General features: G+C 45.4%; 1 pseudogene; it reads left to right on the forward strand.

Annotated features, from left to right (window-relative positions):
- The first annotated feature begins 2436 nt into the window (after window positions 1-2436).
- Window positions 2437-58570, forward strand: LOC132226612 (small ribosomal subunit protein uS5-like; annotated as a pseudogene).
- Window positions 58571-72089: the final 13519 nt, after the last annotated feature.

Consider the following 72089-nt stretch of genomic DNA (forward strand, 5'->3'; position numbering starts at 1 on the left):
GAATAACCAACGCTTTCCAGTGGATGAGCTCCCCCAGACAGGTAGGATGAGCTGCGCAGGCCTGCGTGCCTGCTCTCCGCAGCTGGCAATAAGGAGCTCCAATCCCCAGGCTGTTCCTTGAGGTGGAATAAACCCTGCAGTTCAGCCTGCAGACTGGAATTTTCCCACTCAGAGCGCTGCTGGAGGAGGCGGGGTGCGCGCAGGGACCCCGCACCTGCTTCGGGAAGCAGCCCCGGCGGAGGGCGCCGCCTCCAGGACGCTGCGCGGTGCCCGTCGGTGGGCAGCGCCTAGTCACCGGACGAGGGAACTTGAGTTCACACTCCCTCGCGCCTTCCAAACGCCAGAAGCCAGGGCATTTCTGGAGGCGAGGGCTGAGGTCCCCTCCCCGAAACACACACACACACGCACACACCCTCTGCCCCTCACCCCCTGGCGTGGGAGTGGGCCCCACCTCCCTGGAGTGTGCGCCCAGGGAGCCCCACCGACGCCTGGCGGCACAGTTCCCGAGCCTCCCGGGGATGGAGCGAGGGGCTGAGCAGCAGAACGCCGCAGCGAAATGAGCTGAGCGCGCGTGCGGGGCGCCCGGGAAGGGGCTCCCCTAAAAGCGCGAGGCTGGGGGCGCTGGGAATAAGCCCCCAGGATGCGCGGGGAGGGAGCCCCGACGTGGCCGCGCCACATCAGGGAGCGCGGGGCCGAGGGCGCTCAGGCGGGGAGAGGCCCCGAGCACCCCCTGAATCCTCGTGTCGCCGAGGGGCGCCCCTCCTGCGCCTAGGCTACAGCCGCGGCCTGCGAGACCCCTCGCCCCAGCCCCGAGCCCTTCCCGCCCAGCTCCCCCGCCCGCGGCGGCCCGGAGCCGGAGGGCGCGCTCTCCCGCTCGTCCGCACAGTCGCCGCCGGCTCCCTCGCGCCTTCGGGGCCACCACGCACTCACCCTCCGCATGGTGCCGGGGCCGTCCGGGCTGGGCTCGGGCGAGAGGTGGACCGGGCGGGCTGTGGCGGAGGGCCGCTGGGGAGCCGCGCTGCCCCCGCCCGCACACGCGTGCGCCGCGGCCGGCGAGCGGGCTGCGGCCTCCGCGGGGGCGGGGCACGGGCAGCGGGGACCTCCCCGCTCCGGGACCTTCTCGAATGGGGGCGTCCCCACCTCCCCAGGCCGCTTCACCCTTCCTCTCCCGCCCCCGAGAGGAGCTGGATCCAGGTGCCCCCGGGCGCCCCCCGCTCTGAGCCGGAGAAATAGGAGTTGAGCGTTGTGGCCGACCTTTGGGGTAACTAAGTTTCAGGAGCCAGAGCGGATTGTTGGGGAACTGAGGTGGGAGATCTCACCACCTTGCAGGTACCTCCGTTCTCCCCGATGGGAGGAGGGCCCGCTGGTGTCCCATCCCCACTTGTTGGAGTCTGTGATTGTCTTAGGCCAATCCTGAGCTTTCATCAGAGGGGAGGGGAGGGGCGGGGTGGGATGGGGAGAGAGCTAAGAGGGCAAGCATATCAGCTCAGGGCTGGGGGAAAGACAGCCTCCTGGAGCAGAGATGGTCTAGTTTTTTCCAGATGCAGCGGCTCAGCGGGGGGAGGGGTCTGCACCCCCCGAACTGCGGAACCCACAGGTCCTCCTGGCAAACCCCTGCGTGCAGGGCTTCCTCTTCACAAACAGCCTCCCCACCCCCAAACCAGCTTCTCCAAACAGGGAAAGCCCATCCCCAAAAGCCAATGCTTCTGGGAAGATGAGGGAGGGGGGGTGTATTCCTCGCGACCATGAAAACACTGCACATCCTTGAGCCAGGGGAATGCAGGATCCAAACCCTCAAGAACAAGAGTAGGATGGCATGAGGTCAGAAATCTGACCTTTTCCCTATTTGGTTCCCAGGGCAGAACAAAGCAAATGAAAGAGCACCGAATTCAAGGCACCGAATTTGATGTAGAAAAAAATATTCCTTGTTTACCAAAGGATCCTTTGAAAAGCATACAAGGACGCTTGCATTTTCAAACCGGGCTGTGACAGGTAAGCAGGCAGACAGCAGTGGAATGCAAAGGCAAACACTTCTGACGACTGTTTTGGCTTTTACATTGCCTGGATGCCAGTAATTCTGGCAGATCACCACTGTCAAAGAAATACTGTTATAATTTTCTAACATTGATAGAGTGTCAGCAGCACTATGGAGACCAAATATCAAACAGACTAAGTACGTTTATGATCTCATGAATAAAAACATTGTGTCTGAATTTCTCTTTGGTGCCTACCAGCACGGATAAAAGGAGAAGTGACATATATTAAGAGAAAAGGTAAAGGAAGGAAATTAATGAAGCCTGCTGACTCCTTTTCACTTTAACTTAAGATATGCATACAGTGGGTTTATTTCCTTCCCTGATAGAAAGTTCTTCAGATTGGTCTTAAATGTTTTGCCTTTGGGGAAATAATTTTATTAAATGTACTTACTTATGCACCATGGGCTTTACCTGTTATCACTTTAAATCCACAAAACGCTATGAAGTGAGTAGTATAATTCTATGGTTTTTCAGAAGGAGATACTAAGGCTCAGAGATGGAAGGTAATTTGCCCAAGGCCACACACCTTGTTAGTGGCACAGCCAGGATTTGAACTCAGGCAGTTTGACTCCAGGGTCCACTGGCTTCATTCCTATGCTTTACTGCCCTCCTGTGCTCTGATTCATATAAAAGGTACAGCTGTGAAAAGGTGTTACTGAAAGTAAAAATATGAGCTCTTGTCGTAGGTCAAATTAGTAGCTTCCCACCCCTAGGCCTCAGTTTAGCATCGTCATCTGTAAAATGAAAACTTGGACTAAAAAGATGTGTTAAAGACCTGTACAGAAGTAAAATTCTTGTTTTAGCATATTACCATGTGAATATTTTGTGTTCAGCATTGTAGGAAATCTTAGTACTTCATTGGTTTCTGTAATATTTTTACCACAGCCTCTTGTTTTATGTTACTTATGCTGTTTCTACAACACTACCTCCTAATTAACATTTTTTGCTTTGTGAATATAATATCTAATCCAACTACTGTTTTTTGTTATTTTGATTTCTGTTTGTTTGATTTTGCTAAACTTGAATAAGATCCCTGGAGAGTTTCAGTTAAGTAATTGTTAGGGTGATCTTCAAGTATTAGTTAGCCAGAATAATTTTTAAACTCCCCTCAGAAACCAAGACAATTATTGAACTGTACCAAATAAATGACAACACATCAGATGTAATGGAAGACAGTCATATGCTCATCTATGGAAATCCCCATGTTTTCAATGCTACCATTAACTAACTTGAAGAACCAATTTAAAAGTGAAACTAGATTGAATAAGGTTTCCTCTTTTTAGGGGGGAGGGCAATGAGGAGGAGGGTCCTTATCTCTTTCTTATGTTTAAAGGATCTTCAAATTGTTTAATGATGAGTGATATCTCTTTTTCATATTATCATACCTCCATTAGCCATCTAAACTCAGATATGTTATTTCTGTTTCCTTGAAACCCTAATAATAGTTGAGAACATAATATGCTTTTTTCCTTTTTTCTTAATTGTGTAACAACATCTCCACCAGTTACAAACAACAGCTATATTCAACCCTCTTGATCTTCAGGCCAGATTCATAGGTTTCCATCTTAACTACACTGTTATCAGAAGGCCAACCTAACTTCTTTTATTAATTACTAACATAGATAGACATTTGATAAAACTGAGCAAAACCAAACCAATTTATAATTTCACATAAATAGTAAAAGAGAAATGAATAATTCAGTCTGCCTTTTATAGATAAGAAATGCTACCAATTAGCATAATTTCTTACCAGTCTGTCATCTTCCATTTGGAAATGCATTAGTAATAAAATACTGGTTTTCTTTATCATGTTCATAAATCATAGCCCTTCACAAGGCATCTGTTAAATACCTACTATGGGGGCATATGTTATTGGTTGAATCAATTTATATTTCCCTGAAACAGATCAAGAATAATATCAAGGAAACAAAATGGTCTCAACTACATGTATTGAGCACTTTGTATGCCTTGGGCACTGTGACAAGCTTTACATGTCTCACCCTTACAAAACTGTTACATCATTTCCTGATAGTTATTCTCTCCATGTAATAGATTAGGAAAGTAAGATTTATCTAGGTTATACACTTTCCAGAGATTGCATGGCTAATAAGCGAAGCAGGTCTAACCCAAACTTGTCTGACTCCAGAGTCTATGAGATTAACTAATGACAGGTGGGTGCTAATGTATCATAGTCTCTACTCTCTCTTTCTGGAACTTCTTCAGAGGAGTGGCAATGTGAGCCAAGAATTTTATATCCAGCAAAACTGATTTTCAAATATTTATACTAGAGTAGAATGGGGTTAACTAAGAAATGGTTCTCAAAGAAGATGACTAATTAGCTTAAAAAGAATACAAGATTTGAATTAAAAGAGTGAAGAATCTTTTTAAAAATATATTTGTATTGATTTCAGAGAGGAAGGGAGAGGGAGAGAGATTGAAACATCAATGATGAGGGAGAAGCATTGATTGGCTGCCTCCTGCATGCCTCTCACTGGGGAATGAGCCTGCAATCTGGGCATGTGCCCTGACTGGGAATCAGTCGACACTCAACCACTGGGCCACACCAGCTGGCTGGGCTAAAGAATATTCCCGATAGGGGGCATCAGAATGGCCAATAATATAGAGGTGGTGACAGTAAAAATGTAACTGCAGAACTAGCTCAAATGGTTCTAAGACAACAGACCAAAATCACAAGCCATGCATTCAAAGCATGCAGAGAGGAGAAAGCTTTCACCTGCAGCTTAATCCAGAACCAAAGTCTGCTCCTCGCACTCCCACCCAAACCAGAGGATGGGGATATATCTGGAACTTGAACATCAGAACCCTTTTAGAAGCGAAGGGTCTATTGTCCAGGAAGATCTGGTGCTGAAGCCCTTTACCATGAATGGCCCAGCTCCAAGTTTCTCCAGTAAAACTTGCCCCACCAGTGCTTCCAAATAGCTGTTTCCTGGCCTAACCCCTTAAAACCCACCACAAACCCCAGATTTGAGAGGTGCCTTCTGTATCCTGCAAACAGACTCAGGATTAAATAAATTGCTCTTTCTTTTCTCAAAAGTATTGAGAATGTCATAGTATTGGCTTCTTTGCTTGTGGTTAATAAACCCTTGTGCAGTAACAAAAAGACCAGATCTCCTAGGGCAGTGGTCGGCAAACTGCGGCTCGCGAGCCATGTGCGGCTCTTTGGCCCCTTGAGTGTGGCTCTTCCTAAGCCTTAGGAGTACCCTAGTTACGTTAATAACAATGTACCTACCTATATAGTTTAAGTTTAAAAAATTTGGCTCTCAAAAAAAATTTCAGTCGTTGTACTGTTGATATTTGGCTCTGTTGACTAATGAGTTTGCCGACCACTGTATCCTGGAGCACATGACTGGTGGACAGTTAATGAGGGGCTGGGATACTCCTCAGGGTACCATTATACACATTGCCTCCAATGTTTTTATTGCATTATCACAGTCACTTGAAAATATTCGTTTATTTTGCTGTAGAAAGTCTCTGTGATTGTTACGCCATTTTTTTCCCTCTTGCTCTCGGCAAGGCCCATTTGCCTTCTCTGAGCCACACCTGGGATTGGGCACCGCCTGACCCTTTTTTTCTTTTTTCTGTAGGTGGCCTGAAGATGCAGGGGTGGAGTAGAGAAGGGTTTACTTGTTGCCTTTGTCAGAGGAATTTGATTCTGCTCTCTACTCTGAGGGTCTGTGTGGGGTTCGCTTCCTAACAGGTATTTAAAAAACAAAATTTACCCACACTTTTACCTCTAATGTTATTTCCATATTTCTTCCTACTCTTTGTCCAAATGCACTTCTGTTTGCAAGTCTGTTTACATGTCTGTCTATCCTGTTAGACTCAGACGTTCTTTAAAGAAGGGACTGTCTTAAAAATTACGTCTCTAAGGCCTATCACAAAATAGGTACTCAATACATGTTTAGTAATTGCACGAATGTTGTTACAACCATGTTGTAGCTTCTTCTCTGAGGAAGCACCAAATGGCAGCTGACGCTGGTGCGGCGGGAGAGCCCACAGGCCCGTAGGGGCCCTGGAATGGGAGCCACGGCGACACCTGTGGAGGATTTAGCAGCGGCATTCAGGGCCAAGGTTTCAGCTTAGGTCGGGGTGAGGGCTGAGGCCGCAGAGCTGGCGGAGGCAAGGCCAAGGCCAAGGAGTGGATCCCTGTCACCAAGCTGGGCCTCCTGGTCAAGGACTTGAAGATCATGTCCCTGGGGGAGATCTCTCTCTTCTGCCTGCCCATCAAGGAATCTGAGATGGTTGATTTCTTTTCCTGGGGGCATCCCTCAAGGATGAGGCTTTGAAGATTATGTCCATGTAAAAGCAGACTCGTGCTGGCCAGCAGACCAGGTTCAAGGCATTTGTCACCATTGGAAATGACAACGGACATGTTGGTCGGGGTGCTACATGCCACAGGGAAATAGCTACTGCCATCGTGGGGCCATCATGCTGACCAAGTTCTCCGTAGTCCTTGTGTGGCCAGGCGACTGAGGGAACAAGATCGGCAGGCCCCACACTGTCCCTTGTAGAGTGGCTGGCCGATGTTGCTCTGTGCTGGCGGCCTCGTCCCCACCGCCAGGGGCCTTGGTGTTGTCATAGCCCCTAGTCCAGCCGTGGGCAAACTACGGCCCGCGGGCCAAATCTGGCCCGTTTGAAATGAATAAAACTAAAAAAAAAAAAAAAAGACCGTACCCTTTTATGTAATGATGTTTACTTTGAATTTATATTAGTTCACACAAACACTCCATCCATGCTTTTGTTCCGGCCCTCCGGTCCAGTTTAAGAACCCATTGTGGCCCTCGAGTCAAAAAGTTTGCCCACCCCTGCACTAGTCCCATGAAGCTGCTGCTGAAAAACGGCATTGGGGACGGCTGCACCTCGGACAGGGGTGCACTGCCACTCTAGGCAACTTTGCCACAGCCTCCTTTGATGCCATCTTCAAGACTTTCTGCTGCCTCACCCCAACCTCTGGAAAGAGGCCATGCCCACCAAGTCCCCCTGTCAGGAATTCACTGACCAACCTGTAAAGACCCACGCCAGAATCTCCATGCAGAGGACCCACATCCAGCTGTGGCCACACATAGTTTTATAGAAGAAAAACTAAAGAGAATTAGCCTGGTTTTAAAAATCCATCTTATAGTCTGCTATTTTCCCCTCAACAGATTCTTTTCTATGTTTTATATGGCCTTAATAATTATTTTTATTGTCTTCTTAATGTACATGTCTCATAGGTATATTATCATTTGAGTTGCTTCTATTATTTTTAAATGTCTTGTGAGTTAGTAAGTAGGGACATGACTTGATATAAAGATAGATTTGGAGAAGGATCATATGAATAAATGTGAATTTTGGTCAATCAAATGGTCCAAAGGTAGGGAGACCGGTTAGGAGGCTGACCTCAGTCACACAAAATGAAGCTGATGAAGTTACCAAGCCCAGGACTAGGATGGTGCTTGTGGGAATGCAAAGGGAGAAACAGTTACTCCACCCACTACTAAAGCCAGAAGATATAACCATGGGTTTGTCCTGTGTGGAGCTAAATGTATGACAGACAGTAGCAGCATTGTCCTGTGATGAACATTATTTTAGCACCTCGGACAGCTCCTGGATTGTCAAGTAGAGGCTCTGGGTCTTAAAGAACATTACTGCTGTCAATGATGGATGGCTCCCTTTAATAAAAAATAATAAGAAAATAAATAACATTTATTGAGCATGTGAGTAATGAAAGCTTCACATGGATTAACCTATTTAGTTCTCATAAGGAAACAGGCACAGAAAGGTTACATAATGTGCCTCAAAAGTCATGCAAATAGCAAATAGCAGAGTTAATTTCTGAACCCAGATAGTCTGGCTCCAAAACCCATTATACTATACTGTACAAAATAATTACAATTGCCTGGCCGGCGTGACTCTGGTTGATTCTTCGTCAGGGCACATGCCTGGGTTGCCGGCTCAATCCCCTGTGTGGGGTGTGCAGGAGGCAGCTGATCAATGATTCCCTTTCATCATTGATGTTTCTATCTCTATCTCCCTCTCCCTTCATCTCTGAAACTGATAAAAAAAAATACATAAAAAGCACAATTACAATTTAGTATGATAAATTCTACAGCAGAAAAGTACAAAAGAGGGGCAGAATACACAAAGGAGGACAAGGAAAGGAGGAGGATTCTGGGAAAACTTCCCAGAGAAAAACACACTGGAACTAAGCTTTCAAGGATTAATGGGATTTAATTAGAGCAGATGGCCAATAGGCTACCTGCGTTGAGAAGGGTTCTGAGGCAGATCCAGGCTCAGCAAAAAGCCTTCCAAGATCAATTAACAAATGAGGTGGAGAATAATGGGAGACCTGACATTGGGGAGGTAGATGGGCCTAATAATAGAGGCTCTTGGATACAATTTAAGAAGTTTAGACATTCTCCCTAAAAGCTATAATAAGCCACCAGAGAATTTTAAGCAAGGTGTGGAAGGATAAAACTTGCATTTTAGAAAAAGCTTTCTAATATTTCAGGGTAAAGGTAGCAGAGTAAAAGATCATAGGTTCTTCTTTTTCTAATACCTAATGTTAAAAAACAAAACAAACAAACAAAACAAGCTCAGAGACGGGGCAACAAACTCACTCTGGATAAGGTGGGAAGTGGGGCAAAGAGACTTCATCCATACTATACTATAATAGTTACAAAAAGATCTTATTGGAGCTGCCCCTACTAAACAAGAATGAGATGAAAACAAATTACATGGTGACAGTCAAAAAAAGGGAGGGGAGGAGATGAAGGAAAATAATGGGTGATTATGAAGAGCTAGTTTGGAAGAAAACATAGCTCCAAGATACAGGAGATCCCCAGGGAGTGCCTTGAACTAAAAAGACCTTAGTAAGAATATGAACCTGAGAGAAGACCTCAAAATTGAGATGATAAAATAACAGAGGGAGAATAAAAAGGATATTTCAGAGCTAAGGAAATGAATAAAGTACTGAAACACCATCATATATCTAACACATAAATCAGAAATGCCAAATAACAGGAAAGACATGATTGAAAATTGAATTAATGGCATGGATAAAAAACTTGAGATAATTATGACAAATACAAAGGGAAAATACAGAGGGAATAAAGCAATTATGGAGAAGATAATAAGAGAACCAGGAGATAATCAAACCTAGGGATAATTGGTGTCCCTAATTAGGGTAGAAAATCCAATAAATGCAACAAAATAGGCTTTCAGAAACACAATACAGGAATGTTTTTCCTAAAATAAAGGAAGAATTGAATCTGCAGAGGAAAATTTTTACAGTATGACAGAAAAAACCCCCCCTACTTTGAACAAACATGAACCATTTTCAAAGGAAAGTGGTTATTTAGACATCTGGGCAGAAAAGGCAAATCTTCCATGGAGATGTGTAGGATGCATACAGATATTTCCAAACCATCTCAATACCAGAAGAAAAGGAAGCCATGTCAACAGAGTTTAGAGAGAAAAAAGTATGACCTAGGAATATTTCACTTCGCCACAGGTAGATGTCTCAAGCATGAAAGAACTCAGAGAGTAAAACACTCGAGTCTTTCATAATAAAAAATTCAACTACTTCAGGACAAGGAGATGAATTTACTTAAAGAGATTCAGGAACAGAAAACACCAAAGGAATGGTTAAGAGTACTGGTGATAGGCTGGTGAGCTATTTAAATACAGAACTAAGAGCAAACAACTGAATTCTATAAAATGTAAATGTTACAAATCCTTATAATGTAAAAATAATAGAAAGATTTTTTAAATCATGAGGTGGGAGAATGAGACAGGGAGAAAGTAAAATTGCCTCATCTTTCACCTTCAGGGAACCAATTGCAATGATCTAAAATTAAATCACAAATCAAAAGAAATGTCATAACTTCAACCTTTTAATTATTTCCTAATTTTTCTTTACTTCAGGAATGTCTTGAAAAACACTTCTCCCTTGGTGGGAAAAGAAAGTTATCTGAAACTGAATTTAGTTTACTTTTAGTTTCTTTTCTTCTGTAAAAGTAAAACTTAAATTTAATACTTTAATTAAAATGACATGGATAAATGATCATAAAATGCTCTCTCTCATCTCTTACCTTTATATGTAAATAGAGACACTTCTTGAATTAGGTTTACACATTATTTTGGGGTGGTGAGATCCCCCCCAGTTTTATTGAGATATAGCTAACATATAATATTGTATTCATTTAAGGTGCACAACATATTGATTTGATACCTGTATATATTGCAAAATGTTTATCATAGAAACCCCACTTGTGCCTCACCCCCACTCCTCCCCACAAAAGTAAATATCCTGAATTTTTAAGTACTAATTTTCTTACATTTTTTTGTAGTTTATCACTCAAGTGTGCATGCATTTCTGGATGTCTTACTCATTTTTAAAAATTTGATACGTTGTTTAAGTCTCTTTCATCTATAGGGACCCCCTTCATGCCTCTCTTTTCCCGAATCTGTTGAAGAACCCTGGGCATTTGTCTTGTTGTTCCAGCAGTCTGAATTTTGCTGTTTGCACAGTTAGGGTCCACTTCAGTTTGTTCCTCTGTACATGTCTTTCCTACAGAATGGCAGCTGGATCCAGACTCTTCTTGGCAAGACCACAGGTGGTATTGCATCTTTATCAAGAGGCATGTCATGTCTGGTTGTCTCTCTTTCGGTGATGTTAGTAGCTGTTGATCAGTTCCTCAATCGACTTTTTAAGGATTACAAAGTAAATATTTCTATATATCTTGGTAAAAACAATAAACATTTTAAAAGATTTCTAATTCTACATTTTTTTCATTTATTAATGGAAATGCTTTCATAAAGAGAATTCACCCTTACTGGTTACCTGGTGTTAACAGTTGATGAAGAAAAGGCAAGGTAAATGTTTGATTGCATTTCTTTACTTACCAGTTTTCAAGATAATGAATTGCTTCCCTATCATCCTCTTAAAGTAATCAATTTTTAAAAATATTTGTATGAATTCGTGAATTTAAACATATTTGATAGATTTCAATTAATTGCAATGATTATCCTTTCTGAAAGCACATTGGCTGGTCTTTGGCAGCGAGGGCTTCTTCAGCCCAGCTTCTGGGGTTTTCCTGCCAGGTCCCTGGGAGTGTTTGGTACTTTCCTTGCTATCAGTATGACAAAGTGTTCTGGACTCGTGTTGTATGTTTTCAGTCCAAGATAGGAATAAGCTATTTCTCTGAGAATCACCCCATCTCTTCAAGAAGCCTTAAGTTTATTTATTGGTAAATGGGATCTCAAGATCACCATTTTGGTACTAAGAATGCTCTATGTTGCTGCCTTGATCACAAAATGTTTAGGCATCTCAGTGGACAGAGCTAAGACTATAAGACTGCACACACACATTCTATAGACTACAGAATATATGTATATATTTATTACATATATGTATATATATTTATTAGGGAGAGCGTTTTGTATAATATAGGTATATAGGTATACTAATCCTTACAATATAAATGTGTTTACTTTTACTTAACCTCATTTGTATTATATCTATATTTTCTTTCTACCAAGTGAGAATCCTGGTTCTTCAGAACACAGGGATGATAGAATTAGAATATCCTATATTTGCTCATTTAATTTATTCTCAAACTGACTAAGAATAGCAATACTAATACTACTAAATATTATTGCTGAAGACATTTGATAACATTTTTGCATTACTCTATCCTGTCCCCTCATTTTTTAATAGTTGTGCTATAGCTGCATTATATGATCATATAACCATTATATAACACTAGGGGCCCGGTGCACGAAATTCGTGCACTGGGTGTGTGTGTGTGGGGGGGGGGAGTGTCCCTCAGCCCAGCCTGCCCCCTCTCACATACTGGGAGCCCTCAGGCATTGACCCCATCACCCTCCAATCGCAGGATCGGCCCCTTGCCCAGGCCTGACGCCTCTAACAGAGGTGTCAGGCTTGGACAGGGGACCCCCATCTCCCCCTGATCACTGGCTCTGGCCCCCGCCCAGGCCTGAGGCCTTGGCCAGAGGCGTAGACCCTCATCACCCTCCGATTGCCTGATCGGCCCCTTGCCCAGGCCTGACGCCTCCGCCAGAGGTGTCAGGCTTGGACAGGGGACCCCCATCTTCCCCTGATCACTGGCTCTGGCCCCCGCCCAGGCCTGAGGCCTCTGGCCCAGGAATCATGCCTGGGCAGGGGACCCCCATCTCCCTCTGATCGCTTGCTCCACCCCCCACCCAAGCCTGACGCCTCTGACCCAGGCTTCAGGCCTGGGCAAGGGGACCATCATATCCTCCCAATCCCCGGCTCCGCCCCCCACCCAGGCCTGATGCCTCAGCCAGAGGAGTTGACCCTCATCACCCTCCGATCACCAATCACTGGATCGGCCCCTTGACCAGGCCTGAGGCCTCTGGCAGAGGTGTCAGGCCTGGGCAGGGGACCCCCAGCTCCCCGCGGTTGCAGGCTCCGCCCCTGCGCAGGCCTAACGCCTCTGGCTGAGGTGTCCGGCTCGGGCAGCGGGGACCCGCAGCTGCAGCGGCCCCGTGATCGTGGGCTTCGCTTTAGGCCCAGGCAAGGGACCCCTAGCTCTCGGGACTGCCAGCTTCCACCGTGCCCAGCTCCCATCGTTGGCTCCACCCCTACTTCCTGCTATCACTGGCCAGGGTGGCAAAGGCACCTGATTCTCCGATCATGGCTGGGGGGCAGGGCAAAGGCGGCCCCAGGGTCGCCTTTGCCCTGCCCCCCAGCTCTTAGCTCCCCGCTGGGTTTCCGATCACTGTCAGTGGCAGGGGGCTTCTTCCTGCTTTCCCTTTCGCCTCCCTGCATTGTGCCTACATATGCAAATTAACCGCCATCTTGTTGGCAGTTACCTGCCAATCTTAGTTGGCAGTTAATTTGCATATAGCCCTGTTTAGCCAATGAAAAGGGTATCGTCGTATGCCAATTACCATTTTTCTCTTTTATTAGGATACTCTCTTCCTTTGAACAACCATTTCATTTTAACTTAAAAAAACTTATTTTTAATTCTCACCATGTCTCTCCTGTCTGAAGCCTGTTCTCAAATAAAATCCTGTGAACAATATTCCCTTAGTTCTCAAATGTGATAACAGTTTAGCTGGTGACTACCCAGGCTGGTCCGTTCTGAGAGTTCACAAGGGCTGGACTACTCCAGCTCCTTCTGTTTTTACAGCAAACCCATTCCACTCTCCTGCTGTTGGAGTTGGCAAAGCTCCTCTCAGTTGCAGCTGCTGTTCTCTAATTGGCCGGCCACGCTTTCCAGGGGATGCCTGTTGACTGGGGACTTTCCTGCTCTCGGATCCGTCAGATGCCCCACTGCTCCCTCTGCTTTCTTCTGCACAGATGTTAATACCATGCAGGTCTTTGTGCATTTGTGGATATGGGGCCTATCTTGTCATTTGTTTTTTTCTCCCATGTGTACATGGCTTTTTAGTTTAGCCATCTAGTCGCTCTCTCTGTCTTCATTTGGAGATTCAGAGAAATTTAAAAAACAATGCTACCCCTATCATCTTCCCAGCTAATTTTATTTTATTATATATTTACAACAACTATGTTTATGTGGGAAGAAAAGCAATGATGTTTCTATTTTGGCAAAAAAATAAGGTAAGTCTGGCTGCATTGTAGTGGATGGCTTTGAGGGAATTAAACAGATACAATCAACTGGTATACACTAATACAGCTGAACTATTGTTAAAATATTTATTTATTTTATTTATTTTTTACAGAGAGGGAGAGGGATAGAGAGTTAGAAACATCAATGAGAGAGAAACATCGATCAGCCGTCTCCTGCACACCCCTTACTGGGGATGTGCCTGCAGCTAAGGCACATGCCCTTGACCGGAATCGAACCCTGGACCCTTCAGTCTACAGGCCAATGCTCTATCCACTGAGCCAAACCGATTAGGGCTATTTTTTTATTTTTAAAATACATTTTTATTGATTTTAGAGAAGAAGGGAGAGGGAGAGAGAGAGAGGTATAGAAACATCAATGATGAGATTGAATAATTGATCGGCTGCCACCTGCACACCCTCTACTGGGGACCGAGCCCACAACCAGGCCATGTGCCTTTGACCAGAATCAAACCCGGGACCTTTCAGTCTGCAGGCCAACGCTCTATCCACTGAGCCAACTGGCTAGGCGTTAAAATATTTAAATACTTCCCTTTCATCTAGTAAGTAGCCAATCGTGGTGCCCTTCCCTTAAATGTCCCTTCCCTACATCCCCAAGTGAAACAGGAAATATGAGTTAGTGTCTATGGCAGGAGGGGTCCTTGGGGATCCTGTTCTAAACCCATGGGTCATTAGTCAGTGCCCATGCTGCTTGTTGGTTAAATGTTTTGAACATTATAGAATCTATAAGATTTGGAGGCTGGTGATACAATAATTGGGGGGGGGGGCGGTGCGGGTAAAAGAGAAGATGACCAGAGTGTCTGACTTCTGAATGGACCTCAGTTGAGTAGTTCCACCAAGATTTCTTAGGCGCTTCCTGTGTACTAGGCACTGTGCAAAGCTGAGAGGCACAAAGACAATAAGGCAAAGTTCTTGCCACTGAGGAGCCTGCAATGTACTCCTCTGTCTCTGGGGCCACTTATCCAGGGAGAGGATGCCAGTTTTGCCATATTGGGTTATAAAGCTCAGTCCCTGAGCAGACATAAGAGGAAGAAGGAAAGTGGAGACCTAATAAGAAAGCTCTTGCTTAAGCAATCACCTTAACATAAGGCTCACATCTCTGTACCTTTGGAACAGTGACTGCCCTGAGAGGCTGGACAGTTAATTAAAGCACTAATCCAGGCAAGGAACGCTCCGTCCTTGTACACAATGAGTCAAGCGGGTCTCCTTAGACACGAAAGCCTGGATTCTTATCTACAGAGTGAATCAGTTATTTAACTATTCATGTTCTATGTCCTGATTGGACTGGCAATGCTTTCTTTGAATATGGAGGAGAAAGAGATCTGCAAGAAAAGCAGGCTGGAAACATGGTGCTTGTCTAAATAACAATCACAACAGTTTTTCTTGAGAAATATTTTTTATACTCAGCAAAGCAAAGTAATTGAGGAGCTGCTCTAATTTTTGTTTGCTCAGTGACTGGAAACACAAATCTCAGAGAGGAAAACAAAATCATACTAGCTGCTCATCTTCAGAGCTCAAAAAGCACCAGAAGGGAAAATAAATTTTCTTATCACCATCATTCCCCTAAAGTCAATAAATTTCAATTGATTCAAGTATTAAACAGATATGTATTAAGCACCTACTATGCATCAAGCTATTATCAAATTGCATCTTCAAGGAAACTAATATGCAGAAATCACTACTGTCAAGTAGAAGAGGTATAGAAATCCAGTGGTTTCCACAGTAGAAGGAATACTTTAATAGGAGCCAGACACATTGTAAGTAGGACATTATTGTTAATACGTTCAGATGGGACTTCTGAGAGAATGAACACAATCGTAGCAGCGTGATTAGTCTGTAGAGCTTATGATGCATTGGGGAACCTCCTACCTCTGAGTCTGCTTCTGAAGCAGAAGAATCAGACCCTACAAATTATCACCTGACAAAATAAGAATGTTACGGTGGCAGCTGTTACCATTAACTTCTAGTAATACAATGGTGTGCAACACGGGAAGAGGCTGTATCAAAAATCTTGTTGCGGAGGCAGAGGGAGTAAAAGGAGCATTTTTCAAATGACACGTTCCCTCTTAGTAAGAGATTTTTATATGGAAATGCTTAAGAACACAGGCTCTGCAATCAGCTGGCCTAAATTCAACTCCTAGCTCTAATAGTTACTAGTTACATGAGTCGGGATAAATTATGCAGTCACTATATGACTCAGTTTTGCATCTGTGAAATAGGAACAATGATATTCAAGGTATCTGTTCATTCAGCTGTTTTGAAGGTTAAATGAGTTAATATATATAAATCGGTGAGAAACATGCCTCCCTCCTAGGTCCTCCTCCACTGCTGCCTCTTGCTGACCTAAGTCAACCATCCTAGGGAGTGTCCCAAGGCCCAGACTATGATAGAATCAAGAGGGAGAGGGGATCTTGGAGGACATCTGCTCTTATTTATTCTGGAATCCACTCTCTGAAATCTAGGCCAAGTACCTGGCTCCTACTTGAACACACCCTAATTACAAGGTTTTCTCCCCAATAAAAAACCTGTTCCATCACATTGGACAGACATTGGAAAGGTCTTCCTTGAATTGAACCAGAATCTCTTTTCTCTGTCTGTTGGAATTGGAGATAACAAGGTTATTCATATCCTTTTAAGCCACGGAGGACAGCTAGCTAACAGTATACAATTAAGCACATGGGCTCTAGAGGCAGACTGCATGGATTGAATATCAGCTTCCTCATTTATGGGTTGTGTGATCTTGGGCAATTTAAACTTTTTATGCCTCCGATTTGTCATTTTTAAATCGGTCAGACTTACACTACCACTCTAAGAGGGTTGTTGTGAATGAGATGATATGTTGAAAGAGCCTCGTATATAAGACTCAATGAATGTTGTCAATGATGCTGATGTTGTTGAAATCTCCCCTGGGCATTTGCTTCTTCAGGGCTAAACAACCCTATTTCCTTCTCAGATGCAACATTTGCTAATACACCTCAGCCCTTTCCTCTGAGGGCATGCCAGTCACAGGTATTCCTCCCGAGGACTCCAGGTCCCGAATTCCTCCTTCATGTATCCCCAGGCTAGAACCCGGTCTCCTGTGGATGCTGGTCTCCTCTCTCTTGTGTGGGCATTTGTTCATTAGTTGACTCATTCACAAATGATTTTAAGCATCTGTATTTTTATAAGTAGGTCCCAGGAGAGAACTGGCCTTTCAGTGTACATATCCCACTTTTGACTCACAGTGAACTCCCAGTGGACTGGACCAGGGATCCGCTCATTTTCCAGTGAAGACCCAGATGATAAATACAGGGTGGGGCAGTAGCAGGTTTACTGTTGTGAGTATGCAAAACACAGAGTTTATTCTGCATTATTATTTATTAATCACTCTATTATTTTCCATGTGAACAACTGTAAACCTACTTTTACCCCATTCTGTATTTTCCACTTTGCAGTCCATTCGCCCCCAACAGCCCTCCCCTGCTGGCCTGATCTCCCACAACTGCCCTCCCCTGCTGCAACCTGCCTCCGCTGCCGGACCACCTCCTCCATGCTGCGCAGAGCCATGGGGTCCCCAGGCCTCACCACTGGGAGCGGCCGCTGGGCCCCGCCTCCGCTGTGCTCACAGCCATCTTGTGACGGCCATCTTGTAACCTGAGGGCGTGATGCCACCTAGGCTATTGTTAGTATAGATATCCTACAATTTTATGAGCCTAAGAAGGATTAACCAGCCTCCACCATGCCCTTGAAAATGCGTGCTATTCGGAAGCAGTTACACCTCGTCCTCTTCATTCCTAAAATGTTAAGGAAATAATGACAGAGGCTTTAACACAGCAGCAAACTATAACTGGCTCTGAAATCTAAAACCAGAAAAGAAAATGAGCAGATAGGCCCCAGGACAAAACTCCCTAGATTTTAGGAGGAAATCCTTAAAAAAAAAAACCAAACAAACAAACAAACAAAAACAACAACACAGGAGAACTAGAGTTTTTCTGAGACCATCTGTAAATGAACTGATCTTGTATGCATAGGTATATACACTGTATTTTATTTCTTAAAAAACACTTTTATTATACCAGATCCCAAGTGTAAATTTTCTTTCTCTGGGGACAATGCAGATGGAGCACCAGAGCTTACCGTTAGCAGTGATGTCTTCGGAACCAGAACCAGAACCAGACCAAACAGCAAGAAACTGGCTGCCTCTTAAAATTCCAGGTTAGTCAACCCTCAGTGGCATCAGGGCCCCTCCTTGCCTTGCTGTGTTCCTACCAGGGACCCAATGTGGGTGAGACAAGATGGCCCCACAAACTCCTGGCCTTGTCATGTCTTTAGGAAGAATCATCTCTCCTTCATTCATGTGTTACCAGGACTGACCGCTGTACCCCACACTGAAAACTCTGAAATACTGAGGTATAGTCCCTGCCTGGAGCGTAGAATCTAGAGGCAAGTTCTTTCCTTTGAATCCCACTTACCCCGAATTTCAAATATTTCTGACAATCATTTCCAAGCATGGAGTGCTTTTTAGAACATTGAGATTTTTGTGGGACAGAGATAAACTGTATCTTCTAGAAATATCCAGCTCAAGGGTGCTCTAGACTGAATTATGTCCCCTCAAAATTCATATGTTGAAACCCTGACCCCCATGTGACTGTACTGGCACTAGGGCCTGTAAGGAGGAATGAGGCGGAATGGGTCCTGATCCAATAGAACCAGTGCCCTTATCAAAGGAGGAAGAGGCACCAAAGCCCTCTCTCTGTGTTTACACACTGTCAGCCCCTAGCAAGCAGGCAGCCACCTGCAAGGCAGAACCCAGCCCTGCTGGCACTCTGAGCTCAGGCTTCCAGCCTCCAGAGCTGTGAGAAAATAAAGTTCTGGTTAAGCCACCCAGTCTATGGAACTTGGTTATGGCAGCCCTGGTAAACTAAGCCATGTGGTGTATGTCTTATTGTCATGTTCAGAGTAACTAGGGGCACAAAAGAATCAACATTCAAATGTCAGTTCGGGGGCCTAATGGGCATCTATTATTTTGTCTGCTCGGCTCCCCTGACTTCCTCTGGGGAGCTCCTTCACCCAAGTCCATGTCACTCACATGGAACTGTCAAGCACAGTTTACTGCCCTACCTGGCCATGCTTGTCCTCATACCCTATTACCCCCATCATGGGATTATAATTGGTACAGCGACGGGCACACCAGACAAACAGGACTTATCTGAGCCCCACTCTCCATTTATATTCAGTATCATTGTGTAGGTTTAATATTCATTGAGAGGACTTGCTGTTTCTGCTCATCTTGCTGAGCTAGGGGCTTAAGGGCCTGGCTGAGTGCAGGATGCCTGCCTGTGACGGGAGAGGAGGAGGCTGACACAGAGGAGAGAAAGGAGACAGAGAGCGAATGTTATTTATATGTCTGGTCCCAGCCACGCCTCACAGTTAGGTGAGCCAGTAGATTTCTTCTCTTTTAGCTTAAAGCGAGCTTGAGTTTTGTTTTCTGTCACTTGTACCCAAGAATCTTGACTTACACAAGAGGTCCATAAGTCACTTTGTGTCCTTTGCTGACTGTCTGTGGCCGGAACCCAGGCCCCGAGTTCCTTTCATGGTCCTCGGGCATGGACCTTGCTGATCCTTTTCTCTTCAGACAAGGGGAAGGGCAGTTACTACCCAGTTCCCATGATTCTCCTGATTTCTCCTCTGAGGTTTCTCAGCTAAAACCTGTTTTGTTATCGTTAAAACAAGAAAAGTTGATGTGAAATAATTTTGTAGAGTATCTAACACACTGCTGGGGAGTGGTAAGCTCTTGGGGATGTTGGCTCCTATCATGAAAAATTCTCTATACGGGGCCCAAGGACCACCCCATGCAGCTATCTTTTCCTTTCCCTCAAGAAAAGCAAGAGCAATGAGCAGATTGAGATCAATATCTATTGTTTTTACAATAAGAGAAAGGTTGCCTCTCTGCATAAGGGGGGAGAACAGATGTACATAAATCTTGTGCTTAAAATCATGCTTTGTTTATAAATTATTCTTGCCTACTTTCTTGTTTCAATTTAAGAACAAGAAGAAACCATCCCTTCAGTGTCCAGGAGAGAGAGATGGAATGTAATGCCATCATGGGTGCTCAATTTCTGCTCTGAAGAAACTAATAAAGAGGGTTAGCAAAGCTCCCTTCCCCGGCTTGGTCACCAGATGGGCTTACAAAGACCTGGTTGGGTCCTGGGCATCTCCTCCGCCGCCCACTGTCACCATCAGATGGGAGATGCCATCCCTGGGGTGAGGATGGTCTGGAGCAGTGGTCAGCAAACTGCGGCTCGCGAGCCACATGAGGCTCTTTGGCCCCTTGAGTGTGGCTCTTCCTAAGCCTTAGGAGTACCCTAATTAAGTTAATAACAATGTACCTACCTATATAGTTTAAGTTAAAAATTTGGCTCTCAAAAGAAATTCCAATCGTTGTACTGTTGATATTTGGCTCTATTGACTAATGAGTTTGCCGACCACTGGGAACTGAAGATGCCCATGTTCAGGCTGGAGACAGGAGCCGTGGGGCAGCGGGGATAAAGTGCACAACTCTTCTGACTGATCTTGGCCTCCTGGGACCCTGCAATTTCCATTATTTGGGATCAAAAAGAATCATAGCATAAACGGCCCCACGGAGAAGAATCCGTCTGTTTTGGCAGGCCTCAGGAGGACTTCTGTTAGCAGTCAGGCTTTGCTAACCCACCAACCAGAGGAGGGCAATGCTCACACTGGCGTGGCAGACCATTGAACCATCACACTCAGGAGCCTGATCTCAGCCCAGGCCTTAGCCACAGAAAGAGGTCTGAGTCATATTGTCCCTCAGGCAAAGCCTTCTGTCACCCTGAGCAGCATCCCCCATCTCAGCCTGGTGCTGAGACTCTCACTTCCTCTCCCCCTGGCCCTGATGACTACGGAAACCAGCTCTACATACACCAGACTGTGCATGCACTGACCTTGCTTGGGCTCCACACTCTGAAGTGAGCACCTCTTCCCATTACATCGAGGAAGAAACTGAGCCTTGGAGTTACTACATAACCAGTTGGAAGGGGAGGAACTTGAACCTCTGTGTGACTACAATAACCACATTCTTTCCCACTGAACAAAAATTTCCACATGTTTAAGACTCCTGTCCCTAAGCCTGCAATGAGGGCCCGATCTGCTCAGATACCAGAGAGTAACCTGTCAAACCCCAAGCTGCTTGCTATTTCCTACGAATGACATCCAATTGCACATTTCATCAAGGCATTTCTTGAGAAGCCCCTGGTTGTCAAGGTTTTGAAAAGTTTTCAAATGACCATCATTGCACTTCCTTTCAGCAGTTGGAGGGTCAGTGGGGAGGACAGACAGGCGGTGATGCCTGTTGTCTGGTGACGGCTGCACCTATTGCAGCAATCTCAGACACTGGCAGCATGACGGGCGTGCATGGCCGGGTGTCTGCTCTTAATGGCTTAAGGCCCTTGTTCACCCCATTCCCATTCTTATTAATCAGTAATTGGAGACAGCTGTCTACGAGGGACTTTTTATGGCATTTTAATGTCATTTTATTTTCCTAAATGTCAGTTGAACAGCCAAGGAAATTGCCCTTCAGAGTCCCTGGAGGTTGTTTTGAGCTGAAATAAACTGCCACCATGGTCAGCCGAGTACTAAATGAAAAATAGTGTTATATGCCAAAGTCATATTTTAGGGAAGAAAATGTGCAGACCTGCACTGAGGTGTCTGCGGCATGACCTCAAGCTGTAGTCACAAAGCCACAGAGACGACCCAAAGGCCAGAGCCACGCATGGCCATCAGGTAGGGGCTGGAATTCAAGAGAGGGGGAAAGAGCAATGGGGAATCATAGGTCTCTATTCATCAGCCACAGCAGCCTCGTCGGCCAGAGAAGGCAGGGGTGATGACATTTTTAAATGATTCATTTTGTGAGAGGACTTCTGCGTGAAAAAGCAGTGGATCGGGGCTGATTAGAAAGTACCGCTAAAGCCTTGAAAAAAAAACCCCACCAGATATTGTGAAGAATGATGATGAGGGATGAGGCAACTTGGAAAAAACAGGTTATAAAACTGAATGTACAGCTTTTGAGAACGATATGAGAGAGAGAAAGAGAGCACACGAATGAGTGGCTGTCAGGGTTCTTAAGCCTGATTTTGCAATAGAATATTCTGGGATGCGTGTCGTTGTCTTTTAAACACAGATCCATTGCCCCTACCCCTTTAGGTTCTAATCTATGAGATGTGGGCTGGGGTCCAGGTGTCTGTAGTTCTAAAAGCTCCCCAGGTGGTTCTGATGCACCATCAGCCCTGAGAACCATGAGTACACCCAGAGAGGAAAACACAGACACACACACAGAGAGCTTTATGGGTATTTCGGAATTAATTTTTCCCTGTGGTTTTTCTATATTTTTGCATATTATTCTAGGACTATGCATTGTATCTACCCTCAGAATAGGTTATTACTAAAAATTATAACTGAACTTAGGAAAACTTGGCCCAGCAACGACAACAATAATAATAATGACTGGCATTTGTAAAGTGTCTTCTGAGAGCCAGACACGGCTTTCTGAATGTTGCCCTTTAGTCCTCACAGGAACCCTGTGATGTGGCACTAACATTTGTGCCATTTGCAGATGAGGACAGCAGAGCCCCGAGAGCTTGCAGCTCACACAACAAGAGAGTGAAGATTCAGGGGCTGTCACCCACTCTCCCCGAGGCTTACTCACACATGCTACTTCGTTCCAGGGAAAGGATGAACGGAGGAAGGCCTGTGTGGTCCAGACTCCCATCCCAGCACCAAAGGCCGCCCTCCAATCACATCATCACAGGCCCTCTCCGTACCTGCTCCGGACCTCACCTGTGCCTGTGTGGAGCTCCCAGGGCTCGTGGGAAGTTTCCTCTCTGCATTCCCATCAGTGCTATTCCTTCCTCAGGCTTCCCAGAGTTTGCTATTCACCTGAAGGGAAGAATTCTGCTTCTATGCAAACTAGAAAGAGGGAAAAGAAATTGAACACTACAGGATACTGGCTGGCTTTTAAGCCACGGCATAATAATACTTTTTACAAGTCTGTAATTAAAGGACTTTAATTAAAATCCTGTTGGAAAGTCTTCACTGTTTATTATTATTATTTTTATTTTTATTGAAGTGGAGAATGAAGTCTGGGAAGTGCTCTGGCCATTGTTCCTGAGGATGAGGATGTGAAAATCTGCAGGGTTTCCCGGGGAGAGGGCAGAGTGCTCAGCAGATTGTTTCCATCCACGCCTGGTGGTGCGGTCACTAAGGGATTTTCTGAAAGAGAAAAGGAGTGACTCCCCAACCAGAACCAAAGGTCTTTGCTAGTTTGTCGATTTTAAAGATTTTTATAATTCAACAAGTGTTTATAGTCATTCTCTTTTATGGTAAGGTTGCCAGGTAAAATATAGCAGTTTAGTTCAATCTGAATTTCTGATAACAAATAATTTTTTATAAAGGATGTCCCAAATATTACATGGAACATATTTATACCAAAAATTATTAATTGTTTATCCGAAATTCAAATTTAACTAGGAGTCCTGTACTTTTATTTGCTAACCAGGGCAGTCCTATTTAATGGAAAAATGGAAAATTGAATTTATTTTCTCTCTGGTGACCGTTTTTCCTTTTGTGTCACCAGTTCAATGATTTGAAGGACCATAAACCAGATCATTAATCCCAGCCCACCCTTTTGTGCCAGATACCCACAGGGCCAACTCCTTTGTTAGTCAGTAAGTGTTACACATTCCAAATGCACACCTGCATGCACACCCTATACACAAGCATCCACATGTACTTCCTCACCTTCCAACACATTCACACACACACTTTAACACACAGGGGTGCGATGCATGCGTGCAGGTACAAATGGACTTCCGGTTCTGCTGACATTCTAACATGCAAATCCCTCACTGTCTGTGCCCTCTGCCGTGGCTTTCTAAAATCACAATTTTCCTTTTTGATCAGTTCTTGTCCATTGGAGAAGAAAGCCTTATCTCCAGCTTGCTTTGTGTGGGCAGCTCCTCTGACCCGGCTTCCACAGAGAAGGTTGGCGATGATAAGACCTTATCTCTTGTGTTTCAGAACATTGGGATTTTTCTTTTCTTGCCTTGCATCAAACTGACTCTTTTAGTATGAAGATGATGACAGTTGTCTAGAATCAGATAATGAATGCAATTTAGTAGCAAGGAAAAACACAAAACTGCGGGTTGAAAACTTGAGCCATATGTTTATTTTTCATAAAACAAGGCTAGAAAAATTCTGAAGTATTCTCAAGAAGCAGTATAGCATAATGGCTAAAGGAATCATTCCTAGAGCCAGGCCACTTGGCCAGCTGGCCAAGTTACTTAACCTTGTCTGTAAAGTGGAAATAATAACAGTATCTTCCTCATGGGGTTGTTGAGATAATTAAATACATAAAAAAATGTATAAAATAGTGCCTAGCACATAGTATTTACTATTATAATTGCTTCTTATTTTCCAGACACAAGGGTAATGTCTTTACACATATAATCCCATTTACTTGTCAAAATAAGCCTGTGAGGTATGTGGACATGAGGAAACTGAGGCTCCAAGGTGCTGAGACTTGCCCAATGTCACCCTGCTAGCATGCAGTGAAAGCAAGACTTAAATGCCATCTGTCTCAGTATAAAGTCACTGTTCTCTTGGTTACCCATGTTAAGATGATAACAGGTGGAAAGTACACAGGTGGCAAGATGGTAGCTGGCAGAGAGGGGACAGAATTGCTACCCTGGGCATTGCCTCTGTGGAGTGGGGGTGGGAGGGTGTCAGGAGAGGTTTGGACTGGAACACTTGGTAGAGAGGACAGTACCCTTTGTTTAGGGCAGTGATGGCGAACCTATGGCACGAGTGTCAGAGGTGACACGTGAACTCATATTTTTGGTTGATTTTTCTTTGTTAAATGGCATTTAAATATATAAAATAAATATCAAAAATATAAGTCTTTGTTTTACTATGGTTGCAAATATCAAAAAATTTCTATATGTGACACGGCACCAGAGTTAAGTTAGGGTTTTTCAAAATGCTGACATGCCGAGCTCTAAAGGTTCGCCATCACTGGTTTAGGTGCAGGCCTCACCCAAACATTTACCAACCAGATTAGGACCTTATTTTCTTTCAGTCTCTCCCAGCAAACCCCAGGAGAGGGAAAGCCCTGATCCTGGACTCTGCCTGACTCCATCATTAAGACAGTGCAAGGCTGGCTGAGCTACCAGCTTGGAGTGTGTTCTAGCAGCCCAGGACTCCTCCACTCTTTTCTGTATCCACACCTGCCTGGGTCATTTCATTCAGTCCCTTTAATACCATCTGTGGGCTGAGGACTCCCGAGCCCAGACCCCTCCCTGAACTCAGACTCACAGCTGCCTACTCAGTATTCCATATAGAGAGCTAAGAACGATCTCAGACTTAACAAGTTAGAAACAGGATTTTACCTGAGAGACTGGCTTCACCTGCAGTGCTCCTGGCTCAGCAGACAACTCCATTTTCCCAGCTGTGCAGACCTGAAAGCTTACGGTCCCCCTTCCCACCTCTCTTTCTTGTGCCTCCACTATGTGCAGTTCATCAGCTCATCCCTTATCCCATCTACCTTCAAAATACATCTAGAATCAGACCACCCCCCACCACTCCACCCTGACCATCCTGGTCCATGCCATCTCCTCTTCACCTGGATTCTGCCCTTGCCCCCTGCCATGGTGTGCTCTTCACACAGCAGTCAGAGCGCTCTTACTAAATGTGACCAGGGCACATCCCTCTTCTGCTCAAACTCCTCCAAACCCTCTCATCTCAGAGGAAAGTCCAAGTCCTTACAATGGTCCGAAAAGCCCACCGGGATCTTTATCTCACCCCCAGCCCTTTCAGATCTCACCTCCCACCACCACCCAGCTCCAACTGCTCCAGCCACGAGGCCTCCACACCAGTCCTTGGATATGCCAAGCGGGCTCCTGCATCAGGGCATTTGTACTGGTACTTGCTCTTCTCTCTACTGGGTGACTCCACCACAATGTTCTCATTACCCACTCCCTGCTCAATCTCGCCCTCTCAGAGAGGAGTGCCCTGTCTACCCACATACAACAGCAACATGCCACCCTCACCTGGACACTCCCTCTCCTTAACTTGCCTTATTTTTTTCTCACAGCATTTATCACTTATCACCTCCTGATGTAATCTATTCATCGATTTGCTTATTGTCTCCATGTTTTACAAGAGAACATACACGTGGCTAGAGACTGTCTGTTCCATTGACTATTTCCGTATTCTCAGTGCCCAGAAGAATATGTACACACAGTAGGTGCGCAATAAATATTTGGTGACTGAGTGAATGGAAGCTTTGTGGACATTCTTGTGCCATCTGAGCAGAACACACTGCTGACTGATCAGCTTCCCTACCCTAAAGTTGGGCTTTAATAAGACTCTCTCTTCTGCACTCCTTTCTATCTTAGACATCAAAACCCCAGGGTGATCCTAACAAATCTTTTATGACTGACTTGACTTCGTGTCTTGTGTTTCTGTTTCCTTTGGTTTGGCAGAAGAGGCTGGTGGGCAAAGCCAGTGCCTCTGCGTGTCTCTGGATCCCCATGTGCTTTGGAAGGGGACATAATTCTATACAACAGACAAATGACAGCAACCTCATCACTCAAGCAGAGAAGAAAACAAAGCCACGCACCCTGAGCATACCTCCAAGGACGCGCCAAATGCGCTCAGAAGCCAGTGCTGGCAATCCATTAGTCTCCGATTGCTCTGTCTTGTCGTCCTAGGGATTGTGTTTGCAGCTCACGCCGAGAGCAGGAGGCCTCGTGAATTGAATGCACCAAGGAGGAAGCTTTCTAAAGCCCAAATTAATTATCTCCAGCAGCATCTAAGCAATTATTATTTTATGAGGTGTTTGCCAGTCAGACCCTTTGGCACATCCATTAGGGACCCTCAAACCATGCCTTTGAGCTTCAGAAATCTTTTTGCCCCTGAAATAAGCAAGACCATTAGAAGAAGACATTGCTGATTCAGGTGGGAGGCTCACCCAATCCTCCGCCTTCTGCGGTTTCCAAATGGCTGCAATGTTGCCTGCAGGAGCCTGGGCTGAACAGGAACATCCCAAGGACTGAGCACTCAAACATGTGACATCTGCATGTCCCTGGTGTCTTCTCCTGAAAGGACCCAGGCACCTAATCATAGTTGTGCTGATTAATTGTTTTTCTAGTTAGATGAACAAAAGTATCAATGAGGCCAGACTCTATTAATGGGTCCTTCGAATGCACATTCTGGTCACGTAAAGAGGACTGTGCCCCTGTGGACATGCTTGAGCTTCGCGTTTTTCCTGAAATTCCAATCAGTCATGACGCTTTTAGTATTCTGAGCATTCAACCAGCACAGATTTCTAGTTCATTTTATATATAATATAAACCCTGCATGGCTAGGGTTCAGGACCTGGAGAAGGGCTGCACACAAATGAAGAGACTAGACAAGAAATATGAATTTGGAAATCATGGGGGTCCAGGTGGAGAGCCATTCTCTAGTGGAAAGCCTTCACTGGTGCCCAGGCCCTGTTAGCTTTTTATTCAATTTTAGATACACATCTTGCCCTTAGTCAGGCAGGCAATCTGGTAGCAGACAGACTATCTTAAAGCTCAGTACATATTAGTAAAGAAATACTTTGAGACTATTAGGTCAGGAAATTGCTTGAGACACCATTATCTCAACAGAACAATTGGTGCATACCTTTAGCCCTTGCCAAAGCTGAAGGACCATCAGCCTTCTTTCTGGGTTCCCTGTTTGCACTTTCATGATAGTGTGGACAATGGATGGCTCCCAGCATGTATATATAATATATATAATATACGTAATATATATATGCGTATGTACACCATACTTCAATTTGCACCATTATTTTGTGTTAAGCTAAGAAAGAGAATGATGCTGTCAATTAAATTAGAGCAAACAATTCATTATAAACTGTGTCCTGATCAGATAACTTAAGTTGCAAAAAATTATGCATCTTAGATTTATGTGCCTGCACATGTGTGTGTGTGTGTGTGCGCGCGCGTGTGTGTGTGTGTAAAAAGAGAATGATGTAATTTTAAAAACTCATGTAAGTGGTTTGGAGCAGCTTTAATATTTAACATTTTCACCATTTCCAAGATCAAGGAAAATACTATGATATTGTTTTTTTAAATCTACCTAGGAAATTTTAATAGAATTAAAACAATTATCAACTGTCTAAAGTCATTTCCATTTAGACTCTAGTGAGCAGGCACACGCTCTCTAACATGTAAATGAATTGTGAAAGCTCTTCTGCACACGCTTTGCAAAGGGCCAAGCCAGGCTCGGCGTTGGGTGCTGCTTCCTCAGCAGAGTGCACATGAGTAAGTAGTGTGGCAAAATGCCTGTCATCTAGGATCGAATTCACTTATGCACTCACTCACTCACGCTCATGGGCTCCTTCGATCCTCTTGTCAGTGGTCATTTTCTAGATTTGTCACTAATTGCTCATTTTCAGAAGGAAAGGGTAGAACTAGATTGATTTCCAAGCACCCTTTCTGCTTTAACATTCAGCTTTATACTGAGTCCGCTTTGATTTTTAAAATGTAGGAATCAGTTGACAAAAATTTAAAGGGCATATTACAAGAGAGTTAACTTTTTTGAGCACTATGTGTAAGACACTATGGTAACTGCTTCCCACACAGTATTTCATTAAATCTTTGAAGCAGCTCTGGGAGGCAGATGTTACTGTGCCCATTTTACAGATGCAGAAGCTGCAAATAAATGCCAAGCACAGTGTGCTATTTCTGTTATATATTTATTGAGATATAATCCACAGCTCATCCTTTAATATCTGTAAAGTATAAAATTCAATGGATTTTAGTATATTTTCAGAGTTGTGCAATCAGCACCATAATCAATTTTATAACCTTTTTTATCACCCCCAAAAGAAGACCCAAACACTGAACTGTCATTCCTCATTCCCTGCTCTCCCAGCCCCTGGCAACCACTAGTCTACTTTGTGTCTCTCTAGAGTTGCCTATTCAAGGTATTTCCTGTAATGGGAATGATACAAGGCGTGGTCTTTCCAAGCAGGGCCTTGAATCCAGGGCTTCCGGACTGCAGTATTCTATAGTATTCTGCCTTTGTGTCAGGTGTTTTGGAGGTCATAGATAAAGTAGGACGCATACATTGGAAACAACGGCAGGCAATATGCAATTCACACTCAGAATCAAAGAGGAGACAAGAATGTGGAAAGATGCATCTCCCTTGCTTCCCAGTTTTCCTGCTCGTCTCTGCCTGCCAGTGGAGGTTTAGATGTGCCCAGCGGTGTTTGTGTTCTGAGCAGTTAGCCACCCACTGATTCTTATACACTGTTTGCAGCTCACTCAGCAGCTAAACAACAGAGAGAAAGCAGGTAATGGTCCTACTCTCTGCACAGAGAGGGGGCAGGTTGTGGTTTCGTTTCTGCACTGAGTTCTGAGCTGACAGAGTATTCTTCATCATCTCCATGCCATAACCGGAGGCTCTCCCCTCCTGTGCCCTTGCTGAAAGTTTCAGACTCCCCTGGAACTCAAACTGCTGCAAATCGCACTGTAAGGGCCACCACCTTGCCCTGGTATGTGGAGACATGGGGTCTGGTGGTATCTGCAGAGGTGACTGTGGATATTCCCCATTTGTCTCACACCGTCCTCTGCCCTCCTCTACCGGCTCTGGGCCCTCAGAGGGTGGTCTCTGGAGCTGCATCACCCAGGCTCCCTTGCCCTCAGGTGGGACAGGGGGTGGCATGCAGAAGATAGAAGGGCAGGTGGATACAGAGGTTGGGGTCTTTAATCTTGGCCCCCCTCTCTCCCTTTGGGTCTAGGGGTGGGAGCAGCTTCCTTCTGTTGCTAGCGTCTGGCTGCCTCAGAACCCCTTTACAGTTCCCTTAATTTGTTCCAAACCTTTGAAAATAATTTTTCCATTAATTTCTTTTCAGTTTAATTCTTCTGTGTGTGCCATCTGATTCTGCTAGGACCTGACAGCTCCATTATCCTTCAAATATTCATGCCAAAAGGGGATCGGGAGCGCTTGCTATCTGCCTACCCCAATATCTATTTCCTTCCCTCCAAATAAAGGCTGGGTGTATTTTTAGCTGAACACTTCATTTTTAGCCGTGCTATCCTTAATAAAGATAGATTTGTTTGTTTGTTTGTTTATTTATTTATTATTTTTGCCTCAGCCTTCTTTGAAATTAGCTATGGCCATGTGACTTGATTCTGCCCAGTAAGATGTACCATGAGTTTTTAAAAATCACATCATTCTCTTCTTCAGAAGTAAAATGTAGCAGCTTCTGGGAGACCTGAAAAGACAGCTGATCCTATCATTGGCCGTCTCTCTGCACTCCTCCCTCTACCCTGCTGCTTGGAACATGACATGATGGCTGGAGCTCCAGCAGCTGCCTCCGACCAGAGAAGGCTACGCCTTAGGGACGGCGGGAGGGAAAGCCTGGAGGAGCTCGGGTCCTTGCCTTTCTGGAGCCATCCTACCAGCCTGACCCTCTGTGACAAGGCTTTCTTGCTTAGGCCTCTTATTTTCAGCTGTCTGTAATATGCAGGTGAATTCAATCCTAGATTGGAAGAGAAGTGTGGTTTGGTAGGAAGAACTCTAGACCTAGGGGTGTGGATAACATTAAAAAAAAATGACCACAGGCATAAGGATTCCAATTCTCACTTCAAAGCACGGTCAGTGGATGAGGAAGTTTCTGTGACCTCCCTAAAAAACTATTTTATCTCACGCAGGCAGAGGGCTAATGAAGCTGAGACTCAGAGGCAGAGATGGATCCTGAAGATAGAAGAATTACAAAATAAATTGAATTCACAGCCCCATCTGGTCTTTTAGGGTATTTATTGGGGAAATTGGTTCTTCCCATGATACTGAAGTGGAGATATTTTGGAAGAGTCAGATAACCCCCGAAAATTAAAACCCCAGAACTCACGGAGCACCCTGGGCTAACAATCGCAGCCCTCCTCCCATTCTGATGAGGCTGGCCCTGTCTTGTTCAAAGACACCAGCTTTCTCAGGGGTCACCTTGTAAGGGGTCTTCACAGTCTACCCCTACCTCTGCTCATTGACTCCAGACCTACATTTAGAGTCAGATTCCAACATGCCCTGAAATCAAAATAAAACCTGGAAAGAGAAGGCCTGTACACCCAAAGCATCACAAGATTAAGGGAAAAATTTCTGAGTGTTAGAAAGAGAAACATATAATTTTAGATCAGATCAAATTTATCTTATAGGTGCCCTCACCAAAAAATTCTGCATTCAGCACGACTGGAAGGGGATTCAACTCGCTTGGTTGTTTGAAACTGAGTGTTCATAATGGCCTGTGCATGTGGACTTTGGATGCCACCCATTCCTTGATAGTAGAGAAGGGAACCCAAAAACTAAAGGAGACTGGAATATTAGAGTGGATTTACAGTAGCTGATCTACTCACCTAGGAAAAAAGCCACACTGAGGAGAACAGTATTAGCATTCTTGAAAAGCACTCGTCCTCTGTAGGCCAGGAATGACTGGGGAGATGCTTCTATGGAGAACAGCATCCTGAAGGGGCAAGTGGGTCCTCATTTCTGAAATAAGCAGAGGGCTTAGGTGTGATTATCAGAAGGATTTGACATGGAGCACATTGAAGGGTGCCTAATAGATCCTACGATCTTTAGGGCTAAGATATATAGACACTAACGTGTTGATTTGTTTAATACCAACCACAAGTTCTAAGCCTGGGGAACAGAGGACTGACTTCAGTCACAATGATGGAGAGTCAGCCTTTCACCAATTCCCAGACCTGAATCACTTTCCAGACCCAGAGGCCCCTGAGTAAAGGGGAGACCAGATGAGCAGCCCAGCAGGGCCACCACAAGTGTGCATGGATGTCTCCTCCTTTGATCAAGGCACTTGGAACCATTTCCAGGGCAATTGGAACCTGGAAAAATGGGTTTCTACCGGGCTTTCAGGATTACTAGTATTATCTGCTAACTAATTTGTGGAGGCTCCAAATGCCACCTATAATTCTCTGGTTGGTGTATGGAAGTCCATGGGAAAGAGTAGGATCATTCATAGTGAACCCATTCTATAGTAATTTCCTCAGTTCTTAAATGCTTTGTTGTAGTTGAAGTACTGGCAGAATAGTTACATGGCTCCCTGGTTTGGGATGTGAATGTTATTATGGGCGGAAGAGCTAAGTGGAACCTCTGGAACTGTCCCTCCACACTGAAAATATAAACCAAAATGCTCTGTATCTATTAATTCACTTAATCTTCACAACAATCCCACGTATATATGAGAAAATGAGGCACAGAGAGTTAATTATTTTTTCCACATCGACATAACTAGCAAGAGTGAATTCAAACCCAAGCAGACTCTAGAGTCCATGTATATCAAGTAAAGATTCCTAGGCAGCTGAGATGCTTGCTTTGGGGGAAAAGGAAATGCGTGGTGAGGAAAGAATGTTATAAATAGCAATGGCACCTTTGTGAATGTTGTAGAAACAAGGATTGTGGTGGCTAATTCATAGTGAAGAATATAGTGAAGTGGTTAAGTGCTGCAGGGGAGGAAAGATAATTTTCCTTCTGCCCTTCCAGGTTCTCAGCTGAGACTCCCTCTGTAATAAAAGGACAGATTAACAGGAGGGAAAATATCAATTTAATTAAACATGGGCATCCCACAAAGATGAGATTCCGAAGGCAACCAGCCAATTGAGGCTTATGTACCATTCTGAGTTTCAAAGTGGGGAAGGCAATTCACAGGAGGGTGAGAAGAGGAAATGCAGAGTAAGCAAAGTTTGCGCTGCCAAGCAGACAGATCTCTTAGATAAAACAGTGATCTCTGGTAATAGCTCTCTTCCATGTGTGTGTGGTGGGGGAGGGCTTTCTAATGTAAAATGACCTTACAAAAGAATAACTTCTCTGCTTTCAGAGCTTCACCTGTGTCTGTCATTTTTTCAAGATAATCCTCATGCCAAAGAGGCATGTTATAGATGGCATATTCTGTGATCATTTAGGGCCTACACTATGGGGGTTAAAATCTCAAGATTTACTGCTGAAAACTTCAGGTAAGTTTCTTACTTCTCTTTGGCCTAATTTTCCCATTTGTAAAATGATAGTTCTTAGTAGGATTATTATAAAAATTAAATGAGTTAATACATATGGAAAGTACCTAGAAGGTAGTACCTATTATCATTATCTTCTTTGCTTTAGCAAGTATATTTTATGCAATTAGCCTGCTAGTTAGAACCATGCAAATGATAGCAGGTCCTATGATAGAGCAGAGCCATCACATGGAAAGAGCTTGAGTCCCAGAATGACTCTGTGGAGCAGAGCTGCCAACCGTCCAGGAACACCTGCACTGCAGTTTTATAAGGAAGAAATAAACTTCCTTATTTGTGCCACTAAGTTACTGTGTCTTGTTACAACAATTTAATTCACCAGAATGCAGCAATGTTGAGCTAAGCCTGCTGATAAATGGCAGGAAAGCCTTTCCTATAGAACAGTGGTTCTCAACCTTCCTAATGCCGCAACCCTTTAATACAGTTCCTCATGTTGTGGTGACCCCCAAATTCATTGTTACAAATTGAACATAATTAAAGCATAGTGATTAATCACAAAAACAATATGTAGGAGAAACTAAGATGGAGGCATAGGTAAACACCGAAATGCTGCCTCCCACAACAACTTCAAAAATACAACAAAAAGACAAAATGGACATCATCCAGAACTACAGGAAGGCTGGCTGAGTGGAAATTCTACAACTATAAGGAAAGAGAAAAACACACTGAGAGCCAGAGGAGCTGCGGAAGTAAAGTGCAAGAGGTATGGAGGCTCGTGCGTGCAGAAAGGGGCTGGCACCTGAGGACGCGGCTGTCTTTTTGAATCAGGAGGGAGTCACAAGCTCCCGACTGCTCTGAACTCCGGTTCTGGGAAGTCACTGGGGACCCAGGACTCATACGGGAAGAAACTGGACTGTCTGAGGACCAGCCATAGCTGCTTGCTCCGCCCTTTGATTCCCTGAGACCCCGCCCCACCCAGACTGCGGCAGAGGCTTTTGCATATGAATGGCTTGGCCCTTTGCAACCTGAAAATTACCTAACAAACGGCAGCTGGGCCAGACAGACCCAGAACTTCCAAGAGAAGGCCCAAGGCCCCACAGCAGCTTGCATTGCTTCACAGCTGGGCCTCATCAGGGCCCCTCCAAACTCCAAAAAAGGAAGGGGAATCTGCAGTTCTCTTCGTAGCTTCTGCTGTGTAACCTCAGGCAGAGGCTAAATTAGCATCTCCTTAGATCCAAGAGCCAGTGTACACAGTGGTCAGAGGGGGACCATCCAGATTACAACTCCTCAGATCCATAAGAGACACACTCAGGGGGCAAACTCAGTGAGCACCAAAGCCCCACTGAAGCAAGTCTTGCCCCAGAAGGGTGTCTCCAGCACAGAAGTTCTCCCACTGTAGACATAGCTGATTCTCACAGCCAACTGGCCTGGAGGTCAATTCCTCCCAGTGATACCTACAACAATCAAGGCTTAACGACGACAAGCCTGTGCACAAAGGGGTGCACCAAGAGTGTCCACTTCAGGTAACTGGGGAGGCTGAGCCACTGGGCCCTATAGGACACCTAGCACAGAAAGCCACTCTATCAACACAGGGAAGCATAAAAAATGAAGAGACAAAGAAACAGGTCACAAATGACAGAAATGGAGGAAAGCAAACTACTGGATATAGAGTTCAAAACCACACTTATAAGGTTTTTCAAGAATTTTCTAGAAACCGCCAATAAATTTAGTGAGACCCTGGAGGATATGAAAAAGGACCAACTAGAAATTAAGCATACACTGACTGAAATAAAGAATATTATACAGAGATCCAAGAGCATACTAGAGGATTGCAAGACTCAAGTCAAAGATCTGAAATATGAAGAAGGAAAAAACACCCAACTGGAAAAACAAAAAGAAAAAAAGAATCCAAAAATATGAAGATAGTGTAAGGAGCCTCTGGGACAGCTTCAAGTGTACCAACATCCGAATTATGGGGGTACCAGAGAAGAGAGAGGGCAAGATATTGAAAACCTATTTGAAGAAATAATGACAGAAAACTTCCTCTACCTGGTCAAAGAAATAGACTTACAAGTCCAGGAAGCGCAGAGAACCCCAAACAAAAGGAACCCAAAGAGGACCACACCAAGACACATCATAATTAAAATGCCAAGAGCAAAAGACAAAGAGAGAATCTTAAAAGCAGCAAGAGAAAAAAAGTCAGTTACCTACAAGGGAGTACCCATATGACTGTCAGCTGATTTCTCAACAGAAACCATGCAAGCCAGAAGAGAGTGGCAAGAAATATTCAAAGCGATGAATGCTAAGAACCTACAACCAAGATTACTTTATCCAGCAAAGTTATCATTCAGAATAGAAGGTCAGATAAAGAGCTTCACAGATAAGAAAAAGCTAAAGGAGTTCATCACCACCAAACCAGCATTATATGAAATGCTGAAAGGTATTCTTTAAGAAGAGGAAGAAGAAAAAGGAACTCTTACGATTTGCCACAGCATGGATGGAACTGGAGAGCAGATAAATACCACATGATCTCACTCATTTGTGGAATATAATGAACAACATAAACTGATGAACAAGGACTGTTCCAGAGACGGAGAGGCATTGATTGGACTGTCGGGCCTTGGAGGGAAGGTAGGGGAGGGTGGGGGTAAGGGGGAAAGATCAACCAAAGGACTTATATGCAAGCATATAGGCCTAACCAATGGACACGGACAACAGGGGGGGGGGGTGAGGGCATGAGCGGGGGTGTGGGCGGGTATGGGGTAACGTGGGAATAAGGACACATATGTAATATCTTAATCAATAAAGATATATTTTAAAAAACCAATATGTAATTATATATGTATTTTCCGATGGTCTTAGGTGACCCCTGTGAAAGGGTCGTTTGACCCCCAAAGGGGTCACGACCCACAGGTTGAGAACCGCTGCTATAGAACATCCAATACACTCCAGAACAGTGCCCCTCCCCACAAACAGCAGGAGACAGCACATATGCTGAAGGCTGCACAGGCAATATGAAGACTGTTTCCAAAAGGGCTATGGCTCAGAATATGTCCCCTCTTTGGCTACATTAAGCTTGGCAAACTTTTCTGAAAAAGTATAGAAAGTAGATATTGTAGATGGCTTTGTGGGCTATACAGTCTCTGTGAAAACTTTTCACTCTGCCACTTTGCAGCACAAAGGTCAACATAGACAGTAATTAAATGAATGCGCATGGCTGTGTGCCAATAAGTCCTTACTTACAAAAACAGGATGTAGGCCATATTTAGTGGTCATAGTTTGCTGACCACTGGTCTACAAGGACCCCTGGAATTCCCAATGTTTTAGAATCATTTGTTCGGCCTGTACCTAGCAAAGTCTTATTAAAATATAAACGTAGGCAGTAACCCAAATTGTAAAAGTTTGCATTTTTGTGTGTCTTAATGGCAGCCTTATGTTGCATCTGATTTTCTTGAGGAAGCTACGTTATAATGGGTTGACATTTCTAATCAAGAGCCTATTTAATCATATTTAATCAATTATTAACTCTTTAACTTCCTAGGTTTAAAGTTCCAAAATAAGTGTCAATTTAACAGGACAACATTGTAAACACTCATATCAATTTTATTTAAGATATTTTTAAAGAAAGTTTTGATGATTCACTGATTGATTGAGTGGCCACCACAGTCAAGATGCTGAACAAGGTGCTTTAGATACATTATCTCCAATCATCACAAAAACTCCCTAGTGCAGTGGTCGGCAAACTGTGGCTCTTTGGACCCTTGAGTGTGGCTCTTCCACAAAATACCATGTGTGGGCGTGCATGTACAGTGCGATTGAAACTTCGTGGCCCATGTGCAGAAGTCGGTTTTCGGCCTGGGCGAGTCTATTTTGAAGAAGTGGCGTTAGAAGAAGTGGGGGTACGTTCGCTGAGATCGACCCCTCAGATTGAGGACGTTTTTAGCAAAGGCCAGCTTAGGAATACCCTAATTAAGTTAATAACAATGTACCTACCTATATAGTTTAAGTTTAAAAAATTTGGCTCTCAGAAGAAATTTCAGTCATTGTACTGTTGATATTTGGCTCTGTTGACTAATGAGTTTGCTGACCACTGCCCTAGTGCCTTACACGGAGGGGGAAATTGAGGCTGAGAAAGGTAAGTAATTTAGCTAAGATCATCCAAATGACAAGCCATAAGCTCAAAGCATAGCCTCCTGGTGAGGAGAAGGAGGGGCATGAGCAGAGATTTTGATGGAAAACTAGAGGCTGGCCAGGAAAGGGGGCCATTGGGCTCCGGACCTCAAAAGGTCGTTTTTATGATCAAGAGCATCAGGAGCAGATGCTTGGACACTGTGTGTTGTCAACGAGTCATACCATGACTAACTGGATGAAGATTCCAAGCATGGATTTCTGTAAGTATAATGTGTGGCCTCCAAAGAGTAGATATGAAATTATTGCATCTACATAGTTCTTACTGGTGTCAGGCAGAGTTCCAAACACTTTGCATGGATTTACATGGATTTTATCATCTAATCTTCACAATAATCCTTTAAGGTCAGTGCTGTTATCTCCATATTCTAGTTCAGGAACTGAGGCACAGAGAGATTTAAATGACTTGTTCAAGGTCAAATGATTTAGAAATGGCAGAGTTAACATTAATCTTGTCAGGCCTGAAAGCTTGCAACTTAATCCCTTACTAGTACACTATATTGCTTCGTGAAACAGCAAGTAATAAAATTCCACACTGCTACAATAATTCTCACTACTGCCCTGTTCATTTCTTCAGAAAATATATCATAATTTGCAATGCTGCATGTTTTGCTTTCTTTCTTGTCTCTTTAAGTGAAACACTATGAGGACAGAACCCGTGTCTAGTTTATCCACTAAGGCCTAGTGTTTAGTAAAATGTCTAGCAACCTGTATGTAATTGATATGTATTTGTTGAGTAAATTAATGGGTAAATAATATGGCAACAGGGGAACTCAAGATGGCATGATTCCTGTGCCATGAAAGTGGTTCTCTTCCTCTTAAAAGTCAAAACAGATGTATGTCTCACAGATGCACACAAGCAGCATGGTGTAATGGTAAGAGGAAAGACAGGACTCGGAGACAGTTGTGGAGATCAATGCTGCCTCTTTAAATTATTAACTTAGGAATCACTTACCTTTCCCGAGAGTAAATCCTCATCTATAGAATTGGTTCATAGCAACTCATTTAGGTAGCACTACATGCTATGCAATACCTATTAAGTAAGCAGGCAACACCTAGTGGGTAATACCTCTTAAGGTAATACCTAATACCCTGTCCATAGATGCTTGTTTCCGTTGAGTCCTGCACTCTGCTTACCCCCAAGAAAGCAGAAATTGCTGAGTTTCAGAGGTCAGCACCCTTCCTTCCTTCTGCTAGCACTGTTATAAATTGTATCTTCTATTCTTCTGCTGCTGCTCCTCCTCCTCTGAGGATTTCTAAGGACTGTGCAGGCTCCAGGGGGGAAACATAAACCACTTTTATTTTACCAAGATGGAAGCTGGGGTGCAATGCAAAATCAATGATTTTCTCAGCAAACATTAAGAAAAATTCCATTTTCTTTTCCTTTCCCGCAGCCCATCCCACTGTTTGAATTGCTGCCCTGGAAACCAGATGAAAATAGTTGGCAATCAGGGACCGCTCGGTGGTGCACAAGGAATGCTTAGCAGGGGCTGGGTGGGGGCAGATTTTCAGTCATCATATCTTCTGAAACCCTCTAAAACTGCTTCTCCTGAAAGATGGCAGTTTCAGCTCAAGAGTCATTTTATCCTGAAACAGTTGCCAAGCACCCGATGCACCCAGCCTGTGGCTTTAGATAGGAGTAGGTGACGTGCTTCCTATGATTTATGTCCATCTTTGAGAAAATGCTCCTTGCTAGGTGATGTTAGCCTCTTGTATTATCCTCTATTTTTAGCCTCCGAGTGACTAATGAATCTGGTTATAATCTGACAGGGTGCTTAAAGACATATTAGAATTAAATTAAGTTATGGTGCCTTAGACATCACATACATTTCTAAAGAACAGAACCAGAATGCATCATCCCTGACCAGTTTAATCACATCCATTACGACCTGAATTTTTAATAAAAGGACCCATTAAGTATCATAAAGTTGAATACATCTCTAAGATTAGCTAAGGTTTCTACCAATTTTAATCAAGCCTCCTTTACCCAGGCAGCTCATTCTAAAAGCTGGAGATAGAAAGGATTTCTCTGGAATATTATCATTATGCTGTGAGCTCAGGCACTGCTGGCAGAAACACAATCATTCAAATATATATGGAGCACCTACTTCTGACAGGCACTGCCTTGGATACCGGGAAGACAGTGGTGAACAAAAACAAGACATAATTCTTACCCCTGTGGAACTAGTTCCGTGAGCAGATATGTTAACCAAACAATCATATAAACAAATCGGTAGGTTTGAATGTTGAAATTATGTTATTAGGTCTCTGGTTCTGTCTTTTTCTCCATCCAACTCTTAGCTCTATTGTCTTCTATTTGGCTTTCTCTTCCAGCATCCTCTCTCTATGTTCCTAAGATGGCCACTTGCAGCTGCTGAGTACTATGGTGCTAATGAATGATAAGCCAGCAGTTCATCAATTGTCACTAGAGCTTCAGCAAAGTCCCAGAGGGGGTGCTGATGGGCCTGGTTCAGATCACATGCTGGTTCCTGTTCTGGCATGGAGACCTGAGGAAGGACTACTCTGGTTGGCCAGCCCAGGTCACATGTGCACTCTAGGATGGGGTAGGGTGAGGCAGTGTTAGTCTTCCCAGCACCCTATGGCTAAGCAGAATTCCTATGGGGCAGGTAAGAGTAGTTTCCCAAATAAAGGATGGTGGGCCAATGACTGTCCACCGAAGTGCCGAGGGTTGGTATTTAAAGTTGATCAAATAAAAGAAGCAAAGAAGTAGCATAGATAAAGTAATGCTTTATTTATGTTCCTCCATCTCCTCTAAGGGCCAGGCACTGAGGCATGCCAGAATGGTAGAAAGGCTTTCAGAACTAGACAGATATGGACTCAGTTCCTCCCTCCTTCACTTCTTAGTGGCTATGTGGCCACTAAGTTATCCAAGACAGTGCCTTTACTTGTAGCATGGGAATAATAATTTCATCACCACAGGATTGTTGGAGAAACAAAATGAAATAACATAAACAAAGACGTACAGTGCAAGGAACATTATCAGTGTGTGATGAATTGTGGATATTTAGGAACCTATCTAAAGTACCATGTTGTGTAAGCATTGTGGAAAATCTTCTGATTTGTGGGGTGGAAGGAGGGAGTGGTATCTGGGGTCAAGAGGAAGAAAAAATATAGAAACAAATAAATAAGCATAAATTCATATTCTGTAAAGTGCTCTGATAAAAATAAATAAAAACAACAACAAAAAACAAATTTGATAGAGTAATAAAGGTGGAGGCCCCCTTTATATAGAATAGACCAATAAGGCCTCCCTGAGAAGGTGATATGTGAACTGAGTCCTGAAGGATAAGGAAGAGATTGCCACTCACAGAGAATAAGAAGAGAGTTCTAGACAGAGGGAACAGCAGGTGCAAAGAGCCTGAGGTGGAAAAGGGATGGGTCTGTTCAAGGAACAGAAGGAAAACCAGCGGCTAGAATGGTGAGATTAAAGAGGTAGGCAGGAAGCAGATCAAGAAGACCTCCCAGGCCAGAGTAAGAAGTTCAAGTTCTACATTGAATGATAAATCTTGTTAAAATCTAGTAAGATACTTAAGTTGTTGGGTGGGGAATAGAATGCATAAATGCATGTGTGAGGAGGCTAGTGAGGAGACCATTGCAATCATCCAGGTAATAAACAGTGGTAGTAGAGATGGAGAGAAATGGATGGATCAAAGACATATTTTAGTTGTAGGACCAGAAACCTAGTTGTAGGTGGATTTATATGTAGGAAAAAAGGGAAAGGAATTAATTAAACATAAATTTTAACTCTGGGGTTTGAGTAACTACTTGGGTGAATGTGGGGCCACTTACTGAGATTAAGTCTTGGGAAGAAACAGATATAAGATGCTGAGTTTGAAGTGCCTGTAGATACCCCTGTGGCAGTATGTATTAGGCCAGTGGTTCTCAACCTTCCTAATGCCACGACCCTTTAATACAGTTCCTCATGTTGTGATGACCCCCAACCATAAAATTATTTTCATTGCTACTTCATAACTGTAATTTTGCTACTGTTATGAATCGTAATGTAAATATCTGATATGCAGGATGTATTTTCATTGTTACAAATTGAACATAATTAATTAAAGCATAGTGATTAATCAAAAAAACAATATGTAATTATATATGTGCTTTCCGATGGTCTTAGGTGACCCCTGTGAAAGGTCGGTCGACCCCCAAAGGGGTCGCGACCCACAGGTTGAGAAACGCTGCTTTAGACCTATAGAGGAAGAGTCAGCCAGGAAGAGAAGCCATGACCTAGCAGGAACCCAGAAGGACTGAGGTAATAGAGACTAAGAGAAAGAACTATTTTAGAAAGAAGGAAGTGGCCAATTCTGCTTGAAAGCTGTTGAGAGATTAGTAAAATGAGGATAAGAAAATGAGCTTTAAATTTAGAAAGAAAAATCCACTCTTTGCAGCATACTCTCAGACTAATCTTTCTAAAACAAATCTGATAACGTTACTTCCTTGATTACAAAATTCATCGGCTCACTAGCAGGGCCTGATGTCCCTCTTATTCCCAGTTTGGCCTCTGTCTGCTCTCATTCCACTCCCCCACCTTTGCCCATGCTTCCCATGAGCAGCAACTGCAGATGGTCCTGCCTCTTGGTACCCCACTCTCCAGGTCTGTGCACAGTTTCTTCCACCTGCACTACCCTTCCCTTGCTCCTGGGAGATGTCACACCCCTCATCCAGCCCTGATTCCATTTCTAAACAGTGTTGTTTGAGCTATTCTCTAGGATCTCACAAGTCCCCTCCTTGGATCTCTGATATAGCACTTCTCAGGTTGTATTGAAGTTGTTTTTCTATTCATTTCACCCACTAGACTCTGAACTCCTTAACAGCTGAGACTGTGTTTGATGCATCTTTAGTGTCCTCCCCTCCCCCAGCAACACCAAATCCAAAGTTGATGCCTATGAGGAGGTATGCCTACTAGAGTTCTGTGAATTCTATTATTTCAAATAGTTCTAACTATTCTTAAAAGTTAAAATATATATATTGATTGTGAAAATACATGAGTTCTCACTCAAAAAATCATCTTAGAGTGTACAAAAATGTTAACACTCCCTGTTATGGGTTGAATTGTGTGTCTCCCCGCCCCCCTCCCCCAACCCTGCCCCCAATAAGATATGTTGAAGTTTTAACTCTCAATACTGAATAAGAGTGTATTTGAAAATAAAATATTTACAGGGGTAACCAGTTTAAAATGAGGCTAACAGGGTGGGCCCTATTCCAATACAACTGGTGTCCTTATAAAAAGGAAAAATCTGTACATACAAATAGACATGCACAGAGGGAAAACCATGTGCAGACACAAGGCAAATTCCATGTGAAGATGGAGACTTGGAGTGATGCGTCTATATACCCAGGAATGCTTGAGGCTACCCGAAGCTAGGACAGAGGCAAAGAATGGTTCCTTCGTTAGCACCTTCAGAAGGCACATGGCTCTGCTGACACCTTGATTGTGCCGATTTGGCTTCTAGTACCGAGGCAATAAATTTCTGTCATTCTAAGCCACCCAGTTTTTGTTATGGCTGCCTAGGAAACCAATACATCCCCTACACGTACTATAAGAAGCTCAAAATTTATTTGCTTTGTCACTTTGGCACTCATAAATTTAATTCAACTCATTATGCAGAAGAATGAAAAAATACAGGAAAAACACAATAGCACTCTCTTAAATTTTGCCTAACAGGGAATTAAGACGAATCCCCCAACACCTCATTTTAATCAGGTTTAAATTAATCTACATTTTGTACTTATAGCAATATTAAATTACCCAAATGTATTTTTATAATAATATTGTATTCCAAAAGGTGGAAACTGAATTATATTACTTTGAGTGCTCTATTTTTAAGAAAGTTATGTAGCTTCTTCTCTTTATTTATAACTCTGGATGAGCCACATTATAAAATAAAATAGTCTATTAGTTAAAAAGTTCTCTATGAAAACTGTAAAGTTCCAAACTGAATGAGTGGGATGGTGTGATGTTTGATTTTATGTGTCAACTTGACTGGGCTAAAGGATAGATGGCAAAACATATTTCTGGGTGTATGAGGGTGCTTCTGGAAGAGCTCCGCATTTGAATTGACAGGCTGAATAAAGCAGGAGGGCTTCACTAATGCAGATGAGCATTATACAGTCCATTGAGGACCTAAATAAGCCAAAAAAGGCAGAAGGGCAAGTTTGCTCTTTGCTTGAGCTGAGATATTCATCTTCTCTTGCCCTCATTCATTTGTTCCTGAGTTTTCAGACTTAGATTGAATTACACTTCCAGCTTTCTGGTTCTCCAGTTTGCAGATGACAGACTGGAACTTCTCAGCCTCCATACCACTTGAGCCAATACCTATAATAAATATCATCTATCTGTCTATCTATCTATCTATCTATCTATCTATCTATCATCTATCAGTTCTGTTTCTCTGGACAACCCTGAGTAGTATAAATGGGGATGTAAAAATTTCCAGAATCCATGGGGAGGTGGCAAAGAAATTATCACTAATTTCAATAGAGAAGGAAAAAGAAAAGAAGCTGATACTTTGGGGAAGCATTCGTCAGTCTAACCAAGACAACAGAAGCTACTTTAAGTGTTTCAACAGAAAGAATTTAATACAGGGAATTGGTTACACATAATGGAAGTGCTAAACACCAAACAGGACAATGAGACAAATCTGAGATTAACAACTAAAGGAACTATTACTCCCTGAGGCCAGGGCAAGTTTCTCAATGGGAGACTGATGGCATCTGCAGGGATAATCCTTTGCTGTGGGGGACTCTCTTGAAAATCATAGGATGTTTAGCCTTTATCTCTGGCTGTTACTTACTAGACACCAGTGGCACCCTCCCCCCAAGTTATAACATGCAAAAATGTTTCCAGACATTGATAACTATCCCTTGAGTTATTATTTTGGGTTGGGAAGGAGGGATAGAGAGAAATGTCCTAGGTTGAGAAGCACTGAGCTGGAGGGACAAAAGGAGGAGATGGTATCAGAACCCAGTGTCCCCCAGGAAAAGCTTGAACCATGAAGCAGAGGTCTATCCAGTGAGAGTTTGGCACGTGATAAGAGGCCTCAGGCAGTGAGGGGAAGGACGAAATGCACTGGCTTCTCAACACCTCGCCATCTCCTGGGGCTGGTGTTGGTATCCTTGACACACAGAGGAGAGCAAGGCAAAGGCAAGGAATGGTCCTGAGAATGTAGGCCCAGGATTAGCACAGGGTTCCCGTAAAACATTGGTTCTGAATGAGAACAAAAATTTAAATTGAGGTCCAACTTTGAAACTGGTGCTCATTCAATGTATCATATCAGCAGACTATTGCTATATACTATACAGAGTCAACCTACTGAGAAACTAAAGAAATCCTTCACTTGCATGGACCTCTTCCAAGATCTTGGAAGGGCCTTAGTAATGTGTTCAACTTAGTCTCATGTTTTAGTAAAATTTGCACCACACTTCCCCACATGTTGTGTGAAGGTGGAATGGGTGTGGGCATTTCACAGACCTGGTTAGAGGAAAGGTGAGGGGGGTATCAGCATTGCCTTTGGACCTGGGCAACGGGGGCTTCTGTTTAAGAGGAGCTCACTCTGATTTTCCTCCCACTACACCCATCACCTCAAGACAAGTCCACAGGGGTCAGGGGATATGCCCACCTGGAATTTATGGCTTCTCTGCTTCTTGCCCTACTTTATTCCTAAGACCACAGAATTCCCTACTCAAATGGCCCTGGACTTGCTTCCAGCATCTACATGGGCTTCTCCCTGAATCCAACCTACCAAGAGTGGACCATTGCTGTAGGGCACACCCCTGGGCCCAAGAGGTGGCCAAGGCATGGTTGATTGTTGGAAGTTATGGATAAAGCTTGGATGTGTCCACATATGTTTGTAAGAGGTCCCTCATGGTATGGAATGGAGCTAGAGATGGGAAGAGAATGAGGTCATGAATAAGCAATAAAGTAAATAGAAATTATTCTGAGATTGAGAAGCAAATTGTAAGCAAAAAAACCATTTTTTAAAAATTATACTGAAAGTAGTAATTCATAAAGAGGAAGAGATAAGTTTTAAATAGAGGTAAGGAATAAGGTTTTATATTGTTTGATAATCTAGTTCTTCTTGATCTAACATGAAATGCTGACATCATGATCCACCAGTACAATGGGGTTACCAAGGACAAACTGGTTAATGAAAGTCATCAATTCAAAAAGTTTATAAAAAAAAAACTGTACAAAAAAGCTTGAAATATGCATGCGCTATTATAGCTCATATGTGAAAGAAATTTTGACAAATAAGAAAATGTATATGACTTACCAATAACCAGTTCTAAGGTTGGGAAGCCTATTTAGTCTATCAATAACAAATACATTTATTTTTTAAATTATATCTATTTGTTTTATATATTTATTTAAAAGAAAAATAATTTATTCAACCATGCTGAAAGAAAGACTGAATTATCTTTTTATAGAAAGTAATATTATAAAATTGTTATCATATATAGAAGTACATAGAGGTATTGCCCTCCAAAATAGAGATAAAAGTACTAAAGAGATATGTCAAGTAGTAAAAAAGTAAATATAATATTTTTCTAGATTTTTTGTTGTTTTTCAGACTCTTAAATTTTGTAATTTGCTGTAATTTCTTTTCCCATTTTAAGTAAATATCCATTTTCATATTTAATTTTATGTTCATAATTTTGCACTCTTTTTCCTAAGGAAGGAGGCCATCTCTCCCACAAATTGAATGAGATTTAGTTTTTATAAAACCTGGATCTTCCTGTGGCATCATAACTTATTATGTGAGCTGTTTGGGTTGGAGAGATGAAGTGAGAGGTGCTTGGGGCCTATGTCTGGGGAAATGAATAGAAAATTGTCTGAATGGGCAGCTCATCCTGATCTCCAAGATGTCAAGATGTATTATTTCAAGGTGAATGAGTCAGCAACTGTCACTTCCCGAAGGCCATTTTCAGATGACTGAATTATGTCCTCATTTCTCCTTGTTTTTGTTCTGTAGTCATGGTGGCAGCTGATCATAGGAGAAAGAACTGAACAAGAGGCAGATGACTGTTTAGCTGTGACTCCATATCCTCTCACATGGCAGAGCACAAAGAAAGACAACTTTAAAAACAAACAAATAGACAAACAAACAAAATAAAAACCAGAAAACAGAGAGGTGGTATTCATTTGGGAGCCCCAAGGACAACCCCTGAAGCAGACAAAGCAGGGATGTGGGTGTAGGCTATATAAGTCAAAGCAAGCTGGTTTCATTGCTGGTTTCATAGGCTGATGAGCCAGGACTCTTCTCATTGAACAAAACACAGGGATTAATTCTATTTAAGTTATTATTATTATTTTAGAATGAAGGCATTTTACCCTGAAGTGTACTGGGTTTCTGAATGCTCACACTTCCTCAAAAAGAGTTCTTGGGATTTGCAGATGTAATGTCTACCTAAGTTGGTGTAGTTCAGGGACTTGTGAAAGATAGCCTTTCCAGGGCCATGCTGCCCATCCATTTTCCAGTAAAGCTCCTTTGATTCCTCAAAGACATTAGGAAAGACTTTACAGTTACATAAAGTGGGTTGAACACAGGTTTTTTATCTCTTCTCCCTTCTGAAGTCCCAATAACCTAACTGTAAAGGAATAAAATAGGTATAAATCCACAAGAACAAAAAGAATGACAGAGAAGATGACAGCAGACAAGAGATTCAACAACATATTTGAAGCTGAGACGTAGGACTCAGCAGGACAGAGAGAGCTGCAGCAGAAATACTCCCTCTGCCATGCTCCCTTTTAGGCCTGAGCAGACAGACAGCTTCCTCAGAGTAATTGTGAATGTATGTACGTGGGGTTATTTTCTTTGATAACATGGATCACTTAAGGTTATAGAATGAAGAGCTTTCATTTACCAAATAGGGGGAGTTAATCAGGGGCAAGTTGGCTGTTACCGCAGAACCACTCCCCATCTCTGGCCAAGAAGTTCCCTTTCTAGATGGACCGGACTGGCACATCCTGGACCGCAAGCAGAGGTGATGGTGGACTCAGCTCTCTCTCTGAAACATGTGGACTGAAGGAAGGAAAGAGTGGTTTCCCAGAGGAATATTGGGGTAATAGCAATAACAGCTCATACATAAACTATGTGCCAAGCAGTGTTCAAAACACTTTATACCCATTAACTCATTTTTCACAAGTGTGGGCTGGAAGTACAGTTATCATTTTATTTTATATGTAAGAAACCCAAGACAAGGAGAGTCTAGGTCCGTGATCGGCAAACTGCGGCTCGCGAGCCACATGCGGCTCTTTGGCCCCTTGAGTGTGGCTCTTCCTAAGCCTTAGGAGTACCCTAATTAAGTTAATAACAATGTACCTACCTATATAGTTTAAGTTTAAAAAATTTGGCTCTCAAAAGAAATTTCAATCGTTGTACTGTCGATATTTAGCTCTGTTGACTAATGAGTTTGCCGACCACTGGCTAGGTAAATACCCCAAGGTCACAGAGCCAGTAAGGGGCAGAGCTGAATGTGAATCCAGACAGTCTGGCTGTATTGAGAGGGGGATATGGATCCTGTGTGGGACAGCCATGACTGATGTTCCAAAATTTTCATTAAATTGTGTTGACTGCACCCTGTTTTATCAAAACAGGTACAACGTGGTTCAAGCAGATGACATAATGCCATGCTTGTTCCTCTTGAGCAGACTTTTTCCTGCAGCAGCAGGTCCCCCTATAACTATAGGTCCTTGGTAGTTTGAATAAAGGTCACCTGAGGCTGTTCTGCCTAAGTCCTCACAACCTGTGACCTTACATGGTGAAAGGGGCTCTGGGGCCATGATTAAATTAAAGCTCTTGAGATGGAGGTGCTCCAGTCCTCACAGGAGGCTCTGGGCCCCAGTGCACTTCCACAGCTCAGACCAAGAGGGAAGGGGTGCCCAGTAGACACCCCTCTGTCAATACCACAGGAAGTCCACAGTCATTGGCAAGAACCTGTTGACAAAGGTGAATGACCTCAGGCAGCTGTGCCTCTGAGCTGGGATGTTAAGTGAAAGCTGGCACTGGTTGCACACTACATTGGATGCCCATGTAAGAATGGCCTGTAGTCACAGAATAGAAAGTTCTGTTAAAAACAGGATAAATACACTAAGACATTTGGAGGGCTCAGAAGCCAATACAAATGGATTTTGTTCAAGAATCAGAATTTCTAGAGTGCCAAAGCCTGCTGTGGTTTCGAGGAAAGAATCATGAATAAAGCTTGGCTTCCATGACCATGAAAGGATGAAACTTTATTAGTCATGGATAGGGGTTGGTGTGTTATCAACAGCCCACCTGTTCTCTTGGTGGAAACCATATCTATTCAAGTTTGTTATTTTTATGTCGTAAATCTATAATCCTAAAATGATTTCTGTAGCTGGGGGAAGGAGGGAGGAATCCTACTGGGACATCCAAATGAACCACAGAAACTTGAGCTGATGGAGGAAGGAAATAATATAAGCCAGAAAGGGTGCTAAGCAAGTCATTGGTCGTGCATCCATTAGAGTCATGAACCAGGGAAAAATACACTCAGCCAGGAGCTGTAGGGAGACATCTGGGAGGTCATGTGACTGCTCTGGAATCTAGGTGCAGACCTTGACTTAGAACGGTGTTATGAAAACATGAGGTGCCACATATGTAATACCTTAATCAATAAAGAAATTTTAAAAAATAAAAAATACTAAAAAAATAAAAATAAAAACATGAGGTGCATAGTCATTCTTCCTCCCATGCCTGAGACAGACATTACTAAGTAATCACCACTGACTTTATTGCTGAAGCCAGAAGCAGCTTCAGAGTCATTCTCAGCACAGATCTCAGACCTAATATTTATTAATCAGAGTTGATGTATAAGATAAAACCTATTTGCTATCCCTGGTTTAGAAAAAGAGGTAAAGGAATCAAACATTAGTTAGAACAGAATCTGCATTAATATCTGTCTTGAGAAAACACTAGGGGCACATTGGGGAGGGTAGAGAGATCTGGGCAAGAAAAGAAGAGAGGACTTCCAGGGGCTGAAACGAAGGCATCCAGAGGGTTGTAGGACATGACACTAGCCAGGCTGAGGTGTAGGTGAAGAACTTTAATACATAGCTCCTCACCTCTCTTTGGCTGTAATGGGGTCACGTGCCCCCACAATCACTGTAGTGGGATGTGGGCTCTGCTGATTGCTCTAAGTTAATCAGAGCCCAACTGTGGCAGAGCTAAGGGCACACCTGCCTAAACCACGTGACTACAAGTAGGAGAGAGGTGGCTCCTCTAAGGGAACTAGGGTCCTCTTCCCATGAAGGAAGAGACAATGCTGAGAAATACTAGTAAACAAGAGGTGATATCTACACAAGGATAGGATTTCAAAGGGCCAGAGTCAGAGAGCTTCCTAGATGGGCAAATGAGATATCTATAACTACATGCAGAGTGGCTTAAAGCCCAAGGAAATAATTTCTGGGAAACAGTTTGGAAGTACTTTCCTCTTCTAAAGAGACCTAGGAATCTATACCTGCTACAAAAATGAGGATGCAAGTTTAAATTGCAATTCAGAATGTCCCCAGACCCAGCAAAAGTACCAGCTTGAATTTTCCTGAGCTGAGCACTTTAGGCCAACTTTCATATGAGAGAGACCCCTGGGAACCAGCCAGGAACGGTGTCCTACAGCCCAATGACAATACTAGCAAGTGATTTCTGCAACCAATGCAAACACCATGTTTGTAATTTGGCTTCCCTGAATGTTTCCTCACAGTGGTCAGCAGCAAACTCCTGAAGTCAGAAAGGTCCCAAGTGCTTGCCTGGACACAGGAAACCTCTAGGGAATGGAGGGAGGGATGGCAGCTTTGAAAAGAAAGGGATTTTGAGTTCTTTGGACCTTAGAAAAGAGGAAAGGCACATGAAGGCATTGAGGAGAGGCAGATATGTGGGCTTACGGTGCAGGAAATATGTGGGTTACAGAGGAGGAAGAATCTCTCTCTATATAAAAGCCTAAGCAACCAGAATGACCAGAATGACCGATTGTTATGATGCACACTGACTACCAGGGGGCAGACTCTCAATGCAAGAGCTGCCTCCTGGTGGTCAGTGTGCTCCCACAGCCAACCTCCCCTGGCAGGCCAACCTCCTGCGGTCCCACCCCCTGCCTGGCAGGCCCTGATTAGGTGATCGGGGCTGGCCCCTGGCCTGGGATGGAGAACCAGGATGGGTGGTGGCGGATGTGACCCCTTCCCCAGGGCTGCCAAGGGCTGGTTCCCTCCTCAGACCAGCGGCCAACCTTCTGTGCCCTGTCCCTCCCACTGGCCAGCAGGCCCTGATCAGTCTGCCTGACGCCCGCTGTGGTGGCAGCATGGCAGCAAGGGAAGGAGGAGGGGGGGGGGAAGGCGGGGAACTCTGTGGTGGCAGGGCACCGATGATGGTGGCATTGGTGTCTGGCATCCCTTCCTTCCGCACCTGGCCCAGCAACTGTTGCCTCCTCTCCAGCTTGGCCCTGATCATGGGCCAGGGCTAGGGACCCCACCTGTGCATGAATTTCATGCACTGGGCCTCTAGTTTGTAAATAAAAAGAAAAGAAAGCTGGAAGTCAGCTACAGTTTCTTTACAAATGGCATCAGTTAGGTTAGGTATCTTTTAGCTATAAACCTCAAATAGAGGAGAAAGATGTCTGTCCCCAAATCCCTGCCAAGGAACCTCTGCTTGGATAGCTTAGGTCTTGTGACGATCTCTGAACCAATCACTGTGTCCAGCGGGAGGGAAATCAGGTTCTAGTTGGAGGTGGCAGTGGAGTCGCCACATTAATTCTGCATGGCTGAGAACGGTGGAGTGATGGTTTCCTAGAGCACATAAGATATTGTTATTGTGAAGGATGGGGAAGAGAGGCTGGACAGGTCTCCTGGAATCAGATGAACCAGAGTAGATGGAATGAATGGAACAGACATTCTAAATCAAAGATAAAGGCAAAGAGAGAAAGGCTCCTGGAAGTGACTTTTGCTTTACAAAAAGAAAAGTGGTGACTGGAAGAGAGGGCTCCCATGGGATGATTGTGGCCCTGCTCAGAAGGCTAGCAGCTGCTCCACCAAATGAAATGAGACACAGGGAAAGAGCTCAATGAATAATCTCTGAAGATGAATCTTGATACATATACTTTACTCGATATTTTGGGAGAACTCTCGGGACACATCCCAAAGAGTGAGTTAATGTTCTGCTAAGTTCTTGCTTTATTTATTTACAAGGATCATTTCTTCCTGAAACCCAGCACCATATTAACATTCTGCATGTCACTTTGGTTCACGGAAGCCATAGGAAGATGAATCACTCTTCATTCACTGAAGAATTTTCCAAGTTAAAAAAGAGATATAATTAAAATGTCAGAGTAGCCCAGTTAGAAACATAGAAGATAGAGAATATTGAGAACAGCCATTCTTTTGTGCTTATAAGAGAATAGTAAGATGCATTCGGTGGCATGAAGATTTTTCAATAAAAATTTCTTTCCCTCTTGGGCTTGATTCATGCCTGAGGCCCATGAGACTGAGGAAGCCAATATATTTATCTGAAATGGAATTCTCCAACAACTATGTTAAATTATAGCAGTAGATTTCAAAGTCTTGCCTGGAATGAGGTGATTGTTTAAATAAGTTATGACATATTCTTACAATATAACTATTCATTTATTTAAATTGATGCTATAGATGAGAATGTATTAACTTTGTATGATGTTCACAATATATTGTTGAGTCAAAGAAGAAGGTTAGAAAACAACATGAAGGTTATAATCACACTTTTATAAAATATTAAAATCATTACATTTTGGTACAAAATGAATGAGAAGATATGCTTTAAGGTGTTTCCACTGTTTTTCTCTGGGTGGTGAGATCATAAATATTCTTTTTTGCTTTTTTTCTTGTTTATTATTTCTAAATTTTCTACAATGTTTATTTATTGCTTTTATAGTAAGAAAAACATAACAGAGCTATTTCCAATTAAAAAATTATATCCATTACATGGTAAATCTTTAATTTTACTTATATTTTATTCTTTAGAAATGTTGGTATTCTTGTAAGCAGCCGCAAGTCCTCTGTGGAATGAGGCCAGGAAAGAAATGCATGCATAAGTGAGTACAAAGAAAAGCACAGCACCAATTAGAGCACCAAGGAAACTCTGGGGACCCCCAAGGCTGACCCTCTCTTCCCTCACTTTGATTTAATTAACATTGAAATAAGATCCACTTCCAGGAGAATAATATTAGTCTTTGTACTCATTTTTTTCTCAATGTCCCTATTATAATAAATCCTCCTTATTCTGATTTGTCAAAAAGATTGTTTAGTCATGGAACAGGATTAGGGCTCAGCCATTATTAATGTGACTGGACCTGGAGGTAGGAGCTGAGATGAGATGGCTTCCAGAGACATGCTACTCAAAGCACAGTCCATGAACCAGCAGCGTCAAGATCATGTGGAAGCTTATTAGAAATACTAGAGGCTTGGTGCACGAATTTGTGCACAGGTGGGGTCCAGCCGATCTGCCATGATGGGGGCCTATCAGAGCCAGGCCGGCCAGGGGGGAGGGTCCACAGGAGGTTGGCCACCGACCCCACCCCCGATTGGGGCCCAATTGTGGCCGGGCCAGCTGGTTTCGGGAGGCTGGGGGAGGTTGGCAAGCCCCTGATGGGGGAGGGGGGCAATTGAGGGTGGGGCCAGCTGGGGTGAGGGGCCATGGGTGGTTGGGGGTGGAAATCGAGGCCCCGATGTAGCCAGTTGGCTGCTACAGTGTGTGTCATAGTGACTGGTCATTCCAGTCACTTGGCTTTTATATATATAGATTAGAGGCCCAGTGCATGAAATTTGTGCATGGGTCCCTAAGCCTGGCTGGCGATCAGGGTTGATCTGTGAGGTGACTGGCAGGGCAATTGGGGGCCCCTGCTGGCACCAACCTTGGCTGGCCTGGCGCCACCCACTCGCCAGCCCCATCCCCAGCTGCTGCTGGTCGGGGCCTGTGGGCTGGGGGCAGCTCCTGCGTTGAGCATCTGCCCCCTGGTGGTCAGTGTGCATCATAGTGACAGGTCGTCCTGCTGGTTGTTCCGCTGTTTGGTCGATGTGCATATTCGGGTTTTAAAATCTACCAAACTGCAGAATGAGCAGTCGCTATGACATGCACTAACCACCAGGGGGAAGATGCTCAACGCAGGAGCTGCTCCATGGTGGTCAGTGTGCTCCCACAGAGGGTGTGCCGTTCAGCTGGAAGCCAGGCTCATGTCTGGCAAGCGCAGCAGCGTTGGCGGGAGCCTTTCCCACCTCCATGGCTAAGGACCCCTTGGGGGGGATGTCTGCATGCCAGCTTAGGCCCACGGACATCCCCCGAGGGGTTCAGGACTGTGAGAGGGTGCAGGCTGGGCTGAAGGACACCCCCTCTCCCACCAGGTGCACAAAGCCTCTTGTATAGGATAATTTCCCAACCCCGCTTCCTAGGCCTACTGAATCAGAATACCTGGAAATGGGGCCCAGATCTGCAGAGTCCTGGTTCAGTGGTTTCACTAGCAGACAATATCTCTGAAGCAGGGAAAAGCCCAAAGTGGCCAATTGTATCATACTTTTTCAGACCTGGACTTACTGGAAGATGAAGGTCAACTCTAAAGGCTGAGTCATCTCATGAGTAGCTCAGTCTGTCTGTCTGTGGAAGAAGAGTTTATTGTGTTTTCTTCTCCTGTAAGTGCTGTCTCTCTGCTCCTGAAAGTCCCTGTGCATGGATGAAATATTTGCAAACCTAAAGCCTGGTCTCTACCAATCACTGCCATTTTCCCCCGAAGCAAGAGGCAGCGTGATTTTTCACACACAGAAATCATTTCTTTCTTTGGTTAAGACAGTGATCTGGGGAAAGGTAATTATCTCAGCAGAACTACCAACCTGCAGGGTGACATTGTCAACTGTTTGAAATTACACAGTATTTATTTGCTGCTATTTTAATGTCGTCCTCTATTTCCCCTTTCCCACCCCAATGATAAAACCCCCTCTCTCCCAGCCTCTTCCTTACTTCTTATTAATCTTGAAAAATAAGTTCCTTATTTTTAGCAGGCTGATGTCACAAGTAGAAATATGCTATTGGGGGTCATAATAAGAATGTTCACTCTTTCAGCTGGTGCCCAGCCACTGCCATGGGATTTTTGAACTAAGCTGCAGAGCCTTTGTCTCTGCCAAGAAAGAAATGACTGGCAAACACCCTCACAGCTGACTTTGTGAACTGCTTGCTACTCTCAGCTCCTAGTAGAATTCTACTAGACTGGAGGGTATTGAAAACCAGCAACCAAGTCGTGAGGGCTGCTTTCCTAGAGCTCAGGAGCAAGGCAAAGTTGTAGTGTGTGTGTGTGTGTGTGTGTGTGTGTGTGTGTGTGTGTGTGTTGGCTAAGGCAGTGGAAAAAGATGACTGAAAACATTGTCTCTAGGCAATGCAATGAGCATGACAATTGAAGGCAGAGAACCAAGGCTTTGAGTCTCATGCTGCACCTCTTGACTATTAGCTATCTGGCTTGGGTGAATAATTTAGTTGTTCTAATTTTTTAATATGTGAAATGGGAAATACAACATTGAGTTTATGGGTATTAAGGGGTTCACATAAAATAACAACTTACTCTAAACAGACATCTGTTATGTAATCACAATAGTTAACATTTCTTGAGCTCTTATGTGCCCAACCTCTATGCCTTTTACACACACCATGGCACTTAGTCCTCAAAAGCAGCCATAAAGGCAGCAGCTACTATGAATCTTAGTTTTTGGGTATGGACACTGAGAATTAATTCAGGTAAGCAAATCCTCAAAGGTTAATTGAGAAGTGAATGGTAGAGTCCTTAGCAACTGCTGGTCATTGTCCACTAGGAAGGCATCTGCTCTGAACAAGTGCAGAGTAGAGGGAGTTTCCCACTGGGTTTCTTTTCCTCACTTACTATACAGGGCTCCAAGTATGTTCATTAACATCAAGTCCCTGTTGATGGCCCTTGGGGAAAAGCCAGTGACAAAGCTGTGAATGACTGATACACCGAAGAGTCCCAGGTTGTGCACAAGAATCTCTGAAAGGGGGATATCTGGCATCTTGTTCAAAATCAAGTGACTACATATAAAGGCAGAGATTTTATAGCTGGTGTTGTGTGAATTCCCAGGTTTGGGCAGCCTGATTGCTGACTCAGAAGAGACAGCTCTCCCCTGTTGGCTCCTCCCTCCCCCTGCACCAGGCAGACCCATGCAGTTTGGCTGAGATGAGGAGTGAGCATGAGAAGGAAGCTATGAAGAGGAAAGTTAAGACCACTAAGACTAGAGATTTGTTTTTCAGTTTTTAAAAAGGGTGACTTCTTGGAGGCCATTAGCACTTAGCAAACACTATATATAAAGAAGGGCCTTTTTTTAAAAACAAAAACAAAAAACACAGAACTGGCAATTGCCAAGAACAATAGCTAGGCCATCCCGGACTTCACCTTATGGTGCATATTTTTAAAGGTTCTGGCTTATCCAGGATCTTTCTTTGGGGAATTTCATGCCCTTGACCCCATCTCCTCTCAGCACCCACAGAAAATAGTTAGGAGATAGGTTAGGATGAGATGTGCAAAGCTCTATTGAAAGGGGGATCACCCTGCATGATAATAGATGTGAAACCTGGCTCTGCAAAACTAACTGGCTGTGTGATCTTGGGTCAGTCACTTAACTTCTCTGTGCTTTAGTTTCCTTGTCTGTAAGATGAGAGTAATAATAATAATAATGGTGCTTAACCTCATGGAATTATATTGATTAATAAGATATTTGTAAGCTGTTTAGACCAGTGTCTGGAACACAGCAAGCATTCTATAAGTGATAATTTAATTTAATTCTTTTGTTAATCTTCACCGAGGATATTTTTCCATTGATTTTTAGGGAAAGTGGAAGAGAGATGGAAAGACAGAGAGAAACACCGATATGAGAGAAACACATTGATTGGTTGCCTCCTGCATGCACCCTGACCAGGGCCTGGGCTAGGGGAAGGTCTGCAACCAAGGTACATGCCCTTGACCGGAACTGAATCTGTGATCCTTTGGTCCATAGGCTGACGCTCTATCCACTGAGCCAAACCGGACAGGGCAATAAATGAAATTTTTAAATATGCCCAGCATTCCAATCAGGTGCAGTCAATGCCAGGAAGAGGACCCAACACATTCATCTTTTGGTGACTATAGGTAGAGCCGACCAAAGGAATTGGGAATTTCCTGCCAATTAGGGAACTGTGGTGGCTGGGCTGTGAGGCACTGTGGGAAAATGAAAGGCTTTGGAGTAAGACAATTCTGGATTTAAATCCTACTCCAAAACTTACTCTGTGTGTACCTTGATCAAGTCACTGAACCTCTCTAAGCCTCACTTCTCTCATTTATAAAATGAGGGTGAGGGTTATCACCTGGATCAGTGATATGTGGAAAGTAGTATCCAACAGTTCCTAATGTCATCATGGTATCATCATCATCATCATTATCACCATCATCATCATCACTATCACCATCATCGTTATCACCATAAATTTGAAATGTAGGTACAATCAGGAAAATGAAGTAGACTTTAAGTCAGCAATTTTAAGTGTGGAGTGTCTAGGAAGCTGTCAATATTTAAAGGGGTGGGAGGTGAATATGAAGGTTGAGCAGTACAATCAATAGAATAATATTTGGAAAATGAAAAATGAAACTACTTTTTCCATAATACAGACCAAAGAAATTGAGATTCAGCATGTCTCTTTGGAGAGAATGGTTTCCCAGGGAAAATGCCAGAGTGAAGAATGGGGGTTGGGGGGTGGGATGTGGAGATTTTATTTTTCAAAAGGTGTCATGTCTAGCTGGTGCTTAACATGACCAGAAGCTCATATTTGTGGTGGGTATTAATTGTTGAAAGCCTCAATGAATTTATATGTGCAAAAAATTGATTTCTTAAAATTCTCTGATAACTGCTCCATTTTAAAATGAATCCAGTCACTCCAAGGTTAAATCAGTTGAATTTAGCAATGTTGACATGCTCCCCTGGAAGTTCCTTTAAAAAGGTCATTTTAGGTTCATATCAGTCATATTCAGGAAATTCCTCCCATCCTCTCTCCTTCTTCCTGGGGTTGGTGTTAAGCTTGGGGTGAGGGAGAGCAGGGTGTTTACACAAAAGTAGCTGCAGCATTAGTGAGAAGTAGGCATCCACTTCCAGACCTAGCTGCGTCTTGCTCTCATAGTCCTGCACCCAAATAGTCAGTCTTTTCTCTTCTTGTTCTTGGGCATGTGCCCTCCACCCTGAGCAGCCGTGGAGATGTGGCTGCATCCTCATCTATGTCTGGGAAGTGACCCATATCACCTCTGATGTGTTTCCCCTCCTCCTAGCTCTGAAATCCCTTGTGGCCCCATCAGGGCTCTCACTCCTTTTCTTTCTTAACTTTCTGTTTCCACTTGTGGGGGTGGGGCCTGGAAACATTTAGATGTTCTACTTATAGGATTACCACATGTACCAAATAAAAATATAGGACACCTAATTATGGAGGGGTGGGCAAAAGTCAGTTTACAGTTATTTGTATGGAAAATAATGCAATAATCTATACTAATAAAAGGGTAATATGCTAATTATACTGGATAGACTGGACATCTTCCAGACGTCCTTCTGGACAAAGCCACAGTGGCTTTGAGGGCCGAGGAGGGCCGGCAGCTGTGGCGGCCGGCAGTGGCAGTAGCAGCAGGGTGATGGGGGAGGCACCTTCCCCTGATTGGCCCAGTCCCCTCCTGTAGAGGGAGGCCACGGGGAGCGGGCCTAAGCTGTCAGTAGGATATCCCCTGAGGGCTTCCGGACTGTGAGAGGGGGCAGGTCAGGCTGAGGGACCCCCCCCCCCCAGTGCATGCACCAGGCCTCTAGTTAATAAATAATAATACAAAAATAAACTCTGTGTTTCATGTACTCAAAACTGCAAAACCACTTTTGCCCACCCCTGTATTTGAATTTCAGATAAACAATATTTTTTTAGTGTGAATACACCCCAAATATTGCATGAGACATATTTATGTTAAAAATTATTCATTGTTTTTCTGAAATTCCTGGGCTGGTGTAAAGCCATGGGAAACTCCAAGAGCTGCCTCACCTCCGCCCAGTGTGACCGGACACAACACCATAGGCTGCTGTATGTGCTAGCGCAGGGCTCCTCCCTGTGGAAATAAGGAAGCCCAGCCAGATGGGAACAGACAAAGGCTATTTATTCAGAGCTTGCTATAGCAGGGAGGCAACCGCTGTCACTTGTATTTTGGGAGACTCAAAAGCACATGGAGGTTGTAAAACCTGACAGTAGAAAAAGGGAGGGCTTTGGGGTGTCCCGATGGGAGGCTCTTGGTGTGGGGAAGCCGCAGGTCCATTTGTCCATTTGTCCATTCAGTGTCTCATCTACAGGACTCCTACGCAGCTGTGGGAGTTGTGAAACCGCAAGGCTGCTGTCATCCTGTCTGATGCTGGAGCTTAAGTCCCCAGGTAGCTAGGAAGGGAAGATGGAGGCACAGTGGGCGAGAATCAGCTGCAACCCTCAGGACAGACCGGAACCCATATCAGTTCTCAGTGCCTCCAAATGATCATGCAGGAGAAGCTGGTGCCCTCCGTCCTGGTGCTAAACACTCAGCTGGCCCAGGAATCGGAGAAGTGAAGGCCAGGGAAGGTGGACCGCTCGTAGGCCTGCCTGCTGCCCACGCTGAGGAATCAGCAGATGAGTAATAATGTGTGAGCTACAAAAGCACATGCCCCAACCTTCTGAGAGTGAAAAATAAATGCAGCTGCTGCTTCACTCCTGCCCCTCAAATCTCATGCAAAAATGTCTCTTCTCCTCACTGGGACCTGAAATAAACAGAAGAGGGCGTTCCCGGAAACAGCTCAGCCTGGCCCGCCTGACTGGCTAAAGAAGCTGCCATAGCAGTTGCTTGAAATGCTAGACGGGCCCCTTACAGTGAACGCACATTTTCATACGCCACAAGGTTCACAAACTCAAATGTTAAGACTGTAATTTTTGTTATAAATAAATGCATAAAAAAGTGTATACTGAGGTACTGCTCACACACATTTAGGTGTTTAATTAAAGTGCAATGGTGATTTTGTGTGTGTGTGTGTGTGTGTGTGTGTCTGAGAGAGAGAGAGAGAGAGAGAGAGAGAGAGAGAGAGAGAGAGAGAGAGAGAACTGGTAGGAAGTGTGTGTCTCCACTGGGGCCAAGAGCCACTGCTACCCGAGGCAGAGGTGCTAGGATGTATATGTGATGAGGAACTGGACACAGGGACTGGATCCCACCGTGTGGGAGCTTGTTAGCCAGTCTCTGTAGGGCTGTTGTCTTAGATCTGATGCTGGAGCTCCTATAGTCGCACCTGGCTTTCCCTTTTTTGCCTCCTGGAGAATCTGAAGATTGACAGGTACCATTTTTCCTCCTTCTAAAAAGTAGGCTGTTTTTAACAGTTTTCTCTGTTTCATATGGATCCTTTCTTGATATTTGTAACCAGTGAGCTAAAGGCGAATCTAAGTACCACAGAAATCTATATGTGAGAGAAGGGGAGAAGGAAGACGGCACAGGCTGGTGGGAGACAGTGAGTGCATGTAGAAGCTTCATAGCAATGTTTTCCAGTAGAATGAGCTACAAGCTAGGACCCAGGATCTGGGATACCTAAACTGCCCTACTTATGGAAATGAATTCCTTTCATGATCTAGTCCTAAAGGACACAGAGTCCCTGGTTGAGCTCAAGAAGCTGAGGTCCCAGTGCTAACTCTGTCAGTATATTGATTCAGGGAAAGTCTCTCACTCTCTTCTTTAAATTTTAATATTTTTATTAAATTTTTTTAGAGAGGAAGGGGGAGAGAGAGAGAGAGAGAGAGAGAGAGAGAGAGAGAGAGAGAGAGAAACACTGATGTGAGAACAAAACAGTCATTGGCTGCCTCGTGCACGCCCCCTACCCAGGTTAAGCCGAAAACCTGGGCACGTGCCCTGATCGGCAATCAAACCTTTTGGTGCATGGGTTGATGCCCAACCAACTGAGCCACACTGGCCAGGGCAAGGAAAGGACCTTTTGGCCTCTGGAAGGCAATTCCTTCACTTCTCAAGTAAAAGTTTTTAGATACTTGAAACTTGACAGAGATGTAGTTCAGTGATCACCACCATTCATGACTATCAATGGGCTGTTGTAGAAGTGAAGACCATTATCAAGTCTCCCCTTAGATGTTCCCTGCAAGGAACCTTTCCTAGGAGCCAGAATGGGTCCATGCTCTGGGCAAAAGTTAGTTCTTCTAGCTGTGCAACATTTTATTGGTTTTTAAGAAGGGGTTTTAGACTTAAACTTACACTTAGATGCCACTCTTCTGATGTGTGGGGAGCTCACTTCAAAGCAAGGAATGGAGTCACAGGAAGACTGAATTCGGGCAGCTGTGGGGCAGCCCCATTTTCACATCTGACACCGTCTTTGATCAAAATCCTTTCACTGTTTCACTGGGACAAGACTGGCTTTCTTCCTAACGTTCCCTGAACTAGTGGAAGTGGCCGCAGTTTGGCTTCTTAAGCATTTACATGGCCATCAGAGTGCAAGACAAGCCTGGCTCGTGTCGGATCCCTAATAGCGAGCTCAGTGCCTAGAAGGCAGTGAGTCCTCAATGTCTGTTTGTTGAATGACTGAGGGGTCAACAGTGGGGTGAAATGTGCCAACTGTATCAGTAATGACCACTTGATAAGCAAATCAAATACAGGCTTTAATAATTCTCAGAAGAAAGAACAGCCAAGATATCCTGAATTCATCACATTTTATAATAATACATTTAATGACTAAAAAAGAATAAGCATTGCAAAAAATAAGAAAATACAAAGATTTGAAAAGCATCCACAATCTCACCATCTAGAGATGATTATTCTTCACATTTTTGTGTTTATATTTTATATGTAACTCAGCAGAATTGGGATTCTCTGATATGTGCTAGTGCATTGCTAAATTGTGTTTTAAGAAGAGTTTGTAATGATGTTATCAGAGTGTATTTTTTTAGAGCTGGAAGCACCTATACACGAAAAAGACACTAGAAGAGGTGAATGGCCCACGTCCTCCCAGCAGCAGGAGGGCACGGGCGGGCTTTGCCTCTTCTGAGAATCCAGAGCTGCCTCCCAGTGAGTGCGGACCAGCATGGGCTCCACCTTCATGATGCTCTGGGTGGGCTGTTTTAAACCAATCTTTCCTCATTTTAGTGTCCCCTCGTGCACTGAAATACAGACCCTTGCAGTCCCATCTTGTCTTGTTGGTAGTCGATTCCCTCCTCCGCCCACTCATCCCTGCAGAGCCTTCTGCCTCTTCCTGGAGCTCACATATCCCTGAGAGCTAGATAGGCAGTGGTTCTCAACCTTCCTAATGCTGCGACCCTTTAATACAGTTCCTCATATTGTAGTGACCCCCAACCATAAAATTATTTTTGTTGCTACTTCATAACTGTAATTTTGCTACTGTTATGAATCATAATGTAAACATCTGATATGCAGGATGTATTTTCTTTGGTACAAATTGAACATAATTAAGGCATAGTGATTAATCACAAAAACAATATGTAATTATATATGTGCTTTCCGATGGTCTTAGGTGACCCCTGTGAAAGGGTCGTTCGACCCCCAAAGGGGTCGCGACCTACATACAGGTTGAGAACTGCTGTAGATAGGGATTGGGAGGGCTTGAATTTCAATAACCTGAATTAAAGTCCTCCTTTGCAATGGAGCGTCTTGCCCTGAGACTGCCCAGGGACAAAGGTCAGAAGGCAGAGGCTGTCTTTTTTGGAGGAATTCCTCCATTTGCACAGAGAGCTGCAAGAGCGAGAGGAAGGGAGAGGAAAGGGGCCTGGCCTTTTCTCCTGGTTCCTGGCTCAGGTGCCTCTCCTGCAGCCCGGGGCGTGGTCAGCAGAGTGGATGGAGGAGTGTGTATGGGGCAGGGAGGGGTCTTCATTGAATTCTGAGCTACAGGAGGACCACGGAGCTGTTCCATCTTGGATGCCTTTTATTCTTTAGTTAGGTATACTCAGATCTAAGAGGCAATAGCCAGGGACCCAGACCTTCAGCTCTTGGACCCTCATGGGAGATGGGGGTGAGGGGGCTGCTCTCTCACTTCTGTCTATAGGGCCTTCCCACTGGGTCCTCTGGGCCTCCCTGTCTTGGCAAATGGCCCCTCTCTGGGCAGCAGTTCAGCCTGCTATATATTTAAAAATCTAACCATCACTCTTGCTTATCACTATCTTAAAAAGTGCATAGATGCGAACTTCCACAATATTATTAGGCTACGTATTGACAAGTATGAATAACTTCGTGCTCCTAACACTCACACAGTCTTTCTACACTCATAGGAAACAATACCTGCACAGCACTCCCCAACCAGGCGGAGGGGAGGTCTTACAGCACAGTGCAGGGCAGTTGTGGAAAGGAGGCGCACCTTCAGCTCATTGAGAATTTCCCCCCAAGCCCTCCCCCACCCCACACACTGCGGGCCCCCCCCCGCCCCCCCCCCCCCCCCCGCCCCGGCTCTCCCAATGCTGAAGCGGACAGAGGCAGCCACAAAGAACTGGACCAATATGAGCTCTGAACTCTGGAATGACTCCCTTTTCCTTTATCCTGGCTGCTCAGCAAATGAACAGACTTCACTCCTATGTGTGTGTGTTTTTTAAAAGGCTGCCTTAAAATATGCCCCCATCCTCCGAAGACAGCGGCCAAGTCCGCAGAAGTGCGTGGGATGCGTGCACATCTGCATAACTTCTCAGAGGATTGCCCACAGGACGCAGCCCGCCTGCCGGAGTTAATTAACTAGAGCACCTGATGGATAAATAGTCCCCAAACAGCACTTCATAAACTTCAACCGTTCCGTAATGTTCTTGATTGTTGAGGCATGGCAAAATAAGAACTTACAGAAGGGAGGAAACAGCGACGGGGAGAGATTACAAAAACGCATAAGAACACTGGAGGCATGGAGACAGCCCCAGGCCACTGCTTTGCAGAGACGATCCAGTTCTGGCTCTAATGGCCCCACAGATGTTTGCTTCTGCCGAGGGACGCCATCCGGTCGAACATTCGCTTTTGCTGGTCCTCAGTTTCCCTGTCTGTGAAGTGGATGGCTGCGTTTGTCCTACCCCGTGTCTCCTTTCTCACACCCCGTTGGAGGCCCCCCCCCCACGTTTGCAAAGATCCCTCTGGGCATCAGGGTCCCCTGCCTGGGACACGAGCAGTGTTATCCTAGTGGCTTTTATTTGCACTGTGGCACTCTCAGAGACGCACAGAAGAGACTCAAATGGAAACGTGCATGCAGACTGGAAAACAAGTCTGTAGAGCTATACACACAGCCCTCTCCGCCACCCCACGCACAGTCACGGACTTGTACAACCATATAAGTGCATGAACAGACGGGGGGCCATTTCCACAGCCACACTAGGAGTCACACAGACCCACGCTCACTCGTGGATACCCTGTCATCGTTTCCCACCGCGAGGTTACATCTCCAGCCAGCCTCGACTTCCCCCATGCCCTCAGCCCGACCTTCGCTAGAGGTCATGCCTGTGGAATACAAGACTCCAAACGCACATGGAGGGCGGCGCTGTGCCAGGGTGGGACACTGGGAATAGACAGTCCTGCTCGGGAGAGGCTCACATCTGGTAGCAGATGGAGATGCACACAGTCACAGGCCCGTGTGGTGGGTGCTGCTGCAGAAGCGAGTTCAGGAGCTGGCTCCGCTTTTGTCCTCCTGAACCCTGGAAGGGGGCCCTTCTCCTCCTTCCGCCCTAGGACGCAGTGCAGGCTCAGGTACCTGCTCGGCGCTGGTGGAGCGAGCCACGCTGTCTCTGTGGGGATGGCTCTGCTAGTTTCAGTCCTCGGATCCTGCCCTGCAAGTCAGCTTCTCCTCAGGTGTGTCTGCTGGTAGATGTTGAGGGAGGGGGTAGTGAGGCTGAGGAGGAACAGGAGCACGGCCATGCTGAACCCATCCGGGAAGGATCGCTTAGTGAAGAGGTAGGAGGAGTGGGCAGCAATGGCCACAAACTGGCCCTGGGGAAGAGAAAGCATAAGGACAGAGATGGGAGAGAGGTGAGGGCAGTTGCCACCCCTCTGTCTACCAGCAGGGGGCAGGCCTCCTGCAGTTCAGTCTTCCTCTTCAGAAGGTAAGCTTGATGAAGCCTGTTCCCATTTCCCCCTAAGCCAAGATCCTCCTGCCCCCTCTCCTGGTTCTGGCCCCACTGCCCTACTCCAGTCATGTTATGTTGACATCGATGATGTCTCAACCCATCCCAGGCCCCCTGAGGGACATCTCGGATGTCACTGCCATCTGGCTATGATGGTCCCCAAACCACAGGGCACCCAGGCACCTGGACGGTGGATCAGTGATCACAGGCTCACAGGATAGAAGAGCTCCAAGGCCATCTAGCCCAGCCCCTCGTTTTATGAATGATGAGACTAAGGTCTCAAGCATGGAAAGCATTTGCTCTAGGTTCCACCTTCTGTCAGGGAGTTAGGGTTGTTCTAGAATCTGATGAGATGTTTACTGAGTCCCTGGAAAATTGGGAGACTAAGTCCCACTGATGAGAAGGGCTAGTTCATGATCTGACACCAAGTTACTGGTGCAGCCAAGAGTAGGACCAGGGCTCAGCCAAAGGCCCTGGAGCCAAAGGGGTCTTCTCCGCAGCTGTAGGAAGGTAAGACGTCACATCCACCACAGCTAGAACTGCATGCTGGGCCCGACAGGCCAGTCCATAGTACAGGCACATGCAGGCATGGACCAATGAAGTCAGCTTCCTGACAAGAGGAGGCCAAAGAGTTGGGCGAGGAGATCGAGGGGAGTAGGTGGAGCTGAGCATAGCTGTGCTTTGCGTTTTCTCTTTCACGTTTCAGTCCTCCATCCTGCAGACAGCACCTCTGCATGTCCCGCAGAGAAAATCCTTGGGGAGGCCCATCCTGAGGTCTGGCATGAGTGATCTGAGGTCATGACCCTGGTGGGGCTAACAGGATGCTACATGAGAGTGCGTGTAACCCCTCTGCACTCCCCGATGGCATTAAGCACCTCCCATGGCCTCTGCACCAGGAAGGGGGAGCCAGGAGGCTTGGGGAGCAACAGGGATAAAAGGAGAGCAGAGGCCTGGGCTCATGGCCACAGGAAAGGGGACCTTGGAGGATGCACACCTCCCACACTGGAGACTCAGCCCAGCAGAGAGAGGCTGCCTCACAAGGGCCTGGGCAGGGCTGCCCCAGTAGTGTCATGTATCTTGACCACCTAGCATGCATTTGACTCCAGCTCCCCAGTTGATTAGCATGGTTCAATGGTGGTTGACATGCAGGATGGTGATCTGTTCCGGCTTCCTTTGGAACATAAGGAAGACCTAGAGAGGAAGAAAAGATGGTGTCAACTGTGTGAGCCTTTTCTCTCCTGACTCTCCTTGGGGGCCTCAACTACCAAGGGTTCTGCCTATTTTATTGAAAGGGAGGCTAAGACCCAAGGGAAGAAACACCAAACACCTGCACAGCACCTACTACGTGCAAGGTTCTTTGTGTGCACAAAAATCATATAAACACTTATGGTATTATTATATGATTTCTACTTACCTCCATTTTACAGACGGGAAAACTGAGGCAGAGAGCGATTAAGTAACTTGTCCAAAGTTATACAACTAATAGTTGTCCAAGCTGGGATTTGAACGCAGTCTGACTTGAGAGACTGGGATCTTTCCAATATCCTATCCCACGTCCCAGACACTAGGGCAGCCGTTTGAAATGAATTAAACTAAAAAAAAAAAACCCACCTAAAACTAAAAAAAAAAAAGACCATACCCTTTTATGTAATGATGTTTACTTTGAATTTATATTAGTTCACACAAACACTCCATCCATGCTTTTTTTCCGGCCCTCCGGTGCAGTTTAAGAACCCACTGTGGCCCTCGAGTCAAAAAGTTTGCCCACCCCTGCACTAGGGAGACTGGGCAGCTCGGTGACTAGGGAACTGGGTGTTGGATACCCACACAGCCATAAGACAAATTCCTAGTTTCTCTGCTCAGACTCATTTTGGTGAGAGATTGATAAGAGCCCCCTTCCTTTCCTCACTGCCCCAAACTCATGACCTCGCCCCACACCACTCAATCCTGTGCGCCTTCTGGACTCACAAGCAGGGTTTCTTCTCTTTAACGCTCGAGGATGGCTTTTGCTGTTGGATGATCCTTACCACATGATACCAATTTTTAATTTTTTAAAAATTTTCATTTAATCTGGGCCCAGTTGCTAATGGGGGAAAATGCCCACCTCTGCAGGTGCATGAATGAAGAGCGGGACCAGTGGGAGCCTGTGGGGTGCGACGGCACACCGGTGAGTGCCCTTCCTCTGCCAGGGAGTAGTGGGACCACGGTTTGCTCTGACATCAGCCTCAGGGCAGCCACCTGAGCAAACCCGAGACCATCCAACACTTTCCTCCAGCGCCCACGCAGGGCGCTCCATGTACACCACCCCAGCCCCAGCTGACAGAGATAACCCAGCGCCTAAGGGACCAGGCACTTACCATGTCAAGCAATCAAAGGCCTTTGAGAAGAAACACTACCAGCACACGCTTGCCATCTGCTGGTTAGAAGTGGGACGTGCAGCCAGACCTTTCTGTCATGCTGGGGGCACAGCTTCCTCCTGGCTTCAGCCGCAATCCTCACTGTTCCTCTGTGCTGCCTGCTCCCACAGTGCCCATCTGTCCGCAGGAAGACACCTGTTAGCATAGGAAAGAGGGAGATGGGACTGGGAGTGATAACATAAGGACTCTCCAAATGTGTCCCGGGCCACAGACATGGATTCTAAGGAGTACAAGGATCACCTGGGATTTTGTTTGTTGAAAAGCACATTCTTAATCAGAGTGCTGGGGCTGGCACATGGGATTCTGCATTTCAACAAGCCCCGGGTGATGCTGATGCTGCTGGTCTGTGGACCAGACATTAGCCCACCGCTCAGCATCCCCGATTCAACCTCCAAATCACTACCAGGTAACTTGTCAAGCCTCAGCTAGATTGTTTTTCTTCTTTTTCTTTCTTCCAGGAAATCTTTTGTTCTACTTCCATTTGAAACAGAGAACAGCTAAAAACAATGAAATATCTACCGCTTAGCCCATACTCAGTGTGTGCCAGGCCCAGGACTAAACACTCTCATACATTATCTAATTCAATCTTCCTTTAATTATTTCCTTTTATAAAGTAGGTGTTATTACCCCCACTTTATAGATAAGAACATTGAGGCCATAACATGTGAATAGGCAACTCATGGTCACGCAGCTGTAACTGGCGGAGCTGAGATTCAAGCTGAGGTCTTCTGAGCCTGCGCTGACCCAGTTGGTTCACTCCCACTTGCAGCCATACTCTCAGGCCAAGTGCAGCCCACCGGTTGGCAGAAGTAGCTTTAGTTAGCCAGGAGCAAGGTGGCCACAAACTGGGAGGAAGAGGAAAGGAAAAGTCCAGGTCATAAAGCCTGCTCCCGGTGCGGTGAGACCTGACTGGTCAGGACTGGGGGCGGTACTAGCCCACCAGCCATCCCTCCTCCGCCTCACGGATACTTGGTGAGTGATTGCTCATCAGATCAACTCCATGGAGCAGCCAGATCAGAGGCTGGGACTTGCATACATCTTGCTGGGCTCCAACTTTCTTTTAATGTGGGCAAATCTGGACCGCAAACCCACACTAGGCACCTGTTGTGTGCAAGACTCTAAGCTGGGTGTTGAAGTACTGGAGGGGACACAGAGCTGTACACACATCAGCCCTGCCCCCAGGGAGCTCACAGCCTCACTGAGGGTGTGGGAAACATACCTCCCCTTTAAGGTTGGGGCTAGAAGAGCAGTAGGAAGCAGGAGTTCCAGAAGTGGGTATTGAACTAGAGAATGGGGTGGCCTTGGGCAAACGAAGGAGAGGGGAGGAAGCTTCCTGCCAGGAGAAGACTGCATGGTGCCTGGACACGCCCCCCCCCTCACCAGGGGCCAGGGGCCAGCGAGGGAGCAGCGGGCCTGCAATCGGCCTGCAATCAGGGCTCCTACTATGGGATGGGCAGCCACAGAAGAAGAGAGAGAAGAATTGAGAGAAAAGAATCGGTAACAAGGGGTCTTGAAGGCTATTTTAAGGAGCTTGAATTTTGTCACTTATTTATTCATTTGACAATGATGTGTCAAAGGGTTACTAAGCACGTCATGCTAGATGCTATTCTGAGCAGGAGCCACCTCACTAAAACAAAACAGACAGAAGTCCTTACCTCCGGGGACTCTGCATTCCGGTTCTGTAGGCAAAGGGAGCTACAAAGGACTTCTGAGCAAGAAGCTGACCTAGGCACCTGCAGATTTTCGGAGCATTGTGGTGGCTGCAATTTGTCACCAGAATTAAGTGACAAGTACTCTAAAGGCATGTCTCAAAAGTTATCTGTACCTACCACATGGTACCACACATATGCTGGGCTTATCTTTAAAAATATAAGACATGGCCCTGCCTTCGAAGAACTTGTAGTTTGGAGGGCAGGCAGACAAATATGCAAATCACAAGACAGGGGGAGTGCTGGTTGTTGCTTAACAGGCTTTCAGGATGGGTGAGGGGGCTGGTTTGTATTGTTTGCCAATCCCTATGGTGTAAATCAGTGGTTCTCAATCTGTGGGTCGCGACCCCTTTGGCAGTCGAACGACCCTTTCACAGGGGTCGCCTAAGACCATCCTGCATATCAGATATTTACATTACGATTCATAACAGTAGCAACATTACAGTTACAAAGTAGCAACGAAAATAATTTTATGGTTGGGTCACAACATGAGGAACTGTATTTAAAGGGCCAGAAGGTTGAGAACCACTGGTGTAAATCGTCCCTCTGTGGCTGATTTCAAGCTACGGAGGGGAAATTACTGAAGTTGGAAGATGATATAGTCAGTGCTCACCAGTTGGTGGAGCCTGCCCAGTCCACCTCGGAGACTAGAGGCGAAAACCCAAGAAAGAAAGACATAACCTGGACTTGAGAGTCAGGGAAGTTTCATGAGAGGCGACAATGGCCTGAGTCTGCATGAATTTGTCAGAGCACCAGGGAGAAGAGCAGGTGTGGCAGAAAATAGCCATTTGCCAAGGCCCAGGGCCCGAGCAGCTCGGCTACAAGGCAGGTGAGCAGGGCTGCTGGGGGTGTGGAGGGAGGCAAGGCTGGCAAGGTCGGCTGAGCCCAGGACTGTGGAAGGCCTCACGGGCCCATCAGAGGCGCTCACCTCAGCCCCTGCCGGCCAGGAAGCAGCCAGAGGGCCCAGGCAGAGGCCGATTGCTTTTGGGAGGGTGGGCCTCTCAGCAGTGTGGAGGGTGGACTGAGGATGAGGTATAGGAAGGAAGGCAGCCCAGCCCACGAGGGAGAGAAGAGGAAAGACGTGCATGGTCAGCACCTGCTTCTTCAGGCCGGACCCCTCGCCTCCTCCCTGCTCGCACCTCACCGAGGCAGGAGGGAATGCAGGCAAGAGTGCGAGCCCAGGGCACCTGGCCAGCTGCTAAGTTGTTTAACCCCTCAGCGCCTCCTGACAGTGCTGCCAGGAGAATTAGGGGAGTCGATGCTCATAACAAGCTGAGAGCAGTGCCTCGCCATTAAAAAAATAAAATACACACTCCAAAACGTCCGTGAGGTGAGCACTTTCTCTGAAAAGCTTTTCCCGGCACCAGCACTGCAACTCTGGGCCTGGAGCCTGGCGCGCTGCCCTCCTGCGGGCCCCTGGAGCACACTTCATCGCCCTGCCCACACTGCCTTGTAATTGCCCGTTTCCTCATCTGCTTCCCCTCCTAGACCCGAGCCCCTGGAGGGCGGGTGCGCCTTGTCCAGCAGTGGTTCTGTGCGTCCTAGCACAGTCCGGCCCAAAGTGCTGCCCCATCCGTGCTCATTGCTCAGGGACAATTTGCCAAGAGCAAGGCGTGTGGGGGGAGCACTGGCTACCGGACAGAGGTTAACAGAGCCCAGGAAGAAGCAGGAGGTAGGGACGTTTCTTTTAGGTGTGAGGGGGTTGATGAGTTCTGATCTTGCTTGTCACTGGCCTGCACTTTTCCACTTAAGGAAAAGGAAGTGGGAGCTAGTAACAGGGATTCTCTACAGGGAGACAGCGGAGCTCTGGCACGTGTCCCCATCAAGGCTTTCTGCAGAGCAGGGTCATAGTTTCATTTATGCCTGGGGCACCCCAAAAAGAAAGAGACCCTAGAACTCTGCAGAGTGCCCACCAGCCTTGCCTCATAGAATATGTCCCCTGAGAGAACCACCAGGTCGCAGTCATAGGCAGCGAGGGATCCCGCTGGCCTCAGAGGCTCCCGCTGGGACGTGGTGTGAGGGCCTGCCACCATTAGGAGAAGACGGAAGGAGGAGGGTGGCAGGGAGGGACGAGTACCAGGAACCAGGAATCGGTCCTCGGGTCTAGAAGAGCAAAGGGCAAGAGCAGTCAGTGGGGCTGGTCACCATGCCCCTGCCCCCAGCCCTCCCCCGCAGCTCCAGCTCTGTTCCTCAGAATGACCACCATGAGGTCAGATAAGCAAGCAAGAGCTCCCGTCGGTCAGACCACAACATCTCCTGCATTTTCTCAGGCCCAGGAGTGCTTGTTGCAGAGGTTTGCCAGGTTGGATACCTGCCCTGTGGGCACCATAAGTAAAAGCAGGGCTCGTGTCTCATCCAAAACCTCCTACTCTCTCCCTTCTCCCAACGTGGCCAGTTGAGGGTCTCCAGTCCCCCCGCCCATGACCACCAGCTTCAGGCCTCCCACTGCCCCTGCCTTTGGACACTGGATGGCCGCCTGCGGGGCACCTTTGGGGAGACTCCACTGGCCATGACTCTGCTCCGTCCTCACTTCCGCTGCTGTTCCACGCGGGCTCTCCAGCCCCTGCAGTGCCCCCGATGCAGGGCCCAGGGCCGTGGATATTGTGCGGTGCCCCACCCCATTTCACCCCGCCCCCTTCCCCCCCCCCCTCCCCATGCAGGGCCCACGGCCCTGGATATTGTGCAGCAGGGAGGGGGGTGCAGAGAGCACAGAGCTCCTGGTTCCCTCTCTCTGGCTCTCTGGGGCCCTGGCTGCCCCGCCTCTCACTGAGCCCTGCCACACGCAGTCCCCCAAAGCGGAACTTACCCCCTGCTTCTCCTGCGCTCCTCCCGGCAGTGACTGACGCTGCTCCAGCTGCTTGGTGTGTTGGGGCTGGTGGTGCATCCCAGCGGCAGGTGCTCTGGGCTCCAGGCTGTTGGTGTGACTCCAGGCGGCCCTGCCCTCTCGAAGTTTTCTACTCCTGTGCTCTGGTCATTAGATCACCCCCGGCCCCAGCCCTGCACACACACTTACACACGCTCACACTTACACCCTCACGGGGAACCCAGAGCTGGGGCTGCCATCCGGGGCTGCAGGGCACCCTGCCATCCTCACAGCCCCGGGAGGGAGGGCACAGAGGCAGCCCTGGGGGGTGGAGAAAACGCAGAGGGCAAAGGATAACGGTGGCGGTTCCAGAGAGTGTGGGTAGAAAGTCAGGGATGGTCAGTGCCCACAGGGAGGCAGACTGCCACTCCCCAGTTAGCATCCTCTGACCTGTGCCCCCACTCGTCCTCCTCGGTGAAGGCGGCCCTCTCGGAGAGCAGGAAGCCGGGGGACACCACACCTCACGCCTCCACCAGGGCAGGCCACTGCTCTCCTCTCAGGTTCAAGTCTTCCTCCCTCTGTTCCCTTCCCCACACGGTGAAGGACAAGCATATCCTTTGTGCCTGCTGGGTCCTCTCACTCCCTAGCCCTCTGCTCACCAACAGAGCCCTGGGAAGTGGAGTTCCACCCACCTCTGCCACCTGTGCCTAACGAGAAGCAATGAAACTGGCTGTTTGTCCAAGTGATCTCAGGCACACCTTTTCTCTCGTTAGCGAAACAGGGAGAGAACCAGGTTTAAAAGCCGGATTGCTGACTGAAAGGCCGGGCAGCCCTGCCCCAAGGCTCACTCCACAGAGATCCCAGGGAAGCTTCTAGAACCAGCTCTGTAGAATACAGTGCCTCGGCCTCTGCTCTGACAAGACAGTACACGGTGGTCTTGTGAAGGCTGTGGAAATCCATGCCTATGCGAGCACTGGATTATTCGTGCTCACAGCCAAGGCGATAAAGAGGCTTGAGGAACTAGAAAGGGCGAGCTTATCCTGCCATGAGGAAGTGACTAGTTACACCCTGGCCACACA

This window comes from Myotis daubentonii, chromosome 2 (genome assembly GCF_963259705.1).
Source record: "Myotis daubentonii chromosome 2, mMyoDau2.1, whole genome shotgun sequence".
Classification (NCBI taxonomy): Eukaryota; Metazoa; Chordata; class Mammalia; order Chiroptera; family Vespertilionidae; genus Myotis; species Myotis daubentonii.